General features: G+C 33.8%; 2 protein-coding genes, 2 long non-coding RNA genes and 1 pseudogene across 10 annotated transcripts; 2 read left to right on the top strand and 3 right to left on the bottom strand.

The window, feature by feature from the left end:
• Positions 1–26,661: 26,661 nt before the first annotated feature.
• On the top strand, positions 26,662–28,264 carry LOC131651039 (geraniol 8-hydroxylase-like). Its single transcript, XM_058920722.1, has 2 exons — positions 26,662–27,546; positions 27,629–28,264. The coding sequence occupies exons 1-2, from the start codon at positions 26,662–26,664 to the stop codon at positions 28,262–28,264; spliced, it is 1,521 nt and encodes a 506-aa protein (XP_058776705.1).
• A 1,545-nt stretch (positions 28,265–29,809) lies between these two features.
• LOC131643796 (uncharacterized) lies at positions 29,810–33,536 on the bottom strand. Of its 4 annotated transcripts, XR_009296303.1 has the most exons (6): positions 32,866–33,536; positions 32,600–32,710; positions 32,379–32,433; positions 31,478–31,588; positions 31,279–31,354; positions 29,810–30,818 (listed from the first exon to the last, which is right to left on the bottom strand). It is a non-coding gene; the product is annotated as an uncharacterized LOC131643796 (long non-coding RNA). The 4 variants fall into 4 exon arrangements; XR_009296305.1 differs by lacking the exon at positions 31,279–31,354; XR_009296302.1 differs by having other exon boundaries at positions 29,817–30,818; positions 31,478–32,433.
• A 5,831-nt stretch (positions 33,537–39,367) lies between these two features.
• Positions 39,368–40,345, bottom strand: LOC131651033 (uncharacterized). The gene has a single exon (XM_058920715.1). The coding sequence runs from the start codon at positions 40,343–40,345 to the stop codon at positions 39,368–39,370; it is 978 nt and encodes a 325-aa protein (XP_058776698.1).
• A 138-nt stretch (positions 40,346–40,483) lies between these two features.
• Positions 40,484–42,132, top strand: LOC131643793 (cytochrome P450 76T24-like; annotated as a pseudogene).
• Positions 42,133–49,340: 7,208 nt separating this feature from the next.
• On the bottom strand, positions 49,341–57,444 carry LOC131643794 (uncharacterized). 4 transcript variants are annotated; one of them, XR_009296300.1, is made up of 6 exons: positions 56,774–57,444; positions 56,508–56,618; positions 56,287–56,341; positions 55,386–55,496; positions 55,187–55,262; positions 49,341–49,490 (listed from the first exon to the last, which is right to left on the bottom strand). It is a non-coding gene; the product is annotated as an uncharacterized LOC131643794 (long non-coding RNA). The 4 variants fall into 4 exon arrangements; XR_009296301.1 differs by having other exon boundaries at positions 55,386–56,341; positions 56,774–56,899; positions 57,258–57,444; XR_009296298.1 differs by having other exon boundaries at positions 55,386–56,341.
• Between the last annotated feature and the right edge of the window lie 14,645 nt (positions 57,445–72,089).

Raw genomic sequence — 72,089 nt, 5'->3', positions numbered from 1 at the left:
TTTGCAGACATGGAATCTTATTTGAGGATAAGTGAAGATAATGATTCAAAGGATTGTTCTATTGTGAATTAATTAATAATTGTATAGGATTAGGTTGATGAACCCTAAAGGCTCAACATCTTTCTTTAATTGTTAACACAAAGTCCTTTACTTGCTTTTATTTTATTATTTGCTTTTGATATTAGAAGTATAAAACAAACCAAACTCAATTTTCCTAACTCAAAATAAACAACTATAGAACGGCAGTGATATTAACCAATCCCTGTGGATACGATATATTACCGAAAATATTTACCCAAAAATACTTTCAACAGAGATATACCCAACTTAGCTGGATAAACAAAAACAACAACATAACCAATAATACCAATCACCAAAATACACAATGAAATCAAAATTCAGCCATCAAGCAACATCAGTCAAAATTAAAACAAAGCTAGAGCTCTTCCTGCCAGGGCCAACATCGACAATATTAAATCTAGTGAAATACAACAAGACTACATTCAAAGGAGGTTATAGATAGTGTTACCGCTATTGGCTCAAGAACATAATAGAATTTTCAAGCCAAGTCTAGAAAGCACAAGATACTATTTGAAAATTTGTTTTTATTTGTTTTTACTGAATAAATTAAAGACCGAAAAACCTATAAAATCGGCCACTATAAGATCGGCCACTATAACATTCTATTGTCAAACATTACATATAAATATGAATAGTGAAATATTATTTTTTAAAATTTTTAAATAAATATTTAGAAAAACACTAATTGCTAAGTAATTTAATTGATGTAATGAAAATAAAGTTTAATTTTATTATGCACTTATAAAATTTGCATAGTAAACATAAAATTCACTTATATATATATATATATATATATATATATATATATATATATATATATATATATATATATATATATTTATATTTGTTGTGAATTCAATACCAAGAACAAAGTATAATGCAAGGGAAGAATAAAGAACAAGGAAGAAGAAAAACACAAGAATTGGTTATAACTGCTATTCTTTTACTTTCTCTTAAAACAAGATTACAAGTTTACAAGAATAACAAATAACCTCTTTCATCCTAAATTAGGATTTGCAGCTTAGCAATGATGAGAGACTAGTATGTTATTTATAATAAAACCTAACATACTAATTAATGGGCTTTTCCCACAAGGCCCATTACACAAGCCAACTAAATAAACAAGCTAACTTAACAAATTAGGGTTTAAACATTAAACCTAATTTAACATGCTAACAACCCTATCATCTTCGACACAAGCATGTGAACAACCTTCGACTTCATGCTTAATCCTGTCGGACCAAGAAACTATCCTTCGACCATACTAGTGTTTGATCCAATATCTCACAAATCTCCACCTTGGACCTAACTCTACAACGTCAAGGGAACAAACTAACTTTCTTCATGCAGCTTTATCAACTGCATACAGTGGAAAAACTTGCAACTCGACAATGTCTTGGTGATCATATCAACAGCATTGTCTTCAGTCGAAACCTTTGGCACTTGGACTTCTCCACGCTCGATTACTCCTCTGACGAAATGCAGCCTCACATCAATGTGCTTAGTTCGCTCATGATAGACTGAATTCTCCGACAGGTGTCTTGCACTTTGACTATCACATTTAACAGTGATACCTCGACCTTGAAGTTTCAGCTCCTTCGCAAAACCTTCAAGCCACAATGCTTCTTTCACAGCTTCAGTTAGGGCAATATACTCCGCTTCAGTGGTTGATAGAGCAACAACCTTCTGAAGTGTTGCTTTCCAACTAATTGCAGTGCCTAACATAGTGAAAACATATCCAGAAATAGATTTTCTGGAATCCATACAACCTGCATAATCAGAGTCGACATATCCTTCAATTGTTGCTTTACTATCTTCACCCAAGGCTCCACCATAAATTAGGACTCTGTTCAGAGACCCATTTATGTACCTTAAAATCCACTTCAATGCTTGTTAGTGAGCCTTTCTAGGGTTTGCCATGTACCTGCTTACAAGACTTACTGCATATGCTATGTCGGGTCTAGTACAGACCATATCATACATCAAAGAACCAACTATATTAGCATATGGGATGCTATTCATATAGGCTCTTTCGACATCAGTACTGAGACACTGATCAATACTCAGCTTGAATTGAGGGTTTGTTGGAGTCACAACTGGCTTCGAATTCGACATACCAAACTTTTTCGAGAATCTTCCGTAGATATGCCTCTTGAGATAAGCATAACTTCGACTTCTTTCTATCTCTTCGAATGTCAATTCCAAGAATCCTGGAAGCAGCTCCCAGATCCTTCATATCGAACTCCTTATTGAGTTCAGCCTTCACCCTCGTCACATCTTCAACATTGTTGCTTGCTATGAGAATATCATCCATATAAAGCAACAAAATAACAAATGAATTACCAGGTTGAAATCTGACGTAAACGCAGTGGTCGAACTGACTTCTAATGAAACTTATCTGTGCCATGAACTTGTCGAATCTCCTATTCCACTGCCGAGGAGATTGTTTCAGCCCATACAAAGATCTCTTTAACTTGCACACATAATCTTCCTTCCCCTTTTCGACATACCCTTCAGGTTGCCTCATCAGGATCATTTCATCTAGATCACCATACAAGAACGCAGTCTTCACATCCATCTGTTCCAGTTCAAGATCGAACTGTGCCACCATGGCAAGCAACATTCGAATGGACCTATGCTTCACAACAAGAGAAAACACATCATTGAAGTCGACACCTTCTTTCTGAGTGAAACCCCTTGCAACTAACCTTGCCTTGTATCTTTTCGACGTCACTCCTTCAATTCCTTCCTTAACTTTGAAAATCCATTTACAGGTGACTAACCTAGCCCCAGCAGGTTTCTTGAACAGTTCCCAAGTATGATTATCATGAAGATATTTCATCTCATCATCCATGGCCTTCAGCCATTCAGTTTTATTTTGACTTCTCATAACTTCCTTATAGTCTCTAGGTTCTTCGTCTAGAACCTCACTTGCAGAGATTAAGGCATAAGCTATAAGATCTGCATACCCAAGTTTCTGAGGTGCTTTGATGACTCTTCTCGATATATCTCTCGACAATAGGTAGTCATCGACAATTTCCTCATCCTCAGCATCTTTTGCTTCTTCTTCGACTTCATCAGGGATATGCAATTCAACATCAACATGCTCCACCTCAACAGGAATCTCTACCTGTTTCAGCTCTTCTGCACTTTGACCATCATCATCAGTTTTCTTAAAGCCATTTCAACTTCATTAAAAACTACATCTCGACTGGTGATACACCTCCTGTGACCTGGCTCTAGGCACCATAGCCTATAAGCTTTGACTCCTTTAGGGTATCCCATGAACATGCATTTCAGAGCTCTAGGTTTGACCTTGTCTTGCCTAATGTGAGCATAGGCTACACAGCCAAATACTCTCAGTTTGTCGAGATCTGGTGGATGTCCCGACCAAACTTCTTCAGGTGTTTTCATATCTAACGCTGTCAAAGGACATGTGTTTATCAGATATGTTGCTGTCAAAACAGCCTCAGCCCAGAACACCTTCTTTAACCCCGCACTAGTCAACATGCATCCGACTCTCTCCAAAATAGTTGGATTAAACCTTTCAGCCAAACCATTTTGCTGTGGAGTACCTGCAGTAGTTCTGTGCCTTGCAATACCAGAGGCAACACAAAAACTGTCGAACGCCTCATTGCAAAATTCAAGGCCATTATCGGTTCTCAACCTCTTGACCTTCCTGCCAGTCTGATTTTCGACCAGAGTCTTCCAACTTTTGAAATTCTCAAAAGTTTCATCCTTAGTCTTCTAGATGAATACCCATAACTTCATGGAATAATCATCTACAATGGATAGGAAATACCTCGCTCTAGAATGTGATGCACACCTTGCAAGCCCCCAAAGATCAGCATGGATGTAATCAAGGGATCCATGTGTTCTTTGTTTGCCTTTGTTGAACTTCACTCTGCATGATTTTCCAAGTACACAGGGTTCAAAAAACTTCAACTTTTCGACTTTGTCTCCACCAAGCAGATTTTGTTTCCTTAATTCGACCAGACCCCTTTCACTGACATGGCCCAATCTCATGTGCCAGATTTCTGTCTTCGACAATGGTTTCGTGGATGCAACATTTGTCGAACCACTTACAACTTCAGCCTCAAGGGTATACAAGCCTTGTTTCTTCACGCCTCTCAAGACTTCCTTCGACCCCTTCATGACTCTTAGAATACTTTTCTCTCCTTGAAAAACATATCCTTTCTTGTCTAATTCACCAAGAGAAAGTAGATTTCTCTTCAAATCAGGAACATACCTGACTTCAGTCAACAACCTTATTGACTTATCATGGAGTTTGAACCTCACAGATCCAACACATGCAATCTTGCAAGCCTTGTTGTTTCCCAACAATACTGATCCACCATCTTGATCACATAATTCCTCAAACAAGTCTTTGTTTGGAGTCATGTGCCAAGTGCAACCTGAATCCATAATCCACTCTCTTCTCGAGTCACTGCTTGAAACCACAAGAACATCAGATGATTCGAAATCATCTTGAACAATGGCTGCATTGCCATTATCCTTACCTCCATGATCTTTCAGGTGTTCAGGGCACACCTTTCTTGTGTGACCCTCCTTCTTACAATGATAGCATCGAATGCCAGATGCTTCGCCACTGTAAGACTTCGACTGGATTTTTCCCTTCTTCTTGTCAAACTAACCATTCTTTCGTAAGAGTTTTCCTTTAACGGCCAAACCTTCGCCAACAGTCGAAGGTTTATGCTCCTTTCGTTCGTTCAGGTCCTTTGAATATAGGGCTGATTGAACTTCTTCAGAGGTTAGGGACTCCCTTCCATACAGGAGAGTTTCTTTGAAGTGAGCATGTGATCGAGGCAAAGCGCACAATAATAACAGCGCTTGATCTTCATCATCGATCTTTACATCAAGATTTTCAAGATCAAGAATCAGCTTGTTGAACATATCCAACTGCTCAGCCAACACTTTATCTTTAACCATCACTATGCCAAATTTGTCTTTTAGCAGCACCCCTACGAAAGCGCTTTTAGGAAAAAGCGCTGGTATAGGTTTCGCTAAAAACAAAATTAAAAAACAAGGGAAAAAAACACTAAAAAAGCACTGGTATAGGGTATGTCTACAAAAGCGCTTTCTAAAAGCGCTGGTATAGGGCACCTTACGAAAGCGCTTTATAAAAGCGCTGATATAGGGGTAGATATGAAAGCGCTTCTGAAAGCGCTGGTATAGGTATAGGGTGCGAAAGCGCTTTTAGGGAAAAAGCGCTGGTATAGGGTTACCTATGAAAGCGCTTTTGAAAAGCGCTGGCGTAGCTCATTTTAAAATTAAAATTTTTAAAACAAAATTAAAACAGACGCATTTTTCTTTCATTATTCTTCATCGTTCTTCTTGCCCTCACTGTTCTCACTGTTAACCAACGCTACAGCCACAAACCTCCACAGGGCCGACCAACACACGTCTGCTCGCCGCTGCCAACCTCCACAACACCGACCACCACTCAACGTCTTCTTGCCCTCACTGTTCGCCGCCGCCGCCGTTCTATATTCCAGTTTCTCTTTGTGAAGGTTAGCGAAATTCTGATTTCAACTTTTTCATTCTTGAATAAGATTTTTTTGTATTAATGAATGGGTCTGTTGTAGTTTTAGGGTTTTGTGTTGGGTCTGCAGAGTACCAACAATCATAATATAAGAATAGATGTAATTAGGGTAAAGCTTTATTGAAGAAAGAAAAAAAAAATCTGTATTAATGAATGCATCTTCAAAAAGAATTTTCTGTATTAATGAATGCATCTTCAAGATCATGAGTAAAATTCTTTAGGAGTTAGTCACTACTCACTACCACAAAGAGCCTTTCTTTTAAATGTAGAAATTTTTTTTCACACTATGTAGCAAAAGTTTAACTAAGTATAAAGAATGAGTATGAACATAGTGAACACACCCTTGAAATTATTGTTGTTCCAGAATTATTATAACATCAAAATATAGACTTATTATAACCATGTAGAGTTATATTCATGCCATATAAGAAGGACCTTCTTTTCCTTTTTAGGATTTTCTACTCTCTGCATTGTTCTGGATAAGCAATTTATTTTACAATATTCATTGAACTCTTCATTTAAATACTCAAGGCTATTTTCACTCCTAAGATCCTTAAATTTTCTATCATATTGATTACATAGGAACTAGTTATAACATGATCAGTAAGAGTTCATGATGTAATGTTCATTATCTAGCTTGATTTTTATGTTTTCAAAATGAAGTATCGACCTATTGAATTAATCCATATGATTTTCAATTGGAGGAATACCCGATTGCATCTTCAAAGTATATTTGAGTTTTTTTTTTCCATTTTCTTTTCTATATGTTTAAATTAGAATTTGAAGGACTGAATTTCATGTGTCTATTAGGATGTAGGTTCTTTTAGAATCTTTCAATCAATTTTGTCTTGGTGGTTACTAACTTTGTGAATTTGCTATAGGGGTAACTTGTGTAGAGTGAAAGTTTGATCGTTTCCCGGCCTAGTTCGACGTTTGGCGTTTTCTTGAGTTCGGTAACATCCGAGGTAAACTTCTTTCTCAAATTACTGGTATTATGATGAATTTTGCAGTATAGAAACTAACTTTAATATGTTCAATCTAACACGTAATAAAATCATTTTAAGCATACTTTTCTAGAACCAAATATTTGAGCATTTCGGTATTTAACTGCATCGTGTGTGTTTAATTTTACAGTTACTTTGAAGCCTCTAGTTTCTACTTGTACAACGCCGATTCAAACCTACCTGTCTCCCACATCAAGTCCAACTCAGGTTACTAGCTCTTTCTTCTTGCTTATAGTTTGTTGTTTTTTGCTTATAGTTTATTGTTTATGGTTCTATTTAATTTCAATTTAGTGTCTCTCAATCAGTTTTTTGGTTTGTGGACTTATATTACCTTGAAATAAGGTAATTTCTTCTTTAAGAAATCGGGGGTAGGCTGAAATAAGGTACTGTCTTCTTTTAGAGACTCAAACAATCGAGACAACTGTAACTTCCTATCTTTAGCTAACTACCAACTTAACCAATATGAAAGCTATAGGATCTCATTAGGTATTGCTTAAGTGTTGCTTATTCACAGTAGTATATTTTTGTACTATAGTTGCATAACACTCTATTTCAAGACTTGAGTGGTTTGACAAGATTTAATTCTATTATTCACACTTTATAGGATCTCATTAGGTATTCTGATCAAGACATAATGATGATAGCTATTTCTTATCTTGACAAAATTCCTTAGTACCTGATAGAGAAACCAAGAAGCAAAATCATTTGTTTAGCTTAATTAAGACATGGATAAAACATGGATGAATTCAAACCGATTGTCGAAAGAGTACGAGAAAGGGGTATGCGAATTCGTTAAGTTTGCGGTTGCGCACGACGAAGACCCGATTCGAATGGCGTGACCTTGCTTGGGTTGCTGTTATGGGGGTAAGGTTGACGGGAATAAGTTGGCATCACATTTACTACGGTTTGGAATTGATAGAAGTTATACATGTTGGACAATGCATGGTGAGAAAAGTAACGGGAATGTTGAGTCAAGGTGTAATACGAAGTATGCTTCAAACGACGATTGCACAAACACATATGATTATGATCGAGTCGAAGAGATTGCAGAAGCGCTTGAAGAAGATCTTGAGGATTGTCCCAAAATGTTCGAGAGGTTGGTAAGGGATGCAGAGAAACCGTTGTATGATGGTTGTACAAAATTCACAAGATTGTCTGCGGTGTTAAAGTTATACAACTTAAAGGCGGACAATGGATGGTCGGATAAAAGTTTCACAGAGTTATTAGCCCTTATGAAAGATATGCTACCAGATGATAATGTTCTTCCCAATCGAACGTATAAGGCCAAAAAGATGTTGTCCTCTATTGGCATGAGCTATGATAAGATACATGCATGTCCAAACGACTGCGTTTTGTTTCGAAACGAGTATGCAGCGTTGAATGAGTGTCCTAAATGTGGTGCCCCTCGATATAAGAAAAAGTTGTCTCTGGCCAAAGTCTTATGGTATTTTCCTATAATTCCGAGATTTAGACGCATGTATCGTAGTGAAACTGATTCAAGACACTTGACTTGGCATGCAGATGAAAGAATTATTGATGGAAAGTTGCGACATCCGGCAGACTCACCATAGTGGATGAAAGTTGATACTGATTATCCTGATTTTGGAAAAGAAGCAAGAAACCTTCGCTTGTCATTGTCTACTGATGGAATGAACCCGCATGGTATTCAAAGTATCTCGCATAGCACATGGCCTGTGATTCTTATGATTTATAACCTACCTCCGTGGCTATGTATGAAGCGTAAGTACATGATGTTATCTATGCTAATTTCTGGGCCTAAACAACCAGGGAATGACATAGACGTATACTTGGCACCCTTAATCGAAGATTTAAAGTTTTTGTGGGAGAACGGTGTGGAGGTTTACGATGGGTATAGGAAAGAAAGTTTCAACTTGAGGGCGATGTTGTTTGGAACAATTAACGATTTTCCAGCATACGAAAATCTATCCGGGTACAGCAATAAAGGTCAAAAAGCGTGTCCTGTTTGTGAAGATGAAACCGATACGACACGATTGGATCTTTGTCAGAAGAATGTCTTTATCGGCCATCGTAGATTCTTAAATTCTAATCATCACTACCGTGGGTGGAGAAAAGCATTCAATGGAAAGGCCGAACATCGTACAGCCCTGCCTTTTTTGTCAGGTGATCAAATTTTTGAAAAGGTGAAAGATGTGAGCACTCAGTTTGGCAAGCCTTTTGTACATTCACTTGTCAAGGATGGGTGGAAGAAGAAGTCAATTTTTTTTGAACTTTCATATTGGAAGTCGTTGTACGTAAGACATTTCCTGGATGTTATGCATATTGAAAAAAATGTATTTGACAGCGTTATAGGTACGTTACTCAATATACAAGGAAAGTCTAAGGATGGCCTTAACATAAGGAAGGACATGGGAAACATGGGAATGAGAACTAAATTGGGACCCGTAACAAAAGGAAGACGAACATATCTGCCACCTGCTGTTTACACTCTATCTAGAAAGGAGAAGAAAACATTGTGTAAGTTCCTCAGTGAAGTTAAAGTTCCAGAAGGCTACTCTTCAGATATTAGAAGACTTGTTTCCATGAAAGACCTCAAGTTAAAGAGTTTGAAGACGCATGATTGCCATGTTATAATGGAACATTTTTTACCAATAGGTATACGTTCTATTCTGCCAGAAAAAGTAAGAAGCACAATAACTAAACTGTGTTTTTTCTTCAGGTCAATTTGCAGTAAGGTGATCGATCCCGCGATCTTACCAACATTGCAAAAAGAGATAGTTGTTACTTTATGTGATCTTGAAATGTATTTTCCTCCCTCGTTTTTTGACATAATGGTTCATCTAGTCGTTCATCTTGTGAAAGAGACACAATTGTGCGGACCAGCTTATATGAGATGGATGTACCCTGCTGAACGTTATATGAAAATATTAAAAGGGTACGTGAAGAACAGAAGTCGACCGGAGGGTTGTATTGCCGAACAATACATTGTTGAAGAAGCGGTTGAGTTTTGTACTGATTTTCTGTCAAATGTTCAATCAATTGGACTCCCCAAATCTCATATTGTTGAAAAAAAAGAAGGAAAAAGGATAATTGGAAATAAAGTTGTGACAGTATCAATGGTCGAGTGGGATCAAGCGCACTTGTATGTTCTGCACAATGAGATTGAGGTTGAGTCGTATGTTGAAATGCACAAGGTTGTTCTCCAAGATTTAAACCCGAATAGAAATGAGAATTGGATAGTACGAGAGCACAATCGAAGTTTCATACCGTGGTTTAGGGAAAATATTTATTCAAAGTATCATTCAGATCCTGCTTCAGTAACAAAAAGGTTGAGATGTTTAGCCTATGGTCCAAGTATAATTGTGTTTTCTTATAGCGCATACGCAATTAATGGATACACATTTTATACCAAAGAACAGGATGATAAAGGTACTATACAAAATAGTGGTGTTACCTTGGTAGCTGAAGCAATGCACATATCAAGTGCGAATGACTTAAATCCGAAATTTGCAAATTTGTCATATTTTGGGGTTATCGAGCGCATTTTGGTGTTTGATTACGCAAAGTTTCAAATTTCTGTATTTGGTTGCAAGTGGGTTGAAAATAATAATGGCATACGAATGGATAAGTCAGGATTTTTGCAAGTGGATCTCAACAGAGTGGGGTACAAAGATGAGCCTTTCATTCTAGCCTCTCAAGCTAAACAAGTGTTCTATGTCAATGATCTGACAAGTACGAAATGGTCTATAGTGCTTTTATCAAACAAAATAGTTGATGAAAACATTGGAGATCAAGGTGATATTGGTGTTGGCATTGAATCTTGTACAAGAAACGATCAAAATGAGAATGAATCTTGTACTAGAAATGATCATAATGAGGGTATTTGGATCAATCCAATCGTCCGCGTTGTTAAGAGACGCGTAGAACACAATCCTACCAAGAAAAGAAAGAGACGTTAGTGAAAAAGGTAATAGTATACATAATCCGACTAATGTGCTTTATTCAATTTGTACCGATTGTTATATATTCAATTTGTATAGTTTTTTCAATTTGTATTCCGATTGTTACAATACCTATTCAATTTTGGTGCATATTTTCGTTTTGTACATAACTTTTGAACCATGTATCCATTTGTCGACTTCTTTACATGTAACTATACTATTTTGACAATTCCGGAGCTGCTCAATCATTTATCTTTAAATTTCGGGACTATTTTTTTATTGGTTTTGCTTCTGCCCGTGATCAAAAGTCGGGCTTAGGGTCTGAATTTCGGAAAACCGACTTCATTTTTGAGTCCGTGAGGACGTTTTTTCATAGCCATGTAAATTTCGTTCAATTCCGACAACTTTTTTTTTTTTACGCTTATTCTGATTTCATCGATTTCGATTCCGATTAACTTGTACATGCAAGGTTTGACTTCCATTTGACTTGTATAGATTGTTAGCTTATTAATAGTGTACTAATGTGCTTTAGTTTGTTTGATACAGGTTCAATGGCTAGTAATCAAGAAAACCCACAAGAGAACCCACAAGAAAACCCACAAGATAACCCACAAGAAAACTCACAAGATAGAGATGTTCCGGATACAAATCCTCAACCCGATACATTATCAAAAGAAGTTGCACGAGGCATCACCATTATGAAGGGAATCATTCGACATTGAGACCAAGGATTAATATATAATTTGGAATGGAATTCTGATAACCAACCAATTGGTCATAATTCTGCAAAGTTGACAAGCTATATTGGTACACTTGTTCGTTTGCATATTCCAGTCTCCGTAGCTAAATGGAATCTGAAAAGCAAAGAGTTGGATGAGAAAAAAGACATGATTTGGGACGAGCTTAAGGTATCATATATGATTGTTGTTATTATCTTGACGATAATTTTATTAAATTACTTATACTAACACACTCTTTGTGTATGTTTGTTTGCAGAGGTCTTTTAACATACCAGATGAGTGTAAACGCTTCATTCTTAGTTTGGCCAGAAAAAGATATAGAGGGTGGAAAGCTTATTTAACAAACACCTATCTTAAGGATAAAGAAGGACACTTTCTTGAAGAGGCCCCGGGACGTCCAAAAAAGTATGAGATCTTCATTGATGAAGAAGATTGGGTTGAGTTTGTAAATCAAAGAGATGAAGCTTTTCGGAAAAGGAGTGCCACAAATAGTGCGAGAGCATCAAAAGCCGCGTATCCATACAAAAAAGGGCGTTTGGGATATGCACGCTTAGAGGAAAAAATTGTAAGTAAATAGAAATGCGTTTTAATTAATTGTCTAAATGTGTTTTATTTGACGATTTTATCATTTGTGTCAATGCATAGTTAGAGGAGACGAAAAGTGAGGAAACCTCACTTCCAGTACATGTGTTGTGGAAGGAAGCTCGTGTGGGCAAGAATCGAGCTGTCGATCCCGATGTTCAAAGAGTTTATGCTGAATGTGTAAGTATAACACCTTGTCTTTAATTAAATCAAATGTTTTTAATATATAATTGATTTTTTATCTCCACTAATAATTATTGAAATGTAAATGAATTACAGGAGACCTTGTCGCAATCGGTATCCACCGGTGAGGACCAGGATGATAGGAGCGTACTTAGTAGAGCACTAGATGCTCCTGAGTATCCCGGTCGGGTGAGGGGTAAAGGTCATAGTGTGACTCCAACCTCTTTTTACAAGCATTCTAGGAGAAGAAATCCTACCAATGAAGAAGTGTTGCAAAAATTGCAGGAATTGCAAGCACAAGTCTCTGAATTGCAAAGAGATAAAGATATGTATATGAGAGAAAAGTGCAATTTCATCAGTGAAAGAAACTAGTGATAAAGCTAGTATCAACTGTCAAAGAAAACTTCCCGAGGTAATTATAAATTTTTTTCCTTACAAATTGTTCTATTTTATTAATGATAATGACTTTATATTTACTAATGGTTTAGGGCATTTCATCTTGCCAACTATACTTATCGTGACCGAATTATCGCCTAGTTGGCAAGGGAAAAGTGCACAACACTTTGGGAGATTTACTTCACCATAGACCGCTCCCTGATGGACACCTGAAAGTATCAGTTGATGTTGTATTAGATCATGATGCGGTGCTACCGGTAACTGACATGGTCTCAGAGACAACATTGATGCGAGATGCAATAGGGTCATTTGTTGCATGGCCCTCGGAGCTCATTATCATTGGTGATGAGGTATATTGAAAACCATTATGAATCATTTAGTTTTCGAATGTCAATTTTGCACCGTTACGTTAATTATTTTTTACATTTTAATTTTAGACTGCTCCTACAAAACCCGCAATTAAGTGTAAAGGGATTTTACAGGAGGAGGAGTCTGTTGCATCACTAAAAGAGGTACATTTAAGGTGTTAATATATAATTTGAATCTAAAACTGCATGATTTTATATTTTACCGATTGTTATATGATTTTTAGGCATCTGCTCGGGGGTCACAACAAGTGACACAGCAAGTTCGTAGCGTACCACCCAAGGGTCCTCCGATGCAAGCGGCAAAAAAAGGTGGTGCTTTTGTGCCTCGATACCGGACGACGCTCGGAACACTTGTTGATATGTCTGATTTGAAGGATGGTGCTCTCCATGAAATCAATATGGATGAAGGTATCTTTGGTATTGAATTCATGTCAAATATTGCACTAGATGACTTGGAAGAGATTTTTACGCATGAACAACTAGGCGTCGCTAATATGCACTCATACATCCGGTAATATTCACTCATCCGATATATTATTTAATTAGTCGAACAATTTATTTACACATTTCAATGAAAATAATCTAATGTTTATTATGTTTTTATTTAAGGTTGTTGTATGATAGAGTGTTGCGTGGGACTGCATTGTCAAACAGATTCCGTTTCGTGTCTTCCGCCCATTGCAGCAGAATGACAATTGCTACGGAACCAGAATCAGTTAGACAGCGCTTAGTCGATAGATTCCTGTCCATCGGAAATACAGAAAGTCTGATTCTTTGGGCGTATAATACCCGACCAGTCGGGTTAGTTTCTCATTCTTGGTTCATCTAATCTTTGTTTCTTTTGCATAGCAAAATTTTCATATAACCTATTGTTTTAATTTATAGAGCACACTGGTTGTTGCTTGCTATCAACCCTATAAGAGAAGTGTTATATTTTCTGAATTCGGTAAATGGTGAGTGGACCAATTATCCAGCTATGAAAACAATGATTGATACGTAAGTGGGATCGTTCTAAATATTCGTGTATATTTATATATTTAATTATTTGTGAGATTGATCTAAATATATGCTTTTATATTTTTGTTAGATCAATACAAGTCTTCCGAAGTCAACGAGACGCACAGGTATCCCGGACTAAATCAAACAACATTACTTGGATCAAAGTGCAGGTACATTAATTTTCACAATTTTGCTTATAATATTTATGCTACTTGATAAAACAAGACAACTATAAAATCTTATTTGTTTTTATATGTAGTGTCCGATACAGAGAAACAGTTCAGATTGCGGATACTATGTTTTAAGGTTTATGAAAGAAATCCTTCAAACGAATCAATTAGAGATTCCAATCACGATATGGATTTATAACTTAATTAGATAACTTCTTATAATTTATTACATTTAACTAAATCACTCATATTATGTTTTTGTTCTGTAGTACTTTGACGACTTCTATGCTGCTTCTTACACGAGACTTAAGTTGGAAGAAATCAAAGAGGATTTGTGTCAATTTTATATTCATCAGCTATTCATGCAGTAGGATTTGTGTCGATTTGAAGTATAATATTATAGTACTCTAGGATGGTTACTAACTTTGTTCATACTGTTGCCAATATTTGAAGTATAACATTGTTGATGTTACTGATTTAGTTTGTTTGACATGAGTTAGTTACATGTGAAACTTTCTGTATTCATACTTTACATGATTTAGTTTGTTTGACAGGAACTATAATGATGTATATATATAATTTTGGATATTATAATGATATTATATTAGTGTGTGTGTATATATATATATATATATATATATATATATATATATATATATATATATATATATATATTGTCCTACCTATGGTTGAAAATATATCGTCGAAAATATATTACAGGTCGAAAATATTACAGGTTGAAAATATATTACAGGTCGAAAATATTACAGGTCGAACTGGGAGGCTGAAATTACAGGTTGCACTTTAAAATACCTCATTTAGCAACGACAGCGCTTTTAAAAAACGCTCTTAAAGGGCCACCCACTAAAGCGCTTTATTACTAAAAGCGCTGCCTAAGATTAAAAAAAAAGCATAAAAAAAAAACGCAACCTACGAAAGCGCTTTTGGAAAAGCGCTCTTATAGGGGGGATACCAGAGCGCTTTTTCCAGAAAAAGCTTATAGGGGGGCTACCAGAGCACTTTTTCTGGAAAAAGCGCTCTTATAGGGGGGCTACCAGAGCGCTTTTCTGGAAAAAGCGCTCTTATATGGGGGCTACCAGAGCGCTTTCAAAAGCGCTTTCGTTACCTACGGCAGCGCAGGCTTTGGCAGCGCTTTAGTAGCCCAAAAAAAGCAATTTTAAAGCCCTTTTACGTAGTAGTGCATCTTGAATGAATACAAAGCCTGCTTCAGGTAGAGTCGATTTACCAGCGATTTGGTCATATACAAACTTTCAAGTTTCGCCCATAACCTTGATGCCGTCGTCTCCTTTGATACCTGTCTGAGAACCTTATCACCAAAGCTCAACAAAATTACGTTGTGTGCCTTCTCGATCATAGTCGTCTTCTCCGCTGTCGTTAATGCAGCATTCATGGCTGCCTCTCCCTTCAACGTTTCCAAACAACCCTGCTAAACCAGTAGGGCTTTCATCTTCAAGCGCCACAGACCGAAATCATTCACTCCGGTGAACTTTTCAATCTCATACTTTGTTGACGGCATCTTCTCCGCGCTCACCGCACCAATTTGTTGTGAATTCAATACCAAGAACAAAGTATAATGCAAGGGAAGAATAAAGAATAAGGAAGAAGAAGAACACAAGAATTGGTTCTAACTGCTATTCTTTTACTTTCTCTTAAAACAAGATTACAAGGTTACAAGAATAACAAATATCCTCTCTCACCCAAAATTACGATTTGTAGCTTAGCAATGATGAGAGACTAGTATGCTATTTATAATAAAACCTAACATACTAACTAATGAGCTTTTTCCACAAGGCCCATTACACAAGCCAACTTAATAAACAAGCTAACTTAACAAATTAGGGTTTAAACACTAAACCTAATTTAACATGCTAACAACCCCAGCATCTTCGACACAAGCATGTGAACAACCTTCGACTTCATGCTTAATCCTGTCGAACCAAGAAACTACCTTCGACCATACTAGAGTTCGATCCAATATCTCACAAAAAATATATATATATATATATATATATATATATATATATATATATATATATATATATATATATATATATATATATATATATATATATATATATATATATATATATACACATATATATAAAAGTTTGTATATTTCTAATATGAATATATATATTTTATTCTTAAAAAATATAATACTAATAATAATAATAATAATAATAATAATAATAATTTGACAATAAAAAAGTAAAAATTTTAAAGAAAATAAAAAATTGGGAGAGAATTAAAATCTTATTAGAAAAGTGAAATTGGATGAAAATGTAACACTTAATAAAAATATTCAGAAGCGAGAAAAAATTAAAATTATTAGTGACCACAAATTTGGTTCTAAAATTTCATGTCGTTAAATCAATGACAAATTTTATTTTGTAACCGATTTAGTGACATATAAAATTTTACTCACGAATATTCAATTTTAATGACTAAGTCGGTGGCTAGAATGAACGAAAATTTTCAATAAATAAATTGGTTACTAAAAACAAATTTCTTAGTAGTGAGAGTTTGCCAGAAACATACTAAGATATCATTTCTAATGCAAGAGAATATTATTGTTTTCACGACAATCATTTTCACCTAAAATTCGGGAAACACAATATCATTCCGATATTTACAAACCGACCAAATCACGGTTTATCAGAAAACCCCCTAGTTCTACCTGGTCCACGGGAACCTTTTTCTAAAAAATGTTTAAAATATCTCTAGGAAAAATTGTACACCAACCCAACCAACTAAATATCATATACTAGCTATAAGCCACAAACTCACAAAATCATAAAATGACTGAAGAAAAGTTAAACAAAATGGACAGCCGAAACTCCTCGAAACCAAAAGGACCCCCTTAAGCAAATTTTCTCTGGTGGGATCAGATCTAGTAGATCCAGTGAAAAGAAAAAAACCGTAGGTATAAATTTTAGTATTTGTAAAGTATTGCATAGGATTGAGAATATGTGTTACCGCAGCTCAACGGAAATACTCCCTGGCCTCATTTATAAGCAAAAATTTAATTTTTAGATTCATTCAACAATCAATGTATTTAGTCTATTATTAGACTAAATACATTGATTGTTGAATGAATCTAAAAATTAAATGTTTGCTTATAATTGAGACCGGAGGGAGTATGACACTAAACCTAAGATTCGGTTTGGTCTAACTCGTTAAGAAAAATGTCAAATTTAACATAATTATAATAATCTATTTAATTAATCGTGTGATTTATATTTTATATATTATTAGTTTTTTCATCAAACTAGTATTTCTAACATACTTAAACTAAAATCTTGGCAATCTCTGCATTGACATTTTTTATTGAAATCTCAATCCCCCATTATTTCTTTCAGATTAGATCAAAGTCAATTAAAAATAATATTAATGGTACAGATTTTAACTAGACTCTCTTCAAATGCCAGTGCCTGCTACAGTTAGATTCCTCTTCATACAAATTAAATATGCACCAATTGGCAAATATCATTCAATTATTATTACGTACTTTTTATTATTATATAATTAATATAGGATTCACTTAGGAAGATCTCCCATTTATATAACTATATCCTTAATATATTAAAACAAAATACAAATTTCCCTCCTAATCTTTAAAAACATTTTCCTCCTAATTTCTTATTAAATCTATAATTGTAAATTTTTTTATTTTTTTATACAACTTTTTTCAAATTACCAATTTCAAGAATTCAAATTCCACTAATTAATTTTTATTTTTATATTCATAACTTATAACTTATGAAATATAATTTTTTTACTTTTACAAAAATACGATATCCCTTCCTAATTTATCTTGTGCATCGCAGAGATAAAAGTACTGGTTTGATATCCCTTTCATTTTGTATTTTTGTTTATAATAGGCAATGATTCTATTAAAGGGAGTTAAAGGAAAACTCCATCCAAATACAAGCGGAAAACTCCGACTACTCAAAACATATGAGCGGAAGGATATTCCAAATGTGAAAATTACAATTGTCTGATAACTTATATATAAAATATTTATTAGAAAATAAAATTATTCAGGTTTTCAATATATTGAATACACATATTTGGGTAAAAAAACATATGTATTTAATCTATTAAACAATGCTCAACTTACCTTTTAAATCTCTTAACCAGTGTCCGGGGGCACTCGTTAGCATTTCCCGGATTCAATTTACAGTATTAACTTAGAATAATAATTAAACCAAGAGAGAGATATTAATATGTCAAAATACATTTATGGATGATTTGAAATAGAAATCAGGCTCGATTCCCCGCAACTGCGATCGGGAGGGGGATGGAACCACTTGATGCCAGAACTCGCCCCCGAACCGGACTAAACCGGTGGTATAAAGCCAAAAAAAAAAAGAAATAGAAATCAGGCCACTAATTATATGCAACAGGTGTGCCCAAAACAAAATTTACATTCAATGCATTTTAAGGTTACCTAATTGATGAGACAAAAGTGCTAGTAGAATAGATTTCAAAAAAGAATCGATTATAAGTGATAACACTGAAACACACTGCTTGTTCGACTCACGCGTGTTTTATTATCATTTTTCCTCTATTTGTAATGTTATGCTGGTGTTTTATCTATGTTTTAGGTACCTAATTGAGTAAGAGTCATTACACAAAGAAACAGAACGAGGCAGACAAGAAATAGAGAAAAAGGCATGTCTTTTCATTCATGGCGTTCAATAATGGCGTTCACCACAAGGGTAGTCATGACGTGGTTAACGAAACCCACGTTTCCAGCAGCTGAAGACAAATTCTCCTCTTTTTGAACTTACGGTGTTTGCCATAAGGGTGTGGCATTCGCAACACCTGGGAAAAATCAGAAAGCTCAAAATGCTTGAATTGGTCACTCACTTCCCTCTATTTTGTCTCACATGAACCCAACAATCTTGACTTCACTTTTAGGGTTTTGTAATACTATAAATACATGTTTTAGACTTATTTTTTAATCATCCAAGCTTAGTTCAACTTAACCCATATATTTACTATTCTATAAGCTTTAATTCTTCACATCAGAGAGTTATCGCACCGTTCTTGTATTAAGTTTATAGAACTTTATTTGTAGCAGTTAATCTTGCAAACATTTTACTTTCCTATTTCAAGCTTTCCGTCGATTATTTGTGTACCTGATTCAAGTCTCCATCGGAGCAGGTTTTTATTATTATTATTAGTGCTTTATATTGTTCGTTTATTTTTATGGACCTTTACTATTTTCCTTCACATAAATCTATTTTCATAGCTTTACCTTCTGCACATAATACTTATTTATAATCAATTGCAAATTCTTGTTCTTACTTTAATTTTTAAATTTAATTTATCAATTGCATGCTATTGAGTTTAATTGTTTTGCCTAATATGTTTAATCTTGAGTTTAAATCAAATACTTCATTGTTTATCGCGAAAATGTCCAGCTAATCTAATAGTGCTAGGATGTGATGACCGTCAATTTGACGGTACTTTGTATGTTATTCCTTTAGAATTATTTTTGGGGCTGTTTTGGTTTTATTTAAATTTTTCGAGAATAATTTGATTGGTTACTACGAGAATAGAACCGTAAACACGCCGGATAAGATCGAAATTTGTCTGCTAATTAAGATTAAATTGCTAAGTTTTTTGTTAATACATACCATAGAAGCACTTTATTAGTTAATTAGGAAAAGTTTAATATTTTCAAAAAGAGATTTTAAAACTATTCTCGGACGCGTTTATCAGTTTAGAATCTGGTTGGCCGAACGAAAGCCGAGAACCCTTTAAAGTTAAACTTTCCAATCAAAACCACATTTCTAAAGCAAAACCCACCGGGTATGCGAGAGTGAACAATATAAATTAGAGAGTAAAATCTGGTTTCGAATATGCTAGAGCGACAATTGCTTTTTAATTAATTATTTTACAAGTAAGAAAATATTTCCCCATAGGTAGTTCGACTTAGGAATAATATGTTGTAGAAATTTTACCACTACTATAACTCGATCATCTCTTCTCAGAATAAGAACCATTAAACCTGCAAAATAATAAGTCATTACATAAACCTGAGGCGTGTAAGTACACCGTCCTTAAGGATTTATCCGCCTCATAAGCGCAAATCCCCCAGGATTCAACAAGTTCTTCTCAGATTCTTAATAAGACTCTGAGGCATCAGAACAACAAGAAATATTATTTGCCAGGAGATGTAACCAGAAAAAAAAAAAAAAAAAAGGAAAGACAAAATATTTTCTACGTTCTATTTTTTCGTCCCCTTCTTGTAAATGGTAGGGAGCTTTATATAAGAAACAAAAAGTTGGAGTAATGAATTTGACTCATTCAAGTCAAACTTATCAAATTACTTGAACAAATTAAAATCATCATAAAACAAAATAAATAATAACAATTAATATTAAAAAACATTTTTTTTATATTTTTCAATTAAAGATGAGATAAAATTATTTAAAACTTTTGAAATATATTCAAAATTTACAACATAATAAGCGTATCATTGATAGATGTGAGATACATTCTAGTATTACATTCCTAAATTAATCTAAGTTTATTATTTTATTTTGATTTACCTATTCCAATCCCCATTTTTATTGCCTTAGATAAACACCATAGCAATAAAAAACGATAGATTGACCATCAGGTCTTTGTTGGTTTAACAACCTTTTATATTACTCTAAAAATACACTTCGTTTACTTGCGGAAATAACCCATCACGTTTTTGTCACTGTTACCTGGGACAAATTATGTCAAATATCGTAACCCTGTTGTAACACCGTCTAGACTAAGGCACCTTTTTTCTGGTCAATGCGAAGAACTCGCGGTACCGAAGCTTTAGTAGATCCAATTGGAGAACCAGAAAGATACGCACGCGCACGACTTTTGCTCCAATGAATCAAGAAAGCCACTTAAGGATTTTTCCTTACCTTCTAATGAAGAACCTCATTCAAGTATTGTTAACTCTGCAATCACAGCTCACAACTTTGAGCTAACACCCGCTTTGTTGCAAATCATGCAACAAAGCTAGTTTGCTGGTTTCCCATCAGAGAACCCAAACCAACACTTAAAAGTGTTCATTCACTTTGCATACACACTGAAATCCAATGGAGTTTCTTATGAGGAAATACGTTTACGTTTTTTCCCTTTTTCCCTCAGAGATAGAGCGAGATCATGGCTACTCTCTCCCAGCAGATTCAATCAATACTTTGAGTCACCTGAAGAAAGTATTCCTTTCTAGAAACTTTTCGCCAAGCAAGAGTGTTGTCCAGCGAAACCAAATAACCAAATTCACTCAACAGGATGGTGAATCCCTTTTTGATGTTTGGGAAAGATACAAAGAGCTAAGCAAGATTGCTGTCCAACGAAACCAAATAACCAAATTCACTCAACAAGTTGATTACTTATGTGTTGCCTCTTGTTCTGTGTTAATAAATGCTCCAATTCTATCTCTCACACTACTTGCTACTATCTTTCAACTATCAACCAGAGTTTTTTATACTATTCAACTACATTCAAGACTATCACTACTGCCTCAAATACTAACACTACTTACTATATTCAAAGAATTTTTTGGTATGCTATCTAAATTTCTGGTATCGTTCAAAAAAATTTAAATTTGCGGTTTGAAAACGTGAATTTGTGAATATAGTGAAAATTTTGAATAAAATTATAATGATCTTTTCATTAGATTAGGTGAGTGTCAGATATATCTCAGAATGTAGAATGTAGCGTCTTGAATCTTCATTGCAAACATGCATAATTTACTCACAAACACATGTATATGTATTGATTATTATGTATTCCGTAGTCGGTCCCTCTAAAAGTGGAGAGTAACTTGGTATCATATTTGTTTAGATGGTGGATTGAGGAGGAACGTGGTGGATGGGGTCCAATGTTACACTTATATTAGATTAAGCAAATATTCCTGATCATCTGTATTGATTCTCCTCGAGTTGTACCTCTTTGACCAAAGACCTCTTTCTATTAATATTACTCTCACTCTTTATAATAAATTAAAAAGAAATATGAAGTAAATATTACTCTCACTCTTTATAATAAATTAAAAAGAAATAATGAAGTAAAAAGAGTGAGAGTATAAAATAAGTAAGGAGAAAAATGTTGAGAATAATGAAGGAGGTGATTCAAATTTCGTGAGGGCCAAGATGCTTCCTTGCAAAATTATGAAGAGTATTTAACGATTTTACAGCAAGAGATATTGTAACTAACTAACTAACATGTATCACTATTTTTAAGCACAAGAAAATAACTTTTTAATATTTAACTGTTTTTTATTTGTTTTGTAGTGGGCATAACTTCATGTTCCCGTCCTATAAATTGGGGTGAAATAGAAAGCAAAATGCAAAAGTCCTTCCAACTCTTAATTAATACTTTGGAGAAGTATAAATTAGGGTGAAGTACTTTTTATTGTAAGTACTTAATTAATTGTCTCTTCTAAGTATTTATAGCTTTAACTAATCTGCACTAACTTCCCTTGCTTTTATATAATAATTTATAAGGCATCCTGATTATGTGACAATTAATTATGTTTGCCTTGTTTATCTCGGACAGGGATTATGTGAGTAGTGCACTGCTCATTTTTTTGACATGCATTGTCACATATTTTGTTGGTTCATTTTATGCAAGAAGCAAATATTCAAACTACAAGCTTGCACCTGGACCTTCCTTTTAAATATAAATAAAAATAGGACGTCCTAGATTAGAACTTGTATTGTAATATTTGTACAAGGATACTGTTATATAATTTTGGAGAGCAAACAGACATGTCTACAATTTGCAAAAACTCACACAAAAATAGAGTGGGATAGCTGGTATAATTAGAGATGTGTGTCTAAAATCTTGATCCACACCCTACATTAAAAGTGAAAGCGAAGTTGGGATTGACCCGCAGACACCATACTTTTTAGGTTTAAAAATAAAAAAAAATTTGTTAATGTGCATGCCTGCAAAAATCATAATATAAAAGTGGATACATTCTTGGCCCACACTAAAGTCTAGGTAAAATTAACTTGTTCAACGTGCGTGATATAGCTTTTAATTTTGGAAGAGAAGAAGCCAAGATGCTTCCTTAAAAATATATGTGAAGTATTCTCTATAATGTATTAAATCATAAGATGCAAATCTTCATGCGGACAACTCACTTTCATTTGTGCCTCAAATTCTATATAATATATTCTATATAATATATTAAGTCATTTTAACGCCATGAACCAATGCTAATAAGAAAGTGACGTATAAAAATTTGAAAAAAAGAATTAAGGACCGAAACTGAAAAATATATCAATTTATATAGATAAAAAAACTATTTAAGTCATTTTTAAATATAAAATTGAGAGAAAAGAAATTTTATTATCATTTTCTCTATAATTGTGATATATTTTTAACTATAAAAATTAAAGAAAAGAAACTTTGATATATATTTTTAATAAAGTGTCTCTAAATATGGAGTCTTTGGTTGGTTAGAAACGGCGTGTGCTTTCGTAAGGAGGCGTGGAGTGTGAATAATATTGTTTGGAACATTAAGACTCTTGCTTGGAGATGCTCTTTTTGCGGAAAAATTACCCATCCCAATTATTCTTTTTACGAGTTTTGTATGGATCCATTGTACTTCCTCTCGTAATGTAATTGGTCGGTAATTTCTTCTTCTTTTTGTTGGGGAGCCTCGTCGCTTTTGTATACAGGTTAGGGAACCCCTAGTTCCCTTTTTTGTTAATGAAGTATTGCTTTCTAAAAAAAATATAAAGTGTCTCTAAATAGTTTTAGTTTATTTCTATTTTAAAAAAATTAAATGGTATAATATTTTTTTCATCTTACAATTAACAACAAAGAATAATGACATGTTAAACCTTTTGTTTGTTTGTTTTTTTTTTGAAATCAAAAAATTATATATAAAACCAAATGTTCAACTACAACACCGACACCAAAAAAGAAAATTACAAACCGATTGAAACGTAACTTAAGTAAAACAATGAGTTATTGCTAAACTCAAAGAAGTTATAATTGGAATGTGTAATTTTCCCAATAAACGACCACCTCCAAATTAAAGTCTTGCAACTCCAAACAACATCCCTCGAGTTCCACGAACCTTGGTTAAAAACTATATCGTTCCTTCGTAACCACAGGCTCCACAAAATAGCAAGCCAAACAATACCAAGTTTCGCTACTTTGACTTTCTTAGACCGGCAAAAAGAACTCCAATAGACAAATCCCTCTTTAAAATCTAACCCGGGTTTAAAAGGCAACCCGATCCAATCGGCCACTTCTCTCCAAACTATACCGGAATTTCGGCAAGAAATAAAAGAGTGAAGAAGGGATTCAATAGAACCGGCACAAAAAACACACTCCAAATTCGAGGTGTTAGCGATAATACCTTTAATCAAGTGAGAATCCTTGGTTGGGACTTTGTTTAAAAAGCATCTCCATCCAAAAGCCTTTACCTTCAAAGGAGCATCAAGCTTCCAAACATCCACAAAAACCGAATCAAATCTATTTGCCGGGCCTAAAGGAACATAAAAACTACACAAGAAAAGATAACAAGAAGCTACGGTATAGATACCATCCGAGAGAAGATTCCACCGAACCGAATCCGCGCGAGAAAAAGTAATGGGAGCCTCGCCCAGTAACAGCCGCAGCCTGTCCAAGTCACTACTGCTGGCAGCAGCATTAACAGCTACTTCCGGCTGCACAGCAGAGGACACAGCCGCAACATTATCATCAATTTCTTCAACAGCAGCATAAGCAGTACCAAAATTATGAACAGAAGAGATAACAGAATCCTGGGCAGTTCCCCTGCTGTCTTCAATCACTCTAGCGGAAGAAGTTGCGATCGAAGAAACACCCACTCGCAAGACATGGTTGGCCGGAATCCCTAAATCTCCCCAAGTCCATCTCCCGTCCACCCATCCACCCATGGCACCAATCGAAACATCTTGAAGCATAGACATGTTAAAAAGAATCGGAAAAAGATCCTTTAAAATGCCTTCGTTCAACCAATGAGAATTCCAAAAAGATATATTGTGCCCGTCTCCAACCTGAAAAAGAAAATTGTTAGTATAAAAATTCTCCGGTAACTCCTTCCTCAAAGATATTATATCCGCCCACCACACCGACTTAGACTTATCCTTCTTTGAATTCAAGAAATTTCCACTCAACCTAATATTTACGTCCTCGTACCTAGCTTTTAACATTCGATACCATATTTCATTTTTTGCACCGAAAATCCTCCAACTCCACTTCAATAGAAGAGCCTTATTAAAAATTTCCAATCTTCGAAACCCAAGGCCGCCTTTCTCCACCGGGAGACACATGTCGTCCCACTTCACCCAATGCATTTTCCGTTTTTCTTCCGTCCCTCCCCACAAAAAATTACTTTGCATCTTGTTAATCTCCAAAATAATTTTCTTCGGAGCTTTGTAGAAAGATAGAGTGAAAATCGCCAAACTACTTAGAACCGATTTTAAAAGGGTTATCCTCCCTCCAAAACTAAGCCACCGACCCTTCCAAGAATTCAATCTCCTCCTAATATTATCCAAAAGGGGCTTCCAAGTTGAGATTCTCCTAGGATTTTTGCCAACAAAGATACCAAGAAATTTGAACTCCTTCTCCTCCTCCCTACAATTAAGGAAATTGGTAGCTACTCCCATAAAATGAGAGTTAATGTTAATGCCTATTAGTTTGCTCTTTTAACATTTTATTTTAAAATGTTTCTTTATTTTATTTTTTTGTGTAAGAAAGATATTATATAAAAGAGAACTAAGGGATCTCAAACTTTGATACACGAAGAGATGGGGAGACCCGAACAAAAAGAAAAAATTACAAGCTAATTACATTTGTAAAAGGAATAATTGGGATGAGTAATTTTTTTCACAAAAATACCACTTTCAAACTAGGAGCTTTATGTTCCAAACCGTATCATTAACATTCCACCCTTCCTCCCGGAAACATGCCCCATTCCCCACAAAATCCACGTTGTGGCGAGCCAAACTACATCTACCTTACTATGATCAACTTTTTGTGTACAAAAGAAAGAATGTTAATCCATAAAATTTGCCGAACACTCCTCCTCCCCCTCTATTTACTTTACCCACCCAAATGTTTCTTTATATTTGATTAATTCATATTGTTTTCTCAATTATAATTCACAGCAAATTATTAAAATATAAAAATTATTAATCATTCTTAATAAATACTTAATATAATTAAAATTCATTATGAAATGAATAAAAACTAATTTACAGCCTCACATGTAATCTAGTTAATAATTATACTGAAACACATGTTGCAAAAACACTAACTAACATCTATTAATATTTTAAGCACAAAAAGTTAACATTTAATATTAAATTGTTTTTTATTTGTTTTGAAGTGAACATAACTTCATGATCTCCCCCTATATATTAGGGAGTGCAGTAGAAAGCAAAATGCAAAAAATCCTTTCAACTCTTAATTAATACATTTGGTCGTGACTTTGAAGAAGTACTTAAGTAAGTACTTAATTAATTGCCTCTTCTTTCTAATTATTTCTAGCTTTAACAATCTGCATTAATTTCCCTATCTTTTATATGATTATTTATAATGCCTCCTGTTTATGTGACAATTAGTTATGTTTGCCTTGTTTATCTCAGACATGGATTATGTGAGTAGTGCACTGCTCTTCTTGTTGACATGCTTTGTCACATACTTTGTTGGGTCATTTTACGCAAGAAGCAAAAATTCAAACTACAAGCTTCCACCTGGACCTTCCTTTTTCACTATCATGTCAAACATTGTGGATTTGTACAACAAGCCACATCAAACTCTTACAAAATTTGCTAACTTCTATGGTCCTGTTATGCGTATAAACCTATGCACAGAAACCTCTATAATAATCTCTTCTTCTGATATAGCCAAAGAAATTCTCCATACTCATGATTCTTTGTTCACTGATAGATCTGTTCCTCATAACACAACAACTCACAATCACAACAACTTGAGCTTAGTCTTCCTCCCATTTTCACCTCTTTGGCAACAACTTAGGAAAATATGTCATAATAATCTATTTTCTACCAAGGCTCTTGACGCAAGTCAAGAACTTAGACTTGTGAAACTCAAAGATCTTCTCAATGATATGCATAAAAGCAGCTTAACTGGTGAAGCTGTTGATATTGAAAGAGCTGCTTTCAAGGCTTGCATTAATTTTTTGTCATACACTTTTGTCTCTCAAGAATTTGTTGAGTCTTTAGATGATGAGTATAAGGATATAGTTTGCGCTCTCCTAAATGCTATTGGAACACCAAACATCTCTGATCATTTCCCTGTGTTGAAGATTTTTGACCCACAAGGAATCAAAAGACTCACTTCTAATAATATTTCAAAGGTGTTTAAAACCTTGGATACCATAATTGACAAACGAATGAAGTTGAGAGAAAGCGAACATTATATCTCAAAGAATGACATGTTAGACACCTTGTTGGACATTTCCAAAGAAGATATTCGGAAGATGGATAAAAAGCAGATTAAGCATCTATTTCTGGTATGTATTTTCATATCTCTTTTACCCTTTAATCCTTCTACTTTTATTTACTTGACATGTGATTGTGGTATACTTCTAATAGGATCTGTTTCTAGCGGGAACTGATACAACCGCATATGTATTAGAGAGAGCAATGAGTGAACTAGTACGCAATCCAGAGATTATGTCAAAAGCCAAAAAGGAACTTGAGGAGATTATTGGATTAGGAAATCCAGTTGTTGAATCAGACATCAATAGGCTTCCATACTTACAAGCAGTGGTAAAAGAGAGTTTACGTTTACACCCTCCAGCTCCAATGTTGCTCTCTCGAAAAGCAAGGGTAGATGTGGAAATATCAGGATACAGAATTCCAAAGGGTGCTCATGTTTGGATCAATGAATGGGGTATTGGAAGAACAGATATATGGGAAGATGCTCATTTGTTTTCACCAGAAAGGTTTATAGGATCTGAAATTGATGTGAAAGGTAGACACTTCAAGCTTATACAATTTGGTAGTGGGAGACGCATATGTCCAGGATCACCATTGGCAGTGAGGATGTTGCACTCGATGTTGGGATCATTGATCAACTCATTTGATTGGAAACTTGAAAATAGTATTGAACCAAAGGACATGAATTTGGACAAATCTCTAAAAGTTTGTGTCGGCTTAAGTGCCACCCAGAGTTTGAAGCCTTTGTATGGGGATATTTTATTGTTCGTTTGTATTTTTTTTGGTTGAGTTGTTTTCCTTGCTTCGATGAGATATTATTACTGGTTAATTGTCAGTATTTATATTTATATTTTTGGCATGACTTGAATCTTGTACGTGCAACTCTTTTTAACCATTAACTCAATTGTTTCAAGGTTATATATATACTAGTGAGAAATCCATGTGTCCACACGGGTTCTGGTGTGGGTTGGACTGTGTTTATCAGATACATATAATATTAAGTTAAAAAATTAAAAAAAAGAATTTTATGAAATTAAAATATAGATGTTATATTGTTTAAACAAAATTATTCAATTGATTAAAAAAAATCAAAAATAGTATTTATTTATAGAATATGGTTTAATATTAATAAAAAAATAATGTATGTTCTGAAGTCCATAAATAAAATGATAAAAAAAAAAAAGAATTTTAATGTTGTAAAAAAAATAACATGTGTGTTTGGGTAGATTTTTTAGAATTGATAGAGTTGAAATAATAAAAGAATTTATAAAATTGAATAAATGAGATAAATAAATATTTAAAATTCAAATTAGTTGAAAATTAGAAACATAATTTGATTAAAAAGTCAAAAAAAAAATGATCTAAAAGAATTAAGTTTAATATTTTATTTATTAAATTTTGGACTATGACTTAAAATATATAAAAAAAAAATCGGCAGTACAACTAACTTAAATTTAGCTTTTATTTTCTTTAATTGTACAAAAAAAATGTAAAAACCCGTGTGGTCATACGAAACTGCTATGTTACCCGTGTGTTTACACGGTACTCGTGTGTTACCCGTGTGTTCGTACTGGTACGGGTATGCAAAATAGATCATCTTGAAATGTATTTCTCAATACTGGCTACCTGTGCGTTCGCACAATACTCGTGCGTCCGCACGGATACTGGTGTAGTACGCACACTTTTATTTTCAAAATATAATAAAAATGAAAGAAAGAATATAATAAAAATTAAATCATTTACTAACAAATAAAATACTTCTACTACTTTTATACTATTAATTATTAGAACATTAATTCTCTCACATATTCCAAATAAAATATACTAATTTCAAGTTGGCCTTGGATTCAATCTTTCTGATTATAAAAATAATAAATAGTGATTACGTATTAAATTTAGTCAAAAAAAAATAATTTTCTTACCAATTATGCTCTAATTAGCATTAATGTCAATTTTATAACAAAACAAGATTATTTTTTCGAACAACGAACAACATCTTTCTACATATATTTTGTATCATATAAATTTTATTTTGGATTATTATAAAAATAGCTTTAAATTTCAGTTAATCAGTTGACTATTTTAAATTAACAATTATTTAATAAACATAATAATTTTATTAATATTTTGAATACACACCGCAACACCATTTATACCAGTAGCAAAGTTAGAAAATACCATTAGGCAGTAGCAAATTGGAAAGAGTCTACACTATCATCCATCACCATCTATACCAGTAGGCAGTAGCAAATTAGATCTATCACATATAAATGCTACTGAGAATAATTTTGCAACTCCAATACATGGTTCAGACATTCCTTTGGATCTGTTTTGCATCCTGCTATTGTTATAATTTGTTGTTAAATGTGGAATAGCAATGGAGTTAGATTCAACACCTTGAAGCAGACAAAAGTTAGCAACTTATCATCAATCATTTATTCATAAAATTAGATATTTAGCATTGAATGTAAGATAATAAACAAAAACATACTAAACTAATTTACAGATAAAACTCAACCATATCAGCCAAGAAAATAATTATGTATGTTATAATTGTACATTCGAGCACACTCAAAATTCTAATAGAAAAAATTCAAAAGATCTTAAAAGTATCAAAACAAAATCGCATTCAAAACCATTGATGACATAAGTGTTATCCCCCTCGGCAAAAACTAATCTTCATTGGCATCAAATAGGACCTCTCCGAATGAACTTTTGAAGTGAAATGCTTAAGTGTTCTAAAGCACAAATGCTCCTCTCCGAATGATTGTTCGATAATTTCACCTTGAATTGTTACACAAAATGAGTCGTGAATTGTATCTGATGGCTGAGATAATATAGCAAGATGAGTAGGACCTCTTCCTCTTCCATCATTTTAGAAATAGCTCAGGTTAAAATAACAACCATACAGAAGAAGGTATAACAATTCTTATTACTTCACACTCATCATATGCAATTGCCTCATCAACATTCTATTTAATATGTAACTACCACACTTAATCTGAATGAGAAATTGAATAGGTATGACGTACCGACGAAATACTTACCGAATCAGACGTACCGACGAAAGACTTACCGAATTAGACGTACCGATGATTATCTGGGGTTATTTGCTTGATTCAGGCATTTAAGGCGTACCGACGAAAGACTTATCCAAATCAGTTGCTGGATCACTGAGAAAGTCATTATCTGTAACATCTGAAAAGGAATTCTTTTTCCTATTGGCTTCTCCTAAAGTAATGAAATTGGTAATAGTTTTTTGTATCCCGCCGACGAATCTTCAAGTAGCCAAACTTTCCCGCACCTGTTAAAGCCCTCGATTCTCCAATGGCAAAAACATTTCCTGTGATAAAATTTATGATATTAGCAGCATAAAAAAGTACTTCTATGCCATGTGTTGTGTGCATATCTTGTTTCAATTATTCACCATTTTAAGATGACTTTGCTAGTTAAAATTGTTTGGATTTTTATACGAAAAGGGATAGAAAGCAGCAACGAATAGGTGCAGTCATGTTTATTTATCACCACTGGATGCAACTCATAGTCAATCACAATCCTTCAACTATTTTACATTAAAAAGTCGAGACGTCAAAATGCGTTCCAGGTTTTACATGTTTGACAGTTGCTATCTGCATTTTTATATAATAAAAGATAAAATAGACATGTTTTCATAAGACTACACTAAGTCTTTAGAAAAACATATTGATTTTCTACTATACTTGATAATCTAAAATATCGATACTGCATATAGAGATGATAAAATTTATAATCACATTTCATAGCATCCTAAATATTTTTAGTACCTATGATGCAAAATTTTTGGCTTCTTGAAACTCATGACCTAGTGAACCCGACATTGGTTTGCTACATGTAAAATACCTATGAAAAACCAGCATAAAATCTAGTTACAAAGCAATGAAAAAAATAATACATTTGATAAATTTTTGTATATGTACCCTGCATCTATTTCGATTCTCAAATAGTAACTTAAGATCTGTTAACCTTATCTGATTATTGGCTGAATTGGAAAATTGCTGCAGCATGAATAGTCAATTAGCTCAGGCATTCAACATCAATCTCCATGATAACAACAACTTCAAAGTCCCTGGAATCCTGCAACAACAGTAGTGACTCACCATATGTTCATTAAGATCTTCCAAAAACACTGCTTTAGCCAGTTCCCAAATATTTAGACCAAGAGCTAATTAAATTATTTCAAAAGGTATGCCAATATACAAAAGATTAGTGATGGTTCCATATTTCTTTTAACCGAACTGTACTTCTCCTGATCATACTCGATGAGGACCCGAGCGAGTTGATAAACATCCTTTGATGTTTACTTTCAGAGAGGTTTGACACCCTTTGCAATCTCAGTTCAGTGAAAACCAAAATCATGAGCATAAAACATGTATTGTGATAAAGCTGATGATATTAGCAGCAGAAAAAGTATATATCTATACATTAAAATATCAACATAATTGCCTAGAATCTGCAATTTCGCTTGCAAAATTATTGAAAATTCATGGATTAAATTAGCCTAACAGTCTCACTCTAACACTTACCTCAGGGGATTTTTACCAGTTATCTCAACCAATTTGTCTTATACACGAATCGATGTAAGTGTACGTAAAAACCATAGCAACAACACTTTGCACTAAAGAGTTATGCTAAATAGTGTATCGCAAAATAAATATTGTATGGAAGAACCTTGCATACCACTTCCATTGACATTTAACATTAGAATTTGACGACTTTGGAAATTTGTCAAGTATTAACTCTGCTGCTTACTTAATGGTAATGGTTACACCAATTTTGAGTCGCAAGCACAATAATGACTAAAGTATTTTCAGAAAATTGTAAACTGAAAATTTGGAGCATAATCATTAAGACTGGTCGTTTGTACCTTTATTATGAAATAAACTAATGAAAATGACAAGAAACCCACTTTTATTCCAGCCCTGCAAAAGAAAAGCGTAAAGCAACCCATAATCAATACTATATTCGATGACCACTTAGAATTTTAGATTAACTTATCAAGTGTTTCATTTTGTTAAATTTGGCAAGATAAATATTAGTTTAAAAAGTTAAATTAAATAGAGGTATATCTAATTAAAGATTACATACTTAAGTTTGAAAAAACATCATTCTGCAACCCCGTTTACTTTTTGAAACCGAACCTCTTTCAGGATAATAATCATCGTCTAATGCAACCAACACCCATAAATCATCCATAACCTAAAATTGAGATATTTAGTATCAAAATGAAGAAAAAAACAATAACATGATGAAGAGGAATAACATTACAAATTGGAAGAGTTAATTGTTATCGATGATAATCAGACTATGTTAGATTCAAACATAAAGACAAACGCAATTTTCAAGAAGCTCACAAAATCCTTCCCTCTGAAATACTCAACCCGTGTCTCTTGTAGAACAGCCCATCTCGAAACCAACTCCTTATGGTCTTTCACCTTCTCAGCAAACACCTGATACACATCCTTCTTCACAGCTTGTTTCTGTAAACAAAAACACCCCAACAACAACAACACGGTCAAAATATAACACAAACATTTTTTGCATGTCACATAAAAATTAAACAACCCAATAATTTCGAATCCCCCGTTCCATAGTTCATGAAAGAACAACAACAAAAAGTAAGATTCAAAAACGCATCTACCATGGAGAAGAATAACCCGGTAAATTGATTTACGTGTAATAACCATTTAAGAATACTACAAATAGATAGTTGCTGCTATAATCCAAATTTATTTATCATCAACCAATTCCGTAAGAAAACCCCCAATCAACAAAGCATATAAACCCTAAAATCCTAAATCATCAACATTGAACAACATTGAGAAGATTGGTTTCAACCACAGCAAATCGAATCCCCCGTTCCATAATTCTTGAAAGAACAACAACAAAAAGTCATATTCGAAAACGCGTCTACCATGGAGAAGAATAAATTTGCATCAGAAGGGAGAAGAAGATAGAGATGGGAAAGGACGATAGGGAGGAATAGAGTGTCAGAAGATAATAAAAGGGTTTCAATAAGAATAGAAAAAAATGAGTTAGGATAAGAATTAGGGTTTCAATTGGACAAAAAGCATTTTCAAATGGTTGTGGTGGTGGCAACACATCAAGGGTAATATGGGCTTTTCCATAACATCTAATGTTCTTATATGGTATATATATATATATATATATATATATATATATATATATATATATATATATATATATATATATATATATATATATATATATATATATATATATATATATATATATATATATATATATATATATATATATATATATATATATATATATATATATATATATATATATATATATATATATAGGACCGGCCTGTGCATGTGTCGGAAGTGCTACGCTTCAAATTTTGGGAGGCTCTATATTTTTAAAAGGTCTAATTTTTTTCCATAATTATTAATCGAAATAAATAAAAATTTATAATAAAAATCCAATAAATCAAAAAATACTATATTAAAAACTCAATGCATACAAAAATTAAGATAAATCAAAACTCAAAATAATATAATTAAATATATTATTGATTAAAATGTAATTTTTCATTATTATAATTGTATTTATATTTTAAATTTGGGCCCATTTTTAAAATTAGAACGGGACCTCTAGGTTGATTCTAAGGTTGTATGATAGATTCAAATACTTTAAGTTTTTGTTAGACTTTTTATATTTTCTATTATATCCTAGTGTTAGAGTGTTGTGAAATGTATTGAAATATTTTTTTCAGGAAATGTGGATTTTGTTCGAATTCAAGTGTGGGTGATTTCGTCAATTATAACTTGTATTTTCATCAGATTTCGTGTGATACCATGGCATTTGTTTTCAATTTCAATTTATTAGGGTTCCATGGCGACGATATTGTTCCCCTTTCTTCAACACACTACCAAATTTGGTCCCCATTTCTACATCTATTTCGTCTGCTAGGGTTCATTGTGGTTTCAATCATGGGTAGAAGAAAAACATTATCTATTGGTAACTCAAGTGGACTGAGCTTGCAAGGATATGGTTGTAATCAACCAATGAAGATTTGGGGTATCAAACACCATTGATAACCCTAGTAAAAAACATTGGAAATGTCGAAATTCAGTGGTAAGTGTCTGTTCAAGTTTCTCTTCATATTTGTATTGACATTAACTCTTAAATTTGTGTTAAACATATTTGCAGAGTGGCTGTGATTTTTTCATGTTAGATGCTGAGGTTTGTGAGGTTCAAAGGAGTCAATTGATTTCCATAAAATGTTGTGAATATGAAATGACAAAGGTTTATCTGAGGGAATTGTTGAATGCAGTATAGGGCAAGCAACGAAAAAATATTTGGAAATATTGATCCGGGAATTATCGTCCTCAGAGATGGAGAGATGCCATTCAACAGTTTCTACGGTTTCGAACTTTGGATTGAATGAGAAAAAAGTAAACAAAGATATAGACAGGAAAAGAATAAACACTTTCTTAGAAGAGAAATAACTTATCAGGAATGTAAATATATTCACTCTTCACAAACATACGTACACTTACCAACCCGTTATACTCAACCTACGATACTCATCTATGTCATCACATATCTCTCACATAAGCGTCCATCTCTGGAGCACAAACGAGATCATCTCACAACTAAGGTTGTCTCTAACGCAAAGTCGCGAGAACATCCATATTCTCGCGTCGGCGATCTCTCGCGCGCCGCTCAAACACGAAAGCATTAAGTACAGATACCCACAGTGAATGCTAGCTCTAAATCTATATCAAGAGTTCAGAACCAACAGATTATCATCCTAGATAAAGAATCAAGAAGTTTATCTCTAAAGCAACCCAAATCCCCAACATAAAGCAAAAATCCAGAACAACATCAACACAGATTTGTAAAGCAAGTTAAACATAACATTATAATCGGTAAATATACATAAGATTCGAGTAACTATACAAACAAACCCAACACAAAGAAATACACAAAGAATAGAAGAGATAAACCAAATATCTCGCGGGTTGTCAGCTCCGGTTGATGAGAAATCCACCTCCGATCTTCCAAGTGCATGACCCGGTGTTGTTTTCTAAGCCAATCCTACTCTAAGAATAAAGTTGATGGTGTTGGGACTCAAAAATACCCAACCCATAACCTAAAAATGTGATTTTCCCCCTTTTTAAAACGTCTGAAAATTCGTCAGCTCGTTAGTGGGTGGAAGATGTGAACTTTTGCCTTTTTAGATTGTATTGGAAAAAATGAATAAAAACACAAACATGGAAGGGTAATAAGGATAATAAACAAAATCTTTGTTGTTGTCAAAGAAGGAAGTAAAAAAATCGGAGATCAAATCTGAATAACTTGGAAAACCAAGAAGAGCAAAGCAAACTTAAATTATATTTGTACCAAAAAATTAAAATAAAATAAAATATAACATTGAAATAGAGATTTAGTCTTCCTCTCTCTTAATCTCAGTCATTCCATCACCATCGTCACTTTCTTTCACCCTGAAAATATTTATCATCATCCATTTTATCATGATATCCTCCATCTTCATGAACCTGTACTAAACATTATCACGTATTCAAATTTGTTCCGATCGAAAAAATGATAGAGAAAATTACAGTTCTAAAAAATTGGCTGAAAATTACAGATTTGTAATTTAGATCAAAAAATTTAAGCATAACCTCAAAAGTAAAAAAAACACTGAAGAAGAAGAAGCTTCTGATGTCGGACGTTATTTCGTAAATAAAGTAAAATAAACAAATGTTTGTAAATAAAATTTTACTCCATTGATGATGAATGAACTTAGGAAGAATATGATGTAGGAACTTGTGAGAAAGAAGAATGGACTACTTATATCCCTGATGGATGATGAAACGTTTGTATGGTAATGATGACCAAACCGTTCATTCATTTGGAATAGAACCGTTACAAAAATAATGGAATAACAAAAATCAGAAACGATGGACATGGGAACGTTTGGGAATGAAGGCTGAATTGAAAGGATAAAAATTGGAATGAATGATGGAAATTAGAACGAATGATGGGAAATAGGAAGGTGGGGTCCAAATACAAGTTGCATTGTTTTGGATTAGCAACGTGGATGAATGTGAAAAGAGTGAAATTAGTTTTCTTATATGATAGATTTATATGGCATCCTGATCATGTGACAATTAATTATGTTTGCCTTGTTTATCTCAGACAGGGATTATGTGAGTATTGCACTGCTCATTTTGTTGACATGCATTGTCACATACTTTGTTGGTTCATTTTATGCATGAAGCAAATATTCAAACTACAAGCTTCCACCTGGACCTTCCTTTTAAATATAAATAAAAATAGGATACTTTTATTTTTACAATAGGATACTTTATACAATTTAGGAGAGCAAACAGACATGTCCGCACATTGCAAAAACTTACATAAAAATAAAGTGAGGTAGAGCTGACATAGTTAAAGATGTGTGTCTAAAATCTTGATCCACCTCATAGTAAAAGTGAAAGCGGAGTTGGGATTGTTCCGCAGATAACACAATTTTTAAGCTTAAAAATATCAAATTTTTTGTTAATGTCCGTACCCGCAAAAACCATGATATAAAACAGGACGTGGCATCAAGTGATGATAACCTCATCAAGCGAAGCATCATCTCTGTAAGTAATGATCCTTGTTGTATTTTCTGTCAGTCCTACGTAGAAACTATAGCTCACATCTTTGGATCTTGCTCGTTTGCGGACTATGTATGGCATATAGTGGTTGTGTGGTTGGATTATCTTGAGGATCTAACTTTAGAGGAGTTTAAGTCATATTTTCTTTATATTGAGAAGGTCAAGAATGGGATGAAAAGAAAAATTGTTGTAGTAATTTGGTTAGTGACTGTTTGGAGTATATGGTTATCTAGAAATGATTTCATTTTTAACCATGTTAATCCATATTTTGATGATTGTATGTCAGCTATTATTTTTAAATCATGGATTTGGCTCTCGTTTTGTTGTTCAATATTATCTGGATGTAATTCTCATACTTGGAATACTCATCATTCCCATTGTTTTGGAAGACAGAGGTTTTCCGCATTGTAGTTTTGGTTGAGAAGCGTTTTCTCTTTTAATAAAAATCTTGCCTATTAAGAAAAAAAAAAAAGAACGTGGCAGAATGGTATAGTATTTTTTAGTTTATTTCTATTTTAAAAAAAGCTAAATGGTATAGTATTTTTTCATCATACAATTAACAACAAAGAATAATGACATGTTAAAGCTTTTGTTTGTTTTAACATTTATCTGCAAAGACCCACTTGTGCTAAGAGGTATTCTTAACTCTTCTTCAAATCTCTCTTGTGCTTTTTGTAATGAGGAAGATGAATCTTTAATCTACTCTTTCCTATCTTGTCGTTTGGTGATGGATGTGTGGAAAGAATTGGCGGAATGGATTGGCATGGATTTTAAAGTCATGCTCGATTTCAAAGAAAGCTTTTAGGTTTGGAGTTCTTTTTGTTTACATAAGAATGTAAACCAAAATAAGGTAGGAGTTGTGTGGATGGCTATAGTTTGGAGACTTTGGTTGTGCCGAAACGATATTATCTTTAAAAACTCTTCTTGGATCAAGAGAGATGTGGTGTGGAGTTGTAAAGAGCTTGCTTGGCGATGGTCTTACATAAGGAGATTTACTCAACCTAATTGTAATTTTTATGAGTTTAGCAAAAACCCTTTGTTTTACTTAAGCTAGGCTCCTTATGGTAGTGTATTTTTCTTTTGTTGGTAGTGATATTATCTTTTGTTGGTATTGCTTTGTCTCTTGTAATCAAGTCTCTTAGAACTTTAGTTCTTTTTAATACAACTTGCTTACAAAAAAAAAAACATTTATTTAAAAATGTTTCTTTATATTTGATTAATTCATATTGTTTTCACAATTATAACTCAGAGACAATTATTAAAATATAAAAGGGTTAATACCTATTTTCATCTCTGCCATATAGGGTTGGTTTGAAAAAATTCCCTACAAAAAAAGATTGCAAGAATTTCCCTAACATTTGAAGATTCTCTCGTTGTAAACCTTGTAAAAATTTTGTTTTTAAAATCAACCTTGTCATTTGAAGATTCAGTCATTTTAAACCCTATAATCTTGTAGATTATGTCATTTTAAACCCTTTGGAATATGACGGGCAAGGTTGGTTTTACTAAAAAAATTACAGCGTTCAAAATGATAAAGTCCTTCAAGTGGCAAGATTGATTTTAAAAACAAAAATTTTATAAGGTTTAAAACGAGAGAATCTTCAAATGTTAGGGGAATTCTTGTAACTTTTTTTTGGCAGAGGGTTTTCAAACCAACTCTATATAACAGAGATGAAAATAGGTATTAAACCAATATAAAATTTATTAATCATTCTTAATAAATACTTAATATGATTAAAATTCATTATGAAATGAATAAAAACTAATTTACAGCCTCACATTTAATCTAGTTAATATTTATACAGAAAGACATATTGTAACAACACTAACATCTATTAATATTTTAAGAAGAGAAAGTTAACTTTTTATATTAAATTGTTTTTTATTTGTTTTGAAGTGAACATAACTTCATGATCTCCCCCTATATATTGGGGAGTGAAGTAGAAAGCAAAATGCAAAAAATTCTTCCAACTCTTAATTAATACATTTGGTGGTGACTTTGAAGAAATACTTAAGTAAGTACTTAATTAATTGCCTCTTCTTTCTAATTATTTCTAGCTTTAACAATCTGCATTTATTTCCCTTGCTTTTATATGATAATTTATAATGCTTCCTGTTTATGTGACAATTAATTATTATTATTTTTTTTTTTTAATAAGCAATTGATTGAAAAGCTCGCACTAGGGGTGCAACCCTTACAAAAAAACACCAAGCATTAAAGATTGCTTGTGTCGGATAAAGGAAGTTTAAACCACTCATAATAGGTTGGTCTAAACTTAGTATATCCGCTATACAACCATCTCCAAGAAAGAAAAACAATGTTAGAACAAATAACATCAAAGCAAAACTCCTCCCCCTTGAAGATAATCGCATTCCTCATAATCCAAATGCTCCAAATAGTAGCCACCCAAACAAAATTGATTAAAATTCTTCGCTTGCGACACTTCACCTTTTCTTGAATAGCACCGAAACAAAGGATCTCCTCCACATTGATCGCCTCCGAAATTCCGAGCCAAATAAAAACTTGTTTCCCAATTATTTTCACCACTTGACAAGTGAAAAAAAGATGAGAAGATGATTCAACGGAAGAACCACACATCACACACTCCGGGCTCGAAACATTAGCAACACCTCTTTTCAATAATTGTTCTCTAGTAGGAAGCCGGTCAATAAAGAATCTCCAAGCAAAGACCTTAATCTTGGGTGGAAGTTTTAGCTCCCACATCACTTTCAAGTAATTAGCCAAATGATAATCCCAAGCAAATGATTTGGCACCATCTATCACGTGAGTGATGCTCGCAACGGTAAATTCCTTATACTCATCTAAAGACCACTCAAAAGTGTCGCAACCAACTTCATTAGGCGTGAATCCCCGAATGCGGTCGCAAAACCGAGTCCAATTTGGACTGGTTGCTGCTGCGGCTGAATTGGAGAGGCCGTGAGAAGCTCCGGCAGAAAATAGACCTCCAAACTCCCACCTATCCGATCCTCCTATCCGCCTATACGCCTCCGCCACCGTACAACGCTTCCAATGACACAATTCATACAAATCCGGAAATTCCGTGCAAAGAGATTGCTCTCCCAACCAATTATTAACCCAAAAAAGAACATCCAATCCATTATTGCAAGAACACTTAAAGCATCCGGAGAAACCGTTATCAATAGTGTTCTCCAACAAATTGTTCATACACATATCTCTCCACCAAATGGAATCATCACTTCTAAGAAAATCACCCCCCACCTCTTGAATTCTTGTTTTATAACAAGCATACCTCACCTTAAAAAATCTTTGCCAAATTGCCTCATTATGTTTGCCTTGTTTATCTCAGAGATGGATTATGTGAGTAGTGCACTGCTCTTTTTGTTGACATGCATTGTCACATACTTTAGCACTTCACTCTATGCAAGAACAAAAAATTCAAACTACAAGCTTCCACCTGGACCTTCCTTTTTCACTATCATGTCAAACATTGTGGATTTGTACAACAAACCACATCAAACACTTACAAAATTTGCTAACATCTATGGTCCTGTTATGCGTATAAACCTATGCACAGAAACCTCTAGAATAATCTCTTCTTCTGATATAGCCAAAGAAATTCTCCATACTCATGATTCTTTGTTCATTGATAGATCTGTTCCTCATAACACAACAACTCACAATCACAACAACTTTAGCTTAGTCTTTCTCCCATTTTCACCTCTTTGGCAACAACTTAGGAAAATATGTCATAATAACCTATTTTCTCCCAAGGCTCTTGACGCAAGTCAAGAACTTAGACTTGTGAAACTCAAAGATCTTCTCAATGATATGCATAAAAGCAGCTTAACTGGTGAAGCTGTTGATATTGAAAGAGCTGCTTTCAAGGCTTGCATTAATTTTTTGTCATACACTTTTGTCTCGCAAGATTTTGTTTAGTCTTTAGATGATGAGTATAAGGATATATTTTGCGCTCTCCTAAATGCTATTGGAACATCAAACATCTCTGATCATTTCCCTGTGTTAAAGATTTTTGACCCACAAGGGATCAAAAGACTCACTTCTAAAAATATTTCAAAGGTGTTTAAAACCTTGGATACCATAATTGACAAACGAATGAAGTTGAGAGAAAGTGAAAATTATATCTCAAACAATGACATGTTAGACACGTTGTTGGACATTTCAAAAGAAGATATTCAGAAGATGGATAAAAAGCAGATTAAGCATCTATTTCTGGTATGTATTTTCATATCTCTTTTACCCTTTAATCCTTCTACTTTTATTTACTTGACATGTGATTGTGGTATACTTCTAATAGGATCTGTTTCTAGCGGGAACTGATACAACCGCATATGTATTAGAGAGAGCAATGAGTGAACTAGTACGCAATCCAGAGATTATGTCAAAAGCCAAAAAGGAACTTGAGGAGATTATTGGATTAGGAAATCCAGTTGTTGAATCAGACATCAATAGGCTTCCATACTTACAAGCAGTGGTAAAAGAGAGTTTACGTTTACACCCTCCAGCTCCAATGTTGCTCTCTCGAAAAGCAAGGGTAGATGTGGAAATATCAGGATACAGAATTCCAAAGGGTGCTCATGTTTGGATCAATGAATGGGGTATTGGTAGAACCGATATATGGGAAGATGCTCATTTGTTTTCACCAGAAAGGTTTATAGGATCTGAAATTGATGTGAAAGGTAGACACTTCAAGCTTATACAATTTGGTAGTGGGAGACGCATATGTCCAGGATCACCATTGGCAGTGAGGATGTTGCACTCGATGTTGGGATCATTGATCAACTCATTTGATTGGAAACTTGAAAATAGTATTGAACCAAAGGACATGAATTTGGACAAATCTCTAAAAGCAATTCCGGTTGAACTAAACAAAGTATATTAAGGAATGTAATCTCATTGTGTAATTTAAGGGGTGCATTTATCTTTATTTTTGTTGTTGGTGTCGGCTTAAGTGCCACCCAGAGTTTGAAGCCTTTGTATGGGGATGTAAAAATAGGTGGCTTAAAAAATGGATATTTTATTGTTCGTTTGTATTTTTTTTTTTTGGTTGAGTTGTTTTCCTTGTTTCGATGAGATATTATTACTGGTTAATTGTCAGTATTTATATTTATATTTTTGGCATGACTTGAATCTTGTACCTGCAACTCTTTTTAACCATTAACTCAATTGTTTCAAGGTTATATATATACTAGTGAGAAATCCGTGTGTCTACACAGGTTCTGGTGTGGGTTGGACTCTGTTTATCAGATACATATAATATTAAGTTAAAAAATTGAAAAAAAGAATTTTATGAAATTAAAATATAGAAGTTATATTGCTTAAACAAAATTATTCAATTGATTAAAAAAATCAAAAATAGTATATTTATTTATTTATAGAATATTGTTTAATATTAATAAAATAATAATGTATGTTTGAAGTCTATAAATAAAATGATAAAAAAAAAAAGAACTTTAATATCGTAAAAAAAATAACATGCGTGTTTGGGTAGATTTTTTAGAATTGATAGAGTTGAAATAGTAAAAGGATTTATAAAATTGAATAAATGAGATAAATAAATATTCAAAATTCAAATTAGTTGAAAATTAGAAACATAATTTGATTAAAAAGTTCAAAAAAAAATGATCTAAAAGAATTAAGTTTAATATTTTATTTATTAAATTTTGGACTATGAGTTAAAATATATAAAAAAAAATCGGTAGTACAAATAACATAAATTTAGCTTTTATTTTCTTTAATTGTACAAAAAATGTAAAAACCCGTGCGGTCATACGAAACTGCTATGTTACCCGTGTGTTTACACGGTTCTTGTGTGTTACCCGTGTGTTCGCACTCACTACAACACGGAAGCTCTATAAGAGCGCTTTTTTTGTGCTTTAAGAGCGCTTTAAAGCACTGCCAAAGCCAGCGCTGGCGTAGGTAACGAAAGCGCTTTTAAAAGCGCTCTGGTAGCCCCCCTATAAGAGCGTTTTTTTCCAGAAAAGCGCTCTGGTAGCCCCCCTATAAGAGCGTTTTTTCCAGAAAAGCGCTATGGTAGACCCCCCTATAAGAGCGCTTTTTCCAGAAAAAGCGCTCTGGTAGACCCCCCTATAAGAGCGCTTTTTCTCGAAAAAGCGCTCTTGTAGCCCCCCCCTATAAGATGCGCTTTTCCAAAAGCGCTTTCGTAGGTTGCGTTTTTTTTGTTTTTTTTTATTTTTTTTAATCTTAGGCAGCGCTTTAGTAGGTGGCCCTTTAAGAGCGCTTTTTTTAAAAGCGCTGTCGTTGCTAAATGAGGTATTTTAAAGTGTAACCTGTAATTTCAGCCTCCCAGTTCGACCTGTAATATTTTCTACCTGTAATATATTTTCAACCTGTAATATTTTCGACCTGTAATATATTTTCGACGATATATTTTCAACCATAGGTAGGACTATATATATACTAATATAATACCATTATAATATCCAAAATTATATATATACATCATTATAGTTCCTGTCAAACAAACTAAATCATGTAAAGTATGAATACAGAAAGTTTCACATGTAACTAACTCATGTCAAACAAACTAAATCTGTAACATCAACAATATTATACTTCAAATATTGGCAACAGTATGAACAAAGTTAGTAACCATATATCCTAGAGTACTATAATATTATACTTCAAATTGACACAAATCCTACTGCATGAATAGCTGATGAATATAAAATTGACACAAATCCTCTTTGATTTCTTCCAACTTAAGTCTCGTGTAAGAAGCAGCACGGAATTCGTCAAAGTACTACAGAACAAAAACATAATATGAATGATTTAGTTAAATGTAATAAATTATAAGAAGTTATCTAATTAAGTTATAAATCCATACCGTGATTGGAATCTCTAATCGATTCATTTGAAGGATTTCTTTCATAAACCTCAAAACATAGTATCCGCAATCTGAACTGTTTCGCTGTATCGGACATTACATAGAAAAACAAATAAGATTTTAAAGTTGTCTTGTTTTATCAAGTAGCATAAATATTATAAGCAAAATTGTGAAAAATAATGTACCTGCACTTTGATCCAAGTAATGTTGTTTGATTTAGTCCGGGATACCTGTGCATCTCGTTGACTTCGGAACACTTGTATTGATCTAACAAAAATATAAAAGCATATATTTAGATCAATCTCACAAATAATTAAATATATAAATATACACGGATATTTAGAACGATCCCACTTACAAATCAATGATTTCCTTCATAGCCGGATAATTGCTCCACTCACCATCTACCGAATTCAGAAAATATACCACTTCTCTTATAGGGTTGATAGCAAGCAACAACCAGTGTGCTCTATAAATTAAAACAATAGGTTATATGAAAATTTTGCTACGCAAAAGAAACAAAGATTAGATGAACCAAGAATGAGAAACTAACCCTACTGGTCGGGTATTATACGCCCAAATAATCAGACTTTCTGTATTGCCGGAGAACAGGAATCTATCGACTAAGCACTGTCTAATTGATTCCGATTCCGAAGCAATTGTCATTCCGCTGCAATGGGCGGAAGACACGAAACGGAATCTGTTTGACAATGCAGTCCCGCGCAACACTATGCCATATAACAACCTTAAATAAAAACATAATAAACATTAGATTATTTTCATTGAAATGTGTAAATAAATTGTTCGACTAATTAAATAATATATCGTATGAGTGAATATTACCGGATGTATGAGTGCATATTAGCGACGCCTAGTTGTTCATGCGTAAAAATCTCTTCCAAGTCATCTATTGCAATATGTGACATGAATTCAATACCAAAGATACCTTCATCCATATTGATTTCACGGAGAGCACCATCATTCAAATCGGACATATCAACAAGTGTTCCGAGCGTCGTCCGGTATCGAGGCACAAAAGCACCACATTTTTTTGCCGCTTGCTTCAGAGGACCCTTAGGTGGTACGCTACGAACTTGCTGTGTCACTTGTTGTGACCCCCGAGCAGATGCCTAAAAATCATATAACAATCGGTAAAACATAAAATCATGCAGTTTTAGATTCAAATTATATATTAACACCTTAAATGTACCTCTTTTAGTGATGCAACACACTCCTCCTCCTGTAAAATCCCTTTACCCTTAATTGCGGGTTTGGTAGGAGCAGTCTAAAATTAAAATGTAAAAAATAATTAACGTAACGGTGCAGAATTGACATTCGAAAACTAAATGATTCATAATGGTTTTCAATATGCCTCATCACCAATGATAATGAGCTCCGAGGGCCATGCAACAAATGACCCTAATGCATCTCGCATCAATGTTGTCTCTAAGACCATGTCAGGTACCGGTAGCACCGCATCATGATCTAATACAACATCAACTGATACTTTCAGGTGTCCATCCGGGAGCGGTCTATGGTGAAGTAAATCTCCCAAAGTGTTGTGCACTTTTCCCTTGCCAACTAGGCGATAATTCGGTAACGATAAGTATAGTTGGCAAGATGAAATGCCCTAAACCAATAGTAAATATAAAGTCATTATCATTAATAAAATAGAACAATTTGTAAGGAAAAAAAATTTATAATTACCTCGGGAAGTTTTCTTTGACAGTTGATACTAGCTTTATCACTAGTTTCTTTCATCGATGAAGTATTGCACCTTTCTCTCATATACATATCTTTATCTCTTTGCAATTCAGAGACTTGTGCTTGCAATTCCTGCAATTTTTGCAAAACTTCTTCATTGGAAGAATTTCTTCTCCTAGAATGCTTGTAAAAAGAGGTTGGAGTCACACCATGACCTTTACCCCTCACCCGACCGGGATACTCAGGAGCATCTAGTGCTCTACTAAGTACGCTCCTATCATCATTAAACTGCAAATATTATTATTAAAAAGTCCGGACAACCATGTCCAAAATGAGGTTTTGTGGAATCTATTAAATTAACAAATTAACAGAGCTAATACTTCCAGTTTGAAGTTTCTACACTAACTATATGCACATTAAAATGATCAAATTGCATTCACTAGTTAAGCCGAGCACTACGCGGAATAATCAGAAAAGAAAAGAGGAAAACCTGGATGGAGTTTGTCAGAGTTTGTGGCGGCCGACGACTGAGTTAACTTCCAGCACAACTTGACTGAAGGTAACAACCTGATCACCTGAAAAAAATTGGAAAAATGCAGCTGAGCTATAAACTTCCTAAGACTTGCACCAAATGTAAAATTCAACTATAAGAATAAACGAGAAAAAGCACAAACCATATTAATTCAAACTCAAAACGTACAAGCTTATCATATCAATGAGAACTAAACTGAATCATAATTTTTAAAAACAAATTTGTAAAAAATTGAGCCTAGCATTTCAGCACCATAGAGGGCAACTTTGTCGGTTTTCGCAATTTCTATATAGAATTAACATTTACATCGACAGAGTATTGAGAACTTAATCATGCTAGCAGTATTGTCAATCACATATGGCATAAAATAGCGGCTTGTTCAATTTGTATTACACTATAGTTCAAACCCTAACGCCAATTGCAATGACTGTATTCAAAATTCGAGCACAAAACCCAGCTAAACGAACAAGATTCATTAGAAATCAAAGATACCTGATGTGAAAATCAAAATCGATTCGAACTCAGCTATGCAGAATGGGAAGATTTGTTACGGCGGCGAGAAATTCGGCCCTGAGCTACGGCGGCGAGAACTTTGGCCCTGAGCTACGGCGGCGAAGAGAAGGAGATGATTGTAGGATGAATGTCGTTGCAGTGAAGAGAATGAGATGATAAAAGGGCTCTACGGCGGCGATTTTGGGCGAGAAATAGTGATGAATAGTAGCAGTAGCGCGGAGGGTTTCGTAATCTTAGAGAAGAACAGTGAAGGCGAATAGCGTGTTCTGTTAATTTTGTTTTAGAAATTTTAATTTTAAAATGAGCTACGAGAGCGCTTTTCAAAAGCGCTTTCATAGGTATACCTATACCGACGCTTTTTCCCTAAAAGCGCTTTCGTACCATATACCTAATGTGCCCTATACCAGCGTTTTTAGAAAGCGCTCTCGTACCCACCCTTTACCAGCGCTTTTTAGAAAGCGCTCTGGTAACCCCCCCCCCCCCTTTACCAGCGCTTTCTAGAAAGCGCTCTCGTACCCCCCCCCCCCCCCCTTCACCAGCGCTTTCTAGAAAGCGCTCTCGTACCCCCCCCCCCCCTTGCCAGCGCTATTTTCCCTTGTTTTTTATTTTTGATTTTTGCGCAACCTATAGCAGCGCTTTCCCCAAAAGCGCTTTCGTAGATGCGCTGCTAAAGGACAAATTTGTTGTAGTGACTAGTACGGGTGTGCAAAATAGATCATCATGAAATGTATTTCTCAATACTGGCTACCTGTGTGTTCGCACAATACTCGTGCGTCCGCACGAATACTGGTGTAGTACGCACAATTTTATTTTCAAAATATAATAAAAATGAAAGAAAGAATATAATAAAAATTAAATCATTTACTAACAAATAAAATACTTCTACTACTTTTATACTATTAATTATTAGAACATTAATTCTCTCACATATTCCAAATAAAATATACTAATTTCAAGTTGGCCTTGGATTCAATCTTTCTGATTATAAAAATAATAAATAGTGATTACGTATTAAATTTAGTCAAAAAATAATAATTTTCTTACCAATTATGCTCTAATTAGCATTAATGTCAATTTTATAACAAAACAAGATTATTTTTTCGAACAACGAACAACATCTTTCTACATATATTTTGTATCATATAAATTTTATTTTGGATTATTATAAAAATAGCTTTAAATTTCAGTTAATCAGTTGACTATTTTAAATTAACAATTATTTAATAAACATAATAATTTTATTAATATTTTGAATACACACCGCAACACCATTTATACCAGTAGCAAAGTTAGAAAATACCATTAGGCAGTAGCAAATTGGAAAGAGTCTACACTATCATCCATCACCATCTATACCAGTAGGCAGTAGCAAATTAGATCTATCACATATAAATGCTACTGAGAATAATTTTGCAACTCCAATACATGGCTCAGACATTCCTTTGGATCTGTTTTGCATCCTGCTATTGTTATAATTTGTTGTTAAATGTGGAATAGCAATGGAGTTAGATTCAACACCTTGAAGCAGACAAAAGTTAGCAACTTATCATCAATCATTTATTCATAAAATTAGATATTTAGCATTGAATGTAAGATAATAAACAAAAACATACTAAACTAATTTACAGATAAAACTCAACCATATCAGCCAAGAAAATAATTATGTATGTTATAATTGTACATTCGAGCACACTCAAAATTCTAATAGAAAAAATTCAAAAGATCTTAAAAGTATCAAAACAAAATCGCATTCAAAACCATTGATGACATAAGTGTTATCCCCCTCGGCAAAAACTAATCTTCATTGGCATCAAATAGGATCTCTCCGAATGAACTTTTGAAGTGAAACGCTGAAGTGAAATGCTTAAGTGTTCTAAAGCACAAATGCTCCTCTCCGAATGATTGTTCGATAATTTCACCTTGAATTGTTACACGAAATGAGCCGTGAATTGTATCTGATGGCTGAGATAATATAGCAAGATGAGTAGGACCTCTTCCTCTTCCATCATTTTAGAAATAGCTCAGGTTAAAATAACAACCATACAGAAGAAGGTATAACAATACTTATTACTTCACACTCATCATATGCAATTGCCTCATCAACATTCTATTTAATATGTAACTACCACACTTGATCTGAATGAGAAATTGAATAGGTATGACGTACCGACGAAATACTTACCGAATCAGACGTACCGACGAAAGACTTACCGAATTAGACGTACAGATGATTATCTGTGGTTATTTGCTTGATTCGGGCATTTAAGGCGTACCGACGAAAGACTTATCCAAATCAGTTGCTGGATCACTGAGAAAGTCATTATCTGTAACATCTGAAAAGGAATTCTTTTTCCTATTGGCTTCTCCTAAAGTAATGAAATTGGTAATAGTTTTTTGTAGCCCGCCGACGAATCTTCAAGTAGCCGAACTTTCCCGCACCTGTTAAAGCCCTCAATTCTCCAATGGCAAAAACATTTCTTGACATAAAAAAGTACTTCTATGACATGTGTTGTGTGCATATCTTGTTTCAATTATTCACCATTTTAAGATGACTTTGCTAGTTAAAATTGTTTGGATTTTTACACGAAAAGGGATAGAAAGCCGCAACGAATAGGTGCAGTCATGTTTATTTATCACCACTGGATGCAACTCATAGTCAATCACAATCCTTCAACTATTTTACATTAAAAAGTCGAGACGTCAAAATGCGCTCCAGGTTTTACATGTTTGACAGTTGCTATCTGCATTTTTATATAATAAAAGATAAAATAGACATGTTTTCATAAGACTCCACTAAGTCTTTAGAAAAACATATTGATTTTCTACTATACTTGATAATCTAAAATATTGATACTGCATATAGAGATGATAAAATTTATAATCACATTTCATAGCATCCACTACTAAAAATACTCAATTTACCTGCGGAATTTCCTGCGGAAAATATTCCGCAGGAATACCTGCGGATTTTCCTGGGAATTTCATCTTAAAATAAAATTTTCTGCGGATTTAAAATTGGCAGAAAATTCCGCAAGAATACCTGCGGATTTTTCTGCGGAATTTATATTTCAAAGAAAATATCTCACTACACCATAAAATCCGCAGGTGATTTCGTAGGAAACTTTCCTGCGGAATTTACTGCGGATGTTTATCATAACAAAACCAAACTATCATACAAAATCCGCAGGTAATTCCGCAGGAAATTTTCCTGCGGATTTAGCTGCAAATATCTAATTGAATTATTATTTATTTATTTTTCCAGTTTTTTATTTAGTTTATATTTAATTTTTAATCCTTATTTTTTCTATGTTAGTAATTATTTTTATAATGTATTTTAATTAATTTTTAATTTTAATTTCAATCTTAGTTTTTAATAATTGATATATTTCATAATTATTGAAAATTTTCATTTTTAATTTTATTAATTACTTAAATATTTCTCATATTGGAATTGAACCTATTATATAACTCATATTGGACCAAAGAATCTACCAAAAAGACAGCATCTTAAATTAATATTTCCCAAAAATTTAATACATCTAAATGATTTCTACAAATAATAATAATTTTTTTAAAGTTTAATAAAAGCTAGTTTTTAAAATTTAATGTTATTCTTCAATTTATATTTTAATAAATCGTATGATAATTTTGAATAATAAAATTAAAAAATATATAAAAAAAATTGAAAACAAAAATCTGATAAAATTTATAGAATAGGAATCGAACCTACTATGTGTCATATATTGGACCAACTAATCAACTGCTAAAAAAATAACTTACTGAAATGAATATTATATATTCTATTAATTTCTCTTTTAATATATTTTAAAATTATTTCTAAATTTTAAATTTAATCTCATTATCAGTTATACATTTTGAGTTATGTGTTCAATTTTTAATTATTATTATTATTATAAAGTTTTAATCCTACTACTCTAATAATAATATTGTTAAAATATCAAATTAAATTATATAGGATTTTAAATTTTTAAATTTTATATAGAAAGAAAAATAATCGTATTTCAATCTGAAGCTCTGTCTCTCTCTTCTCTTGTCGTGAATTGCCTCCATCCACATGAAGGTTGCACTGAATCTCTCTATCCACCCTCGCGAGTCCTCTCCGTCGAATGCTCCTGCATCTTCGTGTATCATTACCGTTTTGGTTCGAGTTTGGAGGTTTCAACTCAGTTTAGAGTTTGGATTCGAGCAGCTTTTTCACAGGTTTGTTTTGATTTCAAATCGAGTTTTGTTTCAGTTCAGAATTGGTTGCATTTTGGAATTCTGGCATTTTTACGGTTTCGACTCAATTACGTGTTCTATTACGTACTGGGTTCTATAACAGTTTGATTGTGATTTGATTTTGGTGAAGAGTTTGAATTAAATTAACACGAGTATACAACTTCATAAACCTAAATTGGATGAGCACTTACCGGTTGAAATGAAGAAAAATGCGGATTTCGTTCTCGCTCGCAAGGTGTTCGATGAAATATCCCAACCGGATTATTTCTTTCTCGCTCGCTCATATTGCGGCACTAGAGGTTGATCCTCCAGGATGCTCTTTTAATCCCATGCATGAAAGTCATCAGGTAGGTTTTTTGGCTTTTAATGATATAATTTATAAGCAGTATAGAATAGATTTGAAATTAAAAGTAATTTTATCTCATAGTTTGAATGAAATGTGATTTATATTTAGAAATATTTTTAAAAAATTAGATTTACATTTAGGGGTGGAGGTAGTGTTTTTTTCTTCTTCTTTTGTTATCATACATTCAATCTTCTTTTGTGATTACGTTTAATTTATTCAGTTTTTTAAATTATTACTGGTGTCAACGTGTTAGTGTTGGTGTTGTATTTCCGGTGTTTGTGCTTCATAGCTTCCAGCTTATGAACTCTTTTCATTACATATGATACAGCCATGTAATGCAGTTTATGTGTGCTTCATTGTAATTTTGATTCTCAGCTTAACTTTCTGTTGAAAACTTGAGTATGAAGTGTTCATAAGCTGTTTTCAGTTTATTTACATAAACTCTTCAGTTTATTTACATAAACTCTTCAGTTTATTTACACTTTCTGAAAGGATGATGAATTACTTACTAATGTCTGTAATTATGTAAGCTCGTCTTTTGTTTATAAATCTTAGTATTGCTCTTTAAATGTTGGGTAATACCTTTCAACAAACCATTAGACTTATATGTTAGAAAATTTCCCCTTTCTCAATCTCAAGTAACTAAAATCTCAATGCTTTGGGACTGTAAGGGGGTTATATAAGTTAAAATATTTGCTTGTGAAAATGTTTTAAACGAAATGTGACATGTATGTTTAGTATAAAGTTATATGCCGGGGCCTATTTTTTGTATTGGTCTCCTAGTGTGGGTTAGAGCTACACAATGGGAAAATATAAACGAGACAGGTGGTTCAACCTGTTCAATATGCTCAAGTTCTTTCTGATAGTCGTCTTCGGTGTACTCCAATATTTCAAACTGAGCTCGTCTGTCAGCTGTGAAAGACAGCAGTTTGGATTCAGTATGCAAAAGAATAGAAAAAGAGAATATAAAAAGACTACTGAATTGGCAAAGAAATGCATAGGGTATGTGAGATTGCATTGGTCAGATATCACTCTCAACATGTTCTTGTTTCCAAAGTAAGAGAGTTATATCATATATTTCACTTGAGAAGCTAGATACTAATGTCATGTTTTATATTACCACAAAAAGAAACAAGAATAGTTTTGCATGAAATGTACACCAAATCTGAAATCTATATGTTTTCTGCAAATTCTATATTAATATGCGTTTGGAGTGGTGAATGAGATGGAGATTTGGCTGAATGCAATTGAAAGGAGGTATGGAAATTGGAATTCTTAATGTTAGTTAATGACATGCGTTGGCAGAAAATATTTGTCCACAAACTGAATACTGGCTGGTGGAAGTTATTTGGAATAGATCAGGACATGGATTAGAAAAAAGCTCTGATGATGTAATTTAAGCTCTCAATTCACAGACTATGATTTTCTCTTTATTCTGCAGCTGCCATTGCTGTTGTTCTTTCCTCTTCTCTTCGTTCTGCATCCATCATTTCTTTTTCCTTCTGGTTGTTTTTATCTTCTCAGTTTCTTTCTTTTTTTCACATTCTCTTCAGGTTGGTTCTAACTTTTCTTCTCCGGTTCTTTCTGTGTCAACCGTTCCTCTGTTTTTACTTTTCTTCTCATTTTTACTTCTATTCACATCGTTCCTATTTTTCTTCTTTGCAGCCTTGTGCTTTGATTTATGAATCTTTTGAGTTTTGAGTTTTTTGTTAAATTTTACATTAAATATGTGTTTATAGTTATTCACGTAATTTGTTTACAACATGATCAAATAGCGGTCATCCTGCTATACGCTATCCTCCCGCTATCCCATTATTGGGGTCAGACACTCCGCACCACTATCCAGGATTGACTACCATACCATGTCTGAATCTTTGTTTCTGTTATTGCAGTTCAGCACATCATTTCTTGAGAGTGTCGCTGATTATGTTGATCCGGGCTTGCCATTCATATCTCTCAGTAAAGGCCTGGAGCTTAATACACTAAGGATGATGGCTCAAATTATTCCTCAAGCACTAAGAAATCCTCGCCAGCCTTTTGTTGCACTATCAGGTCCTTCTTTTGCTCTGGAATTAATGAACAAGCTACCTACAGGTTATACTGACATTGCTTATTACCTGTGTTAATCTTTTCTTTTTTTGAGTAAGTGGTTGATAGCATGGAAGCCAAAAAAATTTGTCATTCGGTTCCATTTTATAATACAGCGATGGTCATGGCATCCAAAGACAAAAAATTGGCAGATGCAATTCAGCAGTTACTAGCATCAAATCGTTTAAGAATCGGTACATCAAGGTACCTCCCTTGTCTTATCAAAAGTATATGGCTTTTGCTTGCTTTAATCTTTGTATTTCAGTTTTATGCATCATATGTCAAACAACTATATAGAAATTTTGATGTAAATGTTCAGCTTGTAATTTCTGACAAGTGATAACTACAGTGATGTTACAGGAGTAGAAATAGCAGGGGCCCTCAAGAATGTGCTAGCAATAGCAGCTGGGATTGTAGTAGGTATGAACCCTTGTTTATATGTAGAATTGATTTTGATTTGTTTGGTTGTTCTCGAGTAGAACTGATTATACGTGAAAATATAATTTGTAGCATTTGAGTCTAAACGTGATTTTACATTGAAATCTACTGTTATACCATCGTGTTTTTAAAAGGTATTTCCATGTTTGTTTCTTCTTCAAGTGGATGTATATCTACTTTTTAAAAGGTTGAACCTGAATTATTAGAATATTAGTACACAAGTAAAAGTTCCATTGTGTCCAATGGAATCATTGTCTAATCTCTAAAGAATAGTTTGAAATTGATGTCCCTGTCCATCAATAAGACTGACAAAATTCATAGGAACAAAATAGTTTTTTTAAGGCTATTATTGTTTGTTGACTCCTTAATTTGACATCATCATAGTTTCTAACAAAATACCAGGGTCATTTTAATATCATTTTAATAGAGACTGGAGAATATGAGTGTAATTTCACATGTTAAGTCTCACTGTACCAATATCATATACTTTGATAGATAAAATTATTGAGCTCTCTTTCTTTTGTAATTTGTAGAGAAAGGAAAAGGGTGCAGATCCATCATTGACCGAGTTCTATTTTCGCAGACATTGGAAAAAGGATCAAAGTTGGGTTGGAGTTCATGCTGAATCTGCATATGTAAGTATTTTGGGAAGTGTTAATTTGATTGAATTTCAAATCTTCACACAAGTCTTCTTCTCATCCACCACAACCCACTAATGAAAGTGATCACACAAATGAAGATGGCGTCGATGAAACAAATGAAGAAGACCTTAGTAATGAATTTTGATTTGTACTTTTTTTCATTTTGACTTAGTTTTTGGATTGTATTATCTTTTTAACTTGTCAAACAAACGATTAGTAATAACTTGATTTTTTGAATCATTTTTAGTAATGACTATGTAAGTACTTCTTACCAATTATGTTCTATGAATTCAAGTTTAATTTACATTGAAAATTATAATTTTATTTTTTATTATAGTTATTTAAATATATATAATGGTTCAAAAGTTCATAAAATAAAAAAATTATTTAATGAAATTTCCTGCGGATTTACTTGGGGATATATATTTCCTACAGATTTACCTGCGGAATTAGCTGCGGATTTACCTACGGATTTATCTGCGAATTGTTTCCTGCGGATTTAGCTGCGGAAATACCTGCGGAATTACCTGCGAAAAATATTACCCACGAAGGTTTTAGCTGGGGACATAAAACCGCAGAAAAATCCACAGGAAACACGTTTCCTGCGGAAATTTAGCAAAAATCCGCAGGTAATTCCGCAGGAAATACGTGTATTTCTAGTAGTGATCCTAAATATTTTTAGTACCTATGATGCAAAAGTTTTGGCTTCTTGAAACTCATGACCTAGTGAACCCGACATTGGTTTGCTACATGTAAAATACCTGTTAAAAACCAGCATAAAATCTAGTTACAAAGCAATGAAAAAAAGAATACATTTGATAAATTTTTGTATATGTACCCTGCATCTATTTCGATTCTCAAATAGTAACTTAAGATCTGTTAACCTTATCTGATTATTGGCTGAATTGGAAAATTGCTGCAGCATGAATAGTCAATTAGCTCAGGCATTCAACATCAATCTCCATGATAACAACAACTTCAAAGTCCCTGGAATCCTGCAACAACAGTAGTGACTCACCATATGTTCATTAAGATCTTCCAAAAACACTGCTTTAGCCAGTTCCCAAATATTTAGACCAAGAGCTAATTAAATTATTTCAAAAGGTATGCCAATATACAAAAGATTAGTGATGGTTCCATATTTCTTTTAACCGAACTGTACTTCTCCTGATCATACTCGATGAGGACCCGAGCGAGTTGATAAACATCCTTTGATGTTTACTTTCAGAGAGGTTTGACACCCTTTGCAATCTCAGTTCAGTGAAAACCAAAATCATGAGCATAAAACATGTATTGTGATAAAGCTGATGATATTAGCAGCAGAAAAAGTATATATCTATACATTAAAATATCAACATAATTGCCTAGAATCTGCAATTTCGCTTGCAAAATTATTGAAAATTCATGGATTAAATTAGCCTAACAGTCTCACTCTAACACTTACCTCAGGGGATTTTTACCAGTTATCTCAACCAATTTGTCTTATACACGAATCGATGTAAGTGTACGTAAAAACCATAGCAACAACACTTTGCACTAAAGAGTTATGCTAAATAGTGTATCGCAAAATAAATATTGTATGGAAGAACCTTGCATACCACTTCCATTGACATTTAACATTAGAATTTGACGACTTTGGAAATTTGTCAAGTATTAACTCTGCTGCTTACTTAATGGTAATGGTTACACCAATTTTGAGTCGCAAGCACAATAATGACTAAAGTATTTTCAGAAAATTGTAAACTGAAAATTTGGAGCATAATCATTAAGACTGGTCGTTTGTACCTTTATTATGAAATAAACTAATGAAAATGACAAGAAACCCACTTTTATTCCAGCCCTGCAAAAGAAAAGCGTAAAGCAACCCATAATCAATACTATATTCGATGACCACTTAGAATTTTAGATTAACTTATCAAGTGTTTCATTTTGTTAAATTTGGCAAGATAAATATTAGTTTAAAAAGTTAAATTAAATAGAGGTATATCTAATTAAAGATTACATACTTAAGTTTGAAAAAACATCATTCTGCAACCCCGTTTACTTTTTGAAACCGAACCTCTTTCAGGATAATAATCATCGTCTAATGCAACCAACACCCATAAATCATCCATAACCTAAAATTGAGATATTTAGTATCAAAATGAAGAAAAAAACAATAACATGATGAAGAGGAATAACATTACAAATTGGAAGAGTTAATTGTTATCGATGATAATCAGACTATGTTAGATTCAAACATAAAGACAAACGCAATTTTCAAGAAGCTCACAAAATCCTTCCCTCTGAAATACTCAACCCGTGTCTCTTGTAGAACAGCCCATCTCGAAACCAACTCCTTATGGTCTTTCACCTTCTCAGCAAACACCTGATACACATCCTTCTTCACAGCTTGTTTCTGTAAACAAAAACACCCCAACAACAACAACACGGTCAAAATATAACACAAACATTTTTTGCATGTCACATAAAAATTAAACAACCCAATAATTTCGAATCCCCCGTTCCATAGTTCATGAAAGAACAACAACAAAAAGTAAGATTCAAAAACGCATCTACCATGGAGAAGAATAACCCGGTAAATTGATTTACGTGTAATAACCATTTAAGAATACTACAAATAGATAGTTGCTGCTATAATCCAAATTTATTTATCATCAACCATCACCGTAAGAAAACCCCCAATCAACAAAGCATATAAACCCTAAAATCCTAAATCATCAACATTGAACAACATTGAGAAGATTGGTTTCAACCACAGCAAATCGAATCCCCCGTTCCATAATTCTTGAAAGAACAACAACAAAAAGTCATATTCGAAAACGCGTCTACCATGGAGAAGAATAAATTTGCATCAGAAGGGAGAAGAAGATAGAGATGGGAAAGGACGATAGGGAGGAATAGAGTGTCAGAAGATAATAAAAGGGTTTCAATAAGAATAGAAAAAAATGAGTTAGGATAAGAATTAGGGTTTCAATAGGACAAAAAGCATTTTCAAATGGTTGTGGTGGTGGCAACACATCAAGGGTAATATGGGCTTTTCCATAACATCTAATGTTCTTATATGGTATATATATATATATATATATATATATATATATATATATATATATATATATATATATATATATATATATATATATATATATATATATATATATATATATATATATATATATATATATATATATATAGGACCGGCCTGTGCATGTGTCGGAAGTGCTACGCTTCAAATTTTGGGAGGCTCTATATTTTTAAAAGGTCTAATTTTTTTCCATAATTATTAATCGAAATAAATAAAAATTTATAATAAAAATCCAATAAATCAAAAAATACTATATTAAAAACTCAATGCATACAAAAATTAAGATAAATCAAAACTCAAAATAATATAATTAAATATATTATTGATTAAAATGTAATTTTTCATTATTATAATTGTATTTATATTTTAAATTTGGGCCCATTTTTAAAATTAGAACGGGACCTCTAGGTTGATCCTAAGGTTGTATGATAGATTCAAATACTTTAAGTTTTTGTTAGACTTTTTATATTTTCTATTATATTCTAGTGTTAGAGTGTTGTGAAATGTATTGAAATATTTTTTTCAGGAAATGTGGATTTTGTTCGAATTCAAGTGTGGGTGATTTCGTCAATTATAACTTGTATTTTCATCATATTTCGTGTGATACCATGGCATTTGTTTTCAATTTCAATTTATTAGGGTTCCATGGCGACGATATTGTTCCCCTTTCTTCAACACACTACCAAATTTGGTCCCCATTTCTACATCTATTTCGTCTGCTAGGGTTCATTGTGGTTTCAATCATGGGTAGAAGAAAAACATTATCTATTGGTAACTCAAGTGGACTGAGCTTGCAAGGATATGGTTGTAATCAACCAATGAAGATTTGGGGTATCAAACACCATTGATAACCCTAGTAAAAAACATTGGAAATGTCGAAATTCAGTGGTAAGTGTCTGTTCAAGTTTCTCTTCATATTTGTATTGACATTAACTCTTAAATTTGTGTTAAACATATTTGCAGAGTGGCTGTGATTTTTTCATGTTAGATGCTGAGGTTTGTGAGGTTCAAAGGAGTCAATTGATTTCCATAAAATGTTGTGAATATGAAATGACAAAGGTTTATCTGAGGGAATTGTTGAATGCAGTATAGGGCAAGCAACGAAAAAATATTTGGAAATATTGATCCGGGAATTATCGTCCTCAGAGATGGAGAGATGCCATTTAACAGTTTCTACGGTTTCGAACTTTGGATTGAATGAGAAAAAAGTAAACAAAGATATAGACAGGAAAAGAATAAACACTTTCTTAGAAGAGAAATAACTTATCAGGAATGTAAATATATTCACTCTTCACAAACATACGTACACTTACCAACCCGTTATACTCAACCTACGATACTCATCTATGTCATCACATATCTCTCACATAAGCGTCCATCTCTGGAGCACAAACGAGATCATCTCACAACTAAGGTTGTCTCTAACGCAAAGTCGCGAGAACATCCATATTCTCGCGTCGGCGATCTCTCGCGCGCCGCTCAAACACGAAAGCATTAAGTACAGATACCCACAGTGAATGCTAGCTCTAAATCTATATCAAGAGTTCAGAACCAACAGATTATCATCCTAGATAAAGAATCAAGAAGTTTATCTCTAAAGCAACCCAAATCCCCAACATAAAGCAAAAATCCAGAAGAACATCAACACAGATTTGTAAAGCAAGTTAAACATAACATTATAATCGGTAAATATACATAAGATTCGAGTAACTATACAAACAAACCCAACACAAAGAAATACACAAAGAATAGAAGAGATAAACCAAATATCTCGCGGGTTGTCAGCTCCGGTTGATGAGAAATCCACCTCCGATCTTCCAAGTGCATGACCCGGTGTTGTTTTCTAAGCCAATCCTACTCTAAGAATAAAGTTGATGGTGTTGGGACTCAAAAATACCCAACCCATAACCTAAAAATGTGATTTTCCCCCTTTTTGAAAAGTCTAAAAATTCGTCAGCTCGCTTAGCGGCACAGAGTCCGCTTAGCGGACACTGCTAAAAATCAGATTTTGTTTTCGCCATAACTCGAGAACCGTAACTCCGAATTGCGCCCGGTTCGAAGCGTTGGAAAGCTTATTCAATGCTCTATCCAATAATGAATGAATGGAAACCAAAATGATGATTTTGGTCATCCTTATTTTGAGTCTATGGAAGTCCGCTTGACGGTGGCTAAGCGGGCTTGCACCAAAACTGCGAAATCGAAGTCGTGCCTTTGACACTTTATTCCTCAAGGCTCCAATAAGAATGAATACCTATAGAAACAAAGGAAAAACTATCAAATGGTATAAAAGTATATGAAAATACAACTATTCACAAAGTATACGTATTTATACACAAAACGGAAAATTATTCAAACGGTATTAACAAAAGTATCGATAAGTGCCACTATTTACATACACAAAATAAGTACATTTTGGCACTTATCAAACTCTCCCCAACTTGAAGCTTTGTTTGTCCTCAAACAATGTCAAATAAATAAAAGAATCAAAAGTAATAAACCAAAGAATTGTGAATCAACAAGTTTTGAAAAACCAAAAACAAATGTATGGTTCAACACAAAAATGTATAAACAAAGTAAGTACTTACCACTATCCTACAACGACAACATGTAAATGAAACGAATTCTAAGCACAAAAAGCATACAAAACATTCTAACACAATACATGCTCACATCATGAGTCACACCTAGCAAAAATTCGTCAATGGATGAAGAACACACAAAGGTGAAGGACTTTTAACACTTATCCAACAATCTTGCAAACAAAAGATTAAATTATGCATTCATCAAAAAATCACATTGAAGATACAAAAGCAAGAATCACAAGGACTTTTCAAGGTTGTAATGTGGCTTGGTTAACAAACAAGGGATAAGTCCTAAGGCTAATCGAAACAAAGACTTACCTAAACCTAAGGGAGTGATCAATCCACAAAGTTCTAAGCAACAAAATCTCGATTAAACTTCTTCCTTGACCACAAGTTTCTCAAACCAATCACAATACTTATTAGCACAATTATTCGCTTCTCTTTTTCTTTTTGTTTTTCAAAACTTTTTCACATTTTTTTCTTTCTTTTTCTTTTCTTTTCACATTTTTTTCTTTTCTTTTCAATTTCATAGCAACAACCAAATAAGTGCACAATCATTTTTCTCCCCAACTTGAATTCAACCACATCATCATGTGGATACTCCCTACTTTCTAAGGCAAGTTAAGAATTCATACCAAAAATCATGGTTGAGGGTTCAAGAAAACAAAAAATCAATCATCCCTGCAAAAATGAGAACTAAACACTCAAAGATAAGCATTTAGCAAAAACAACATGGACATTGACAAAAAGGCTCAAAAGGGTTAACAAATGATCACACACTCACAAGGTGAATTAATTATTTGGTTATGGTGGTTGTGCTCAAAATGAAACAAAATGCCTTGATCCTTTTCATGCTTTCATAAAATCAACATAAACAAAAGATTAAGCATAATAAAATCCAGTTAAAACAAAGATTGTGGGCTCCAGCATATGTAAACAATGGAAAGCTTCCTCAAATTTATGGTTTGCGAACTAAAGTGATTCAATCAACAAGCAAGTAATGCAAAAGAATGAATTGTATGGTAATTGTACAAATGAAAAGTTTCCTAAACATGTTATGCTATAGAAAGTGATAAATGAGTACCTTGAAAAATACAACTTCAAAAACAATATCCTACCATACATCCGTAAGTTGAAACACTCAAGCTTTGGAAAATCACCTAAAAAATCTTCGAATAACCGAACAAAATTTGAGTCCAAAAAACCAATAAAATAATTAGAAAAACAAAACTAATATATATTACTAATTAGCCTTGGTGAAAGTGGGAAAAAGAGTGAACTAAGTGGAATGGAAGCCCCACTGGTATAAAGCAGGAAAACAAAATTCTGCTATGCTCGCTTAGCGAGCTTTGTTCCACTTAACGGACACAGAAAAAACCAGAAAAACCAGAACAGAATTAGGTGTTCCAGCCCTCTCCACTTCACCTAAACACCTCATAAACATAAAAATAGCCAAAACTTTACCCCCGTGGGGGTGCCTCCTAACAAGCACTTGTTTTACGTCGTTAGCTCGACGCCTTTATTGTTTCGGTGTTTGGAAAGTAGCCTCCTCTCGTCATGCCATGATGACGTCTCACCGCACAAGCCTAAAGAAAGTGTCCTAACCAAAGCACTCAACAAACGTTACGGGTACAAATATATACAACAATTAAACAAACTTAAAAGAAAACGCAAGTATACAATTATGTGCACAAACCAACACATATGCACAAGTATGGAACACAAACAACTATTATCATACAAAAAGAGAAAAGTTAGTGAATGTTGGATTCACAAGTTGAAAAGTGAAGATTTGTTATTAAAGAGCTCATCCGAGATCAACATGTTTCACCAACATTCACCAATAAAAGTATACTTATATGTAACCTATACAAGTAAACTTATATGGTGAACATAAACAAGTAAACATGTACAAGTAAATATATATACAAGTGAAACTATATAATATATACGATATATACAAAGCTCAAAACCATGGAAACTAATGCGATGCAATCAAACCATCCCCGGCAACGGCGCCATTTTGTTGAATGCAGTATAGGGCAAGCAACGAAAAAAGATTTGGAAATATTGATCCTTGAATTATGGTCCTCAAAGATGGAGAGATGCCATTCAACAGTTTCTACGGTTTCGAACTTTGGATTGAATGAGAAAAAATTAAACAAAGATATAGACAGGAAAAGAATAAACACATTCTTAGAAGAGAAATAACTTATCAGGAATGTAAATATATTCACTCTTCACAAACAACCACTTACCAACCCGTTATACTCAACCTACGATACTCATCTATGTCATCACGTATCTCTCACATAAGCGTCCATCTCTGGAGCACAAACGAGATCATCTCACAACTAAGGTTACCTCTAACGCGAAGTCGTGAGAACATCCATATTCTCGCGTCGGCGATCTCTCGCGCGCCGCTCAAACACGAAAGCATTAAGTACAGATATCCATAGTGAATGCTATCTCTAAATCTATCTCTAGAGTTCAGAACCAATAGATTATCATCCTAGATAAGGATTCAGTAAGTTTATCTCTAAAGCAACCCATATCCCCAGCATAGAGCAAAAATCCAGAACAACATCAACACAGATTTGTAAAGCAAGTTAAACATAACATTATAATCGGTAAATATACATAAGATTCGAGTAACTATACAAACAAACCCAACACAAAGAAATACACAAAGAATAGAAGAGATAAATAAAACATCTCGCGGGTTGTCAGCTCTGGTTGATGAAAAATCCACCTCCGATCTTCCAAGTGCATGACCCGGTGTTGTTTTCTAAGCCAATCCTACTCTAAGAATGAAGTTGATGGTGTTGGGACTCAAAAATACCCAACCCATAACCTAAAAATGCGATTTTTCCCCTTTTTAACAAGTCTTAAAATTCGTCACCTCGCTTAGCGGCACTGAGTCCGCTTAGCGGCACTGAGTCCGCTTAGCGGACTCTGCTAAAAATCAGATTTTGTTTTCGCCATAACTCGAGAACCGTAACTCCGAATTGCGCCCAGTTCGAAGTGTTGGAAAGCTTATTCAATGCTCTATCCAATAATGAATGAATGGAAACCAAAATTATGATTTTGGTCATCCTTATTTTGAGCCTATGGAAGTCCGCTTGACGGTGGCTAAGCGGGCTTGCACCAAAACTGCGAAATCGAAGTCGTGCCTTTGAAACTTTATTCCTCAAGGCTCCAATAAGCATGAATACCTATAGAAACATAGGAAAAACTATCAAATAGTATAAAAGTATATAAAAATACAACTATTCACAAAGTATACATATTTATACACAAAACGGGAAATTATTCAAACGGTATTAACAAAAGTATCGATAAGTACCACTATTTACATACACAAAATAAGTACATTTTGGCACTTTTCAGGAAGATGCGAAGGACATTGTCAAGAAAGTTAAGAATGAAGTTGACAAGAAGTATGGTGCCGAAACTAGTTCAGTGAAGATTGAAAAAATGAAGAAAAAGCTAGTAATGGAGAAGAACCGAAGTTATAGGCTAAAGATTGCATTTGTTGTCATGGATGTTGTTTTCAATAGTAATTAAGCTAATGTAAAATTATTTTCATGGATGTGTTTTCAATAGTTAGTAAGTTAATGTAATCAATATGTTGTATCAATATTGTATCTAATGGAAAAGTTGGGGTTGAGAAATTTTTTGTCTAATATTGCGATTTATTTAAAATTATTTACATAACTGCTATAGTTCACAATTGAGAATCAAAATGGCATAACGCATAATTCATTACCAAGTAGCACATAAAGTGCATAAGTTTGATACAAAATGGCACACATAGTGCAATATTTTAATGCAAAATGGCACATGAACTGCATAATTTTGATACAAAATGACACTTAAAATTGTCAATAGTACAAGCATAACTAGATGGCACAAAAAGTAAAACATGCTACAAGCACAACATTAAAAGTGGCACATAATGTGCATCATTACTACATAAGCTGTCATATCTGTTTCTTCAAATACTTGAGACATGGTTTACACTCCAAGCTTAGAATCCTGTCCACGAGTGGTTGTTCTTTCTTCAAGTTATGTTAATTTTATTAGTTGGTCAATAGTTGAACCTTGGCCTAGAATTGGATTTTGAAATCACCTCAACTTAACTCTTTCATTATGCATTCTTCTCGTCTTCATAACAAGTTTTCCCCCTTCTTTTTCTTTGCTTGTGTATGACTTGTGTCTACCACACATGATGTTAATGCCATACCTTATGTTGATTAGAGATAAACACGTATCTTTTTTCTTGTCCAATATTTTCTATCAATAACTATAGAAACTACCTCCAACTCTCATTTGTCTCAGTTTCAACAACACCAAATGCCAAGGGGAAATATTGATCATAGGGATCCATCCCTATCCATATCAATTAGTAGTTATCCTCCATATTTGGTCTTCGGGGGACAGCCATCAATCTCAACAAATGGTCTACATCCATATATGAAACCCTTCTTACAACCATGAAAACAAAATTAAAATGAGCCAAACCTTGGTTGTATCAAGGGAAGTGTTCTTTCAACATTGATCTTCATAATATTCCCACGATTAACTTTTGTCATCTCAACAACATACCTCCATAAATCAGCATACTGCTTATTAGAATCACCTTTAATTCTCTAGCAACACTTATATCTACTAAGAATGTCTGATATCTTGCATAATATCACAGATTCTAACTGTTTTAAATGTTTGCATTCTCTTGACTATAGCCTTGACCACCCTTTTTGAGCTTGCAAATATACTATTAAAAACCCAAGCACAAGTGTGGGTATCCACTAGTGTTTTTATAGAATATATGTGATTTTGGTCCACTTTAAAGCATTGGACTAAAAAAAACATTTAGCCTTGCATTCTACCCTTACCCTATAACTTTCATTTTTCACAAATGTAATTTCTCAACCATTTAACACTGACCACTCATGAATTTCCTCTCTCAAATCAACAAGAGAATTAAATTTCATACCCCACTTAAATTTGTAGTCCTTATTTAGATGCTCTTTCCTAAACCTCACAAACTCGAGCTTTTCACCATCACCAGAGTCATCTGAATCTGAACTGTCCAATTCATCACTTTAATAATTATCTCCATTAATTTCCTTGTTGTGCCTACCTAACAGTCCAACAACTCTCTCCTATGCATTTATAGATACAGTTACATCAACTCCATCAAATCCATCTACAAGAGTAGTAGATGTATCATCCTCCCTATCATCTAACCCTTCAACCACCTTATCTTCTAATCCTTCCATATCTGACACCCGATTAACACACTTTGGAACCCTTACTCTAAGTCCAATGTTCTCAACATCATGTTGCATAAAGATATCTCTATCAATTTGATTTGCACAAGCATATGCAGGGAAATCGTATGCATCATCATCCTTTCTTATTTGAAAGAAATCCTCATATATTTCCGAAATTTTAGTCCACAACCTATAAGTTCCTTCATTGTACCCTCACCTATTGACCAACTTGTGAATGCTTTCCATTGTCCAGTTATAAATGTGTTTCCTAGAAACATTTGTATCAACACCCCCTATATAAATAATATTGTTTTCATTGACCATTATAAATCCACCCCATGTTGAAAACTAACATTAAAATGTTAGATATCCTATGAATAATGGTTCGAATAATATTAAAGTTCAATGTCGTATGCAAAAATTGATTTACAAATCAATGTCATACCAAAACAGAAAATAGTTCACACAGTGGAAGAGAAGAAGGGTCAAAATCACTTACCTCAAACATGGAAAGCTTCAATGTCGTCAACTTCATCTTTGTCTGCAACCGTAATTGTCCACTACTTCTTTGTATGCAACTGAAATTATTGTCGCCGTTCTCGTTCACCCAGGCGCAATGTGAGTTGAATTCAGGAAATTTTTGGGAATGGTAACCCTAACTATTATAGGGGTTAAACAAATACTAACATGTAATATATTAAAACAAAATTAAAATTAAATGCCATAGTGTCAATATAGGTGAAGCCACGCTGGTAAAATGAGGGAATTTTTGGTGAAATCTAGCAATTGGGAGCCTAACTAACGTAATCTGGCTCCATAAAAAAGACTTCATCAATTATTTTCTACGCTGTGAATATACAAAGCTTCGATTGATATCTTAGTCATTGAATGTAACCTTCCACCATCCTTTTCCTTATCGTTACCCACTATTTAATAGTTATCAAGATCAACAATATCAAAATTAGTAGCTTTGTTAATGGAACCATCTCAAAAATAAAATAATCCAAATAAAATGAAAGCCTCGTTATTTAATAATTATCAAGAAAAATAATAAGCACCCAGTTGGACATTTTAGTGTTAAAAAAAGAAAAGAAATGAAAACTCAAATAAAATAAAATACAAATCAAAATTTTATTATCATAATAAGAAACAAACTCCACTATGAAAAAATTATCTTAAAGCCTTAAACCCGACTCCAATGTCAACGAGTAATAGAAAAGAGACAATAATGTATTCTCTAAGTTTGGCAATAAAATGCTATCGTTTTCTGGTGTGTTTTAGCTGTTTGGCATGACAAACTCGTCTGTTCAGGAGGAAGGGTGGACTAAGGTGGGAAGGAATGTGCATAGGAGGGGTTATGCTGAAAGGTGGGACGTAGCAGGAGGTGGTGTTAGAAAGGAAGCGGACGCGAAGTTTACGACTTTCTTTTTCATGGAGTTTAGTTTGAAATGGAAGGCAAGGGATCTTATGTTTGAGTTTAAAGATTTGGGGGATATTGATGAGGTTGTTATACCCCCGAGAAGGGACAAACGTGGTAGGAGATACGGTTTGTTCGGTTCTTCAACTTCAAAGATGAGAAAATGTTGGCTATCAAGCTGGATAGTTTGGTTTTAGAGGGCAGGAAACTGTATACGAATCTGCCAAGATTTCAAAGAACGGTGAGGGAACAAGATGTTCAGGGATGGAAGAATACAAATGTGAGAAGGGAGTTTGCTGGTGGCTCGAAGGAAGGAGGGTTTACCAGTCACAGTTCTAGGGCTTGGATAGATAAGAGATCCTTTGTGGATGTCATCCATAATAGGAATGCTAGTGCAGATAAGGAGACAGAAGGTTTGGGGGGAAAATATATTTTCTTCTCTTGTGATAAGGAAGAGTTTGAGAGATACAGTAAGGCTTTCATCTGTGTCGTCAAAGAGGCTGGGAGTGTGATGAACTTGAAGAATATTTTTCTTGAAGGCCTTTTCTCGATTAGGATTATGATAAGTGCCAAAATGTACTTATTTTGTGTATGTAAATAGTGGCACTTATCGATACTTTTGTTAATATCGTTTGAATAATTCCCCGTTTTGTGTATAAATACGTATACTTTGTGAATAATTGTATTTTCATATACTTTTATACCAATTAATAGTTTTCCATTCATTTTATAGGTATTCATGCATCTTTGGAGCATTGAGTAATCTAGACCAAAGGCTAAGCTTCAAGAATGCAAATTCTAACAATTCATCAAAGAATAAGGATCAAAATAAGGATGATAAAAATTATCATTTTGGTGTCCATTCATTCATTATTGGATAGAGCATTGAATAAGCTTTCCAATGCTTTGAACCGGGCGCAATTCGGAGTTACGGTTCTCAACTTAGGGCGAAAACAAGATTTCACTTTTGCTGTCATCCGCTAAGCGGAGGGGGTCCGCTGAGCGGAGCTCCAACGGAGCAAATCAGAGGCTGGATGCAATTTTGAGTCCGCAGAGCGGGGGGGGGGGGGGGGGGGGTCCGCTGAGCGGACCTGCGCAGAATTTTCTTTATATTTCTTCATTTGAGACATTTTAGGGTTATGGTTTTGGGAAAGTTTTAGTCCCAACTCCATCATTTTCATTCTTAGATCAAAATTAGCTTAGAAAACAACTTCGGAGGTTGCATACGGATGATCGGGGGTGGATTGAGCATTGAACGGAGCTGACAAACCGGGAGATTTTCGGTTCATTTCTCTTCTTCTTTGTGTATTTCTCTTTGGTTGGGTTTTGTTTTTATATTTACTTGAATCTTATGTATATTTACCGATTATAATGTTATGTTTAACTTGCTTTACAAATCTGTGTTGATATTATCCTGGATTTTTGCTCTATGCTGGGGATTTGGGGTGCTTTAGAGATAAACTTCTTGAATCCTTATCTAGGATGATAATCTGTTGGTTCTGAACTCTAGAGATAGATTTAGAGCTAGCATTCACTGTGGGTATCTGTACGTATGCTTTCATGTTTGAGCGGCGCGCGAGAGATCGCCGACGCGAGAACAAGGATGTTCTCGTGACTTTGCGTTAGAGATAACCTTAGTTGTGAGATGATCTCGTTTGTGCTCCAGAGATGGACGCTTATGTGAGAGATACGTCATAACATAGATGAGTATCGTAGGTTGAGTATAACGGGTTGGTAAGTGTATGTTTGTGAAGAGTGAATATATTTACATTCCTGATAAGTTATTTCTCTTCTAAGAATGTGTTTATTCTTTTCTTATCTATATCTTTGTTTACTTTTTGCTCATTCAAACCCAAGCTCGAAACCGTAGAAACTGTTGAATGGCATCTCTCCATCTCTGAGGACAATAATTCCCGGATCACTATTTCCAAATCTTTTTTGTTGCTTGCCCTATACTGCATTCAACAAAATGGCGTCGTTGCCGGGGATGGTTGTTGAATTGCATCGCAATAGCTTTCATGGTTTTGAGCTTTGTATATAACGTATATATTGTATAGTTTCACGTGTATATATTTACTTGTACATGTTTACTTGTTTATGTTCACCATATAGTTACTTTTATATGTTTGCATACAAGTATACTTTGTTGGTGAATGTTGGTGAAACACGTTGAGATCGGAACAGTTCATTATTCAAAATCTTCACTTTTCAACTTGTGAATCCAACATTCACCAATTTTCTCTTTTTGTATGATAATAATTGTATTTGTTCCTAACTTGTACATATGTGTTTGTTTGTGTATATAGTTGTATACATTCGTTTTTATGTTCGTTTAATTGTTGTGTATATTTGTACCCGTAACGTTTGTTATGTGGTTGGTTAGGACACTTTCTTAGGCTTGTGCGGTGAGACGTCACCATGGCATGATTGGAGGAAGCTACTTTCCAAACACCAAAACAATAAAGTCGTCGAGCTAACAACGTAAAACAAGCACTTATTGGGAGGCACCCCAACAGTTGTAAATGTTGTTTATATTTCTGTTTATGAGGTATTTAGGTGAAGTGACGAGTGATTGAAACAGCTGGCTTTTTCTGAGTTCTGATGTGCCCGCTAAGCGAGCTCAGCTCCGCTAAGCGAGCATAACAGAATTTTGTTTTTCTGCTTTGTACCAGTGGGGTTCCCATTCCACTTGGTTCACTCATTTTTCCCACTTTCACCAAGGCTAATTAATAGTAGATACTAGGTTTATTTTTCTAATTCTTGTATTGGTTGTTTGTACTCGAATTTTGTCGGTGATTCGAAGATTTTTGAGGTGATTTTCCAAAGCTTGAGTGTTTCAACTTGCGGATGTATGGTAGGATTTTTTTTTTAAAGTCGTATCATTCAAGGTACTCATTTATCGCTTTCTATAGCATGACATGTTTAGGAAACTTTTCATTTGTACAATTACCATACCATTCATTCTTTTGCATTACTTGCTTGTTGATTGAATCACTTTAGTTCCCAAACCATAAATGTGAGGAAGCTTTTCATTGTTCATATATGCTGGAGGCCACAATCTTTGTTTTAACAGGATTTTATTATGCTTAATCTTTTGTTTAGGTTGATTTTATGAAAGCATGAAAATGATCAAGGCATTTTGTTTCATTTTGAGCACAACCACCATAACCAAATAGTTAAATTCACCTTGTGAGTGTGTGATCATTTGTTAACCCTTTTGAGCTTTTTGTCAATGTCCATGTTGTTTTTGCTAAATGCTTATCTTTGAGTGTTTAGTTCTCATTTTTGAATGGATGATTGATTCTTTGTTTTCTTGAACCCTCAACCATGATTTTTGGTATGAATTTTTACCTTGCCTTAGAAATTAGGGAGTATTCACATGATGATGTGGTTGAATTCAAGTTGGGGAGAGAAATGGTTGCTACTTATGTGGTTGTTGCTATGAGGTTGAAAAGAAAGAAAAAAAAGAAAAAAACGTGAAAAGAAAAAGAAAGAAAAAAGTGAAAAAGTTTTGAAAAAGAAAAAGAAAAGAGAAGCGAATAGTTGTGCTAATAAGTATTGTGATTGGTTTGAGAAACTTGTGGTTAAGGAAGAAGTTTGATCGGAATTGTGTTGTTTGAATCTTTGGTGGATTGATCACTCCCTTAGGTTTAGGCAAGTTTTTGTTTCGATTAGCCTTAGGACATATCCCTTGTTAGTTAACCAAGCCACATTACAACCTTGATAAGTCCTTGTGATTTTTTCTTTTGTATCTTCAATGTGATTTTTGGATGAATGCATAATTTAATCTTTTGTTTGCAAGATTGTTGGATGAGTGTTAAAAGTCCCTCACCTTTGTGTGTTCTTCATCCATTGATGAGATTTTGCTAGGTGTGATTCATGAGATAGCATGTATTGGTTTAGAATGTTTTGCATGATTTTTGTACTTAGGATTAGTTTCATTTATATGTTGTCGTTGTAGTATAGTGGTAAGTATTTACTTTGTTTATATGTTTTTATATTGAGCCATACATTTGTTTTTGGTTTTTCTAAACTTGTTGATTCACAATTCTTTGGTTTATTACTTTCAATTCTTTGATTTATTTGACATTGTTTGAGGACAAACAAAGTTTCAAGTTGGGTAGAGTTTGATAAGTGCCAAAATGTACTTATTTTGTGTATGTAAATAGTGGCACTTATCGATACTTTTGTTAATACCGTTTGAATAATTCCCCGTTTTGTGTATAAATACGTATACTTTGTGAATAATTGTATTTTCATATACTTTTATACCAATTAATAGTTCTCCATTCATTTTATAGGTATTCATGCATCTTTGGAGCATTGAGTAATAAAGACCAAAGGCTAAGCTTCAAGAATGCAAATTCTACCAATTCATCAAAGAATAAGGCTCAAAATAAGGATTATAAAAATTATAATTTTTGTTTCCATTCATTCATTATTGGATAGAGCATTGAATAAGCTTTCCAACGCTTCGAACCGGGCACAATTCGGAGTTACGGTTCTCAACTTATGGCGAAAACAAGATTTCACTTTTGCTGTCATCCGCTAAGCGGAGGGGGTCTGCTGAGCGGAGCTCCAGCAGAGGGGGTCCGCTGAGCGGAGCTCCAGTGGAGCAAATTAGAGGCTGGATGCAATTTTAAGTCCGCTGAGCGAAGGGGTCTGCTGAGCGGACCTGCGCAGAATTTTCTTTATATTTCTTCATTTGAGACATTTTAGGTTTATGGTTTTGGGAAAGTTTTAGTCCCAACTCCATCATTTTCATTCTTAGATCAAAATTAACTTAGAAAACAACTTCGGAGGTTGCATACGGATGATCGGGGGTGGATTAAGCGTCGATAGGAGCTGACAAACCGGAAGATTTTTGGTTCATTTCTCTTCTTCTTTGTGTATTTCTCTTTGGTTGGGTTTTGTTTGTATATTTATTTGAATCTTATGTATATTTACCGATTATAATGTTATGTTTAACTTGCTTTACAAATTTGTGTTGATATTATCCTGGATTTTTGCTCTATGCTGGGGATATGGGGTGCTTTAGAGATAAACTTCTTGAATCCTTATCTAGGATGATAATCTGTTGGTTCTGAACTCTAGAGATAGATTTAGAGCTAGCATTCACTGTGGGTATCTGTACGTATGCTTTCATGTTTGAGCGGCGCGCGAGAGATCGCCGACGCGAGAACAAGGATGTTCTCGTGACTTTGCGTTAGAGATAACCTTAGTTG

The sequence above is a fragment of the Vicia villosa genome, linkage group LG1, assembly GCF_029867415.1.
Source record: "Vicia villosa cultivar HV-30 ecotype Madison, WI linkage group LG1, Vvil1.0, whole genome shotgun sequence".
NCBI lineage: Eukaryota > Viridiplantae > Streptophyta > Magnoliopsida > Fabales > Fabaceae > Vicia > Vicia villosa.
The sequence above is the reverse complement of the archived record's forward strand: the minus strand, read 5'-3'. Positions and strand labels throughout refer to the sequence as shown.

Bases quoted from the DNA above. Each gene is read 5' to 3' on its own strand.
- LOC131651039 (XM_058920722.1), top strand. From the start codon at position 26,662: ATGGATTATGTGAGTAGTGCACTGCTCTTCTTGTTGACATGCTTTGTC. The intron at 27,547-27,628 runs GTATGTATTTTC...TACTTCTAATAG, and splicing joins AGATTAAGCATCTATTTCTG to GATCTGTTTCTAGCGGGAAC.
- LOC131651033 (XM_058920715.1), bottom strand. From the start codon at position 40,345: ATGTGTATGAACAATTTGTTGGAGAACACTATTGATAACGGTTTCTCC.